The sequence below is a fragment of the Mytilus californianus genome, unplaced genomic scaffold, assembly GCF_021869535.1.
Source record: "Mytilus californianus isolate M0D057914Y unplaced genomic scaffold, xbMytCali1.0.p SCAF_15, whole genome shotgun sequence".
Taxonomy (NCBI): Eukaryota; Metazoa; Mollusca; class Bivalvia; order Mytilida; family Mytilidae; genus Mytilus; species Mytilus californianus.
In genome coordinates this window covers 18,476,651-18,548,739 of record NW_026262637.1, presented here as the reverse complement: position 1 = coordinate 18,548,739, position 72,089 = coordinate 18,476,651, and the positions used below count along the sequence as shown (strand labels likewise).

The 72,089-nt window shown below is 32.8% G+C and overlaps 1 protein-coding gene across 2 annotated transcripts; it reads right to left on the bottom strand.

The window, feature by feature from the left end:
• Positions 1 to 17,367: 17,367 nt before the first annotated feature.
• On the bottom strand, positions 17,368 to 57,032 carry LOC127725581 (ankyrin-3-like). Of its 2 annotated transcripts, XM_052232651.1 has the most exons (6): positions 56,966 to 57,030; positions 36,541 to 36,620; positions 30,767 to 31,068; positions 29,567 to 29,790; positions 27,361 to 27,676; positions 17,368 to 21,183 (listed from the first exon to the last, which is right to left on the bottom strand). In XM_052232651.1, exons 3-6 carry the CDS (start codon positions 30,987 to 30,989, stop codon positions 17,570 to 17,572), a joined length of 4,377 nt encoding a protein of 1,458 aa, XP_052088611.1. In that variant the 5' UTR covers positions 30,990 to 31,068; positions 36,541 to 36,620; positions 56,966 to 57,030; the 3' UTR covers positions 17,368 to 17,569. The 2 variants fall into 2 exon arrangements, with proteins under 2 accessions (XP_052088611.1, XP_052088612.1); XM_052232652.1 differs by lacking the exon at positions 36,541 to 36,620 and having other exon boundaries at positions 56,966 to 57,032.
• Positions 57,033 to 72,089: the final 15,057 nt, after the last annotated feature.

Here is a 72,089-nt window from a genome sequence, read left to right as displayed (position 1 = left end):
TTTGGTTCAGTAGTGTCGTGGTTTGGTTCATGTTCGACATGGTTCAGTTCTGTGATTCTTATCGTGTAAGAAGGAAAAATAACAATAAAAGTAAACATTCATTATACAACTATTGAAATACTGTACAAAAAAAAAACCAAACTTATATATACATTTTTCGCTTTTAACCTATTCTACCCTGTTTTACGGCAATATATAGTCGCCATTTTCCAATGTAGTTTTTTGTTCCTATACTAATAGATCTAAGTTTCACATATTTACGTCGATTTTCTTCTCGCGAAAATATAGAATACGCATGTATAAAAAAAAATCACGAGGATAATTATATATTTATGCGTTTCAATGGCAATTCTCTTTAAAATTGTTTCATTTTGAATAAACTAAGGATCTAAGAAACTACATAGTACTAAATAATAAGTAGATGCCGTTTGATTGCCAATGAGACAACTATCCACCCGAGACCAAATGACGTAAATGTTAGCAAATATAGGTCGACGTACGGCCTTCAAAAATGAGCAAAACCCATACTGCATACATGTAACAAGATATAAAAGGCCCCGACAAAATTTAATGTAAAACAATTCAAACAAGAAAACCAACTGCCAAATTTATGTACAAAACAACAAACGAAAAACCAATATGATATACAGTAACATGCATTACATTTCTTGTGTTTATATAACATGTTTCAAACATAATAAAATACACATCAAGCGTATGATCTAAGTAAGTACCGACACAGCAGACCAAAGCCAATTAACTAATAAAACCTCAATGCGTTGACCTTAATAGACCAATTGATAAGAGAATTACTAGCGTGAACAATGATTAGAGATATACAGCTAAATATAAATAAACCTTGACCGCAGATAATTGATAGCTATTAACGACCACTCTTATAATAACGATCACAGACACTATACCATAATTACAAAAGTAGTTATTGTTGATATAAAGCCTGTAAACGTCCAGCAGGAAGTATTTCAGATACCCAGTCTGATATTGTTGAAGTACTGAAAAAATATAAAACATGATAAAATAATTATTTTTATTATGCAAATATTTGGGCTTAAGGGCAACACGTTATGTTACAGAAAACTTCCTTGGCGTCATTGAATAAGAAGCGATGAATGTAAACTAACTGACGCCAACACTATACTTAACTATCCGAGCAGTGTGCGCGGCACACTGTGTGAATGCTTGAGGATATTTTTTCTCTAGTATCATGTAATTCACTCAGTTCTGTCATATTGTAAATCAAGAACAAAACAAATTACATGCTACCTGCAGTTGACACAAAGCACACAGTATGTACATAAAATGATAGTGTGTTCTCAGATAATTAAGGATAATGTGCCGCTAAAATACTGTGCCTGAGCTAGCCACATATCTTTGACAGAAATGCGTCACCATAGGGGTATTTGCATACACGTGTGTGTACGTCTACCAGTCTACTTGTCTCAGAGTACTTTAGCAAGCCGTTCCCGAGCGGTATAGCCTTACTTGATTTTCCACGTGGTACCGCATAAGAGTAAATCTTTGTGGGCATAGACCGACGTGAAATAGAGCTGTTGAGCAATCAAGATGAGACTATTCCTCGTTAAGGTACGTAGGCACCCTAACTACTCAGAAAATGTTCATAAATGTCTGGCCTTAACATTTATAATAGTAACATAACGTGAACCATAAAGGCACAACATCTTCGTATAAAAAAAAAATTCGGCGGTGTTGGGGTGGCTGGAGGGTTGATTTGAATTTTTTGCACTGCTACTGCTACTAGCTAATTAATGCAACTGACTGAATAATCCTGACAAAGATTGAAAATTAACACGTGCACCAAGTTCATGAGACGGTTAAGAAAACATTGCCGTCTCGACCACAGACATCATAAATCTAGTAATAAAATGTGTATCGCCCACCTAAATAAATAATGGATTTTTGACAGAAGCCGAGTCGGACAGAACATGAAACACTAATATAAACATCAATTAAAAATTTCTAATTTATATAACATGTTTCAAACATAATAAAATACACATCAAGCGTATGATCTAAGTAAGTACCGACACAGCAGACCAAAGCCAATTAACTAATAAAACCTCAATGCGTTGACCTTAATAGACCAATTGATAAGAGAACTAGTATCTCAATTGTTTGTAAAACAATTGAAAGGTCTTTCCTGCAAAAGTGATGTTTTTGTAATGTACTCTTTAAGACCTTTCATTTGATATACGACAAGCATACCTTTTGAAAATTTTCACTTTTTACACTTAATGACCCCATCCGCCTACAGTTTTGATATCGGAAGTATGATATATGTAATCTAGACTTGATTATCTTTCATTTGATATGCGACAACGTTATGTTCTAGAAAGTTTTATTTTTGCACTTAATAACCCCATCCAACTAATTTTTTGAGGACAAGAATCTGATATTTGAAATGTACACGTTACGACCTTTCATTTGAAATACAACAACCTTACCTTAAAAGAACATTTTATTTTTTGCACTCAATGACCCCACCCAACCCATTTTTGGGAACGTCAATTTGATATTTGAAATGTACGCTTTATGGACTTTAATTTGATATGCGACAACCTAACCATCTGAGAAGTTTGAATTTTTTGCACTAAATGACCCCACCCTTCCTCCTGGGATGAAAAGGGGGTTTAACATTTTCATTTTTGAGTAGAGCTCGTTAAGACCTTCAATTTGATATATCAAATGACCCCATTTGGCAAAGTGCCAAAAATGATGCAATATCAATTATATAAATAGAACTTATGAAACTTACAAAGTAAATGCAAAACATGAAAATTTCAAATTGATTTTTTGGGGTTTTTTTTTCATTGAATATTTTTGGTATTTAGCCAAACATATAACCATGTTGAATTCTTTAATTTCTGAAAAGTTCAGGTGGTAAACTGTTATTGATTCAGAAATACATGCCTCCGCTCGAAAAATTTTAAACTGCATTATCTCTTAAACGACAACAGATATCTCAAATCTGTTAAATGATAAATGATCTGCCGTTGGAAGGCAACATTGTATAAAAAAATTTGGGACAATTCCATAGTTCATCAAGGTCACAATGAATTATCAAATATATGATGCAATATTAAACTTCAGAACCGGAAGTCGTAGAGACATAAGACTACCACTATTCAACTCAGGACCACTTGACCTTTCAAATTCCACAATGTCAAGGTCATAGCACACTCTGAAGGTCAAGGTTAAATTTCATCATGACCTGACATTGACCTCAAATTGAAGGTTTTAAAATACTGATCATTTTTGCAATTTATAGTAGGTTGATTTCTGTTACCTTTAAAAAGATATACACACAATACTATACTTTTAAGAATTATCTCGTCGTAACTTGTGAACAGACGGTCGGACATTTTTGAGCTTAAAGTATAAAATGTAGAGCTCGTTGAGAGGAACATTTTATACACAGTATGTATGCAGCAAACTCTTATCGTTTTCCTAATATGTAAGCTTGAAATTGCAGTGTAAATTTTGTTTGCACTCAGTGACCTTTGACCTTGGGTGGAAGTTAAAGGTCACATGAAATAAAGATTATTGGTGAAGGTCCCAAGTCTCTACGACTTCCGGTTCTCGAAATACAATTTTTTTTAAATTGAGTAAATTTTTTCAAGGGAAATCACTCCGTATAAGGATTGATAACATACTAATTGTTTATGTTTATTAACATTGCCATTTGTTCTTGTAGATTCTGCTATTTTCAATTCGATTCTATCTCTTATACTTTTTAAGAAAAAATAAAATTAAAGAAATTGCTTCAAGGGGATGCAACTCTCAAAGGAGTTGATGAAATCCTACGCAGCCTCATATGGTACATCATGATGAGATCTACCTATAGTACAAATAAAATCATGATATCTTTAAAAACAACGAGGGAGGACCATGTTGAAAAAACCCAATAAAAGGGAGATAACTTCCAAAGGAGATGATGAAATCCTAAACAGGGTCATCTGGTAATACTTCATGATGAGGTCTATCGGTGGTTCAAATTTGGTCTTGATAACTTTAACAGAAACGGGGGGAGGGCATTCCCAAAAAAATGTTGGAAGAAAAAAAAGAAAAAAAAAAAAAAAAAAAAAAAAAAAAGAAAAAGAAAAAAAAAAAAAAAAGAAAAAAAAAAAACATTAGAAAAACAATAAGGTCTTTCCTAACGGAGTGGAAAGACCTTAATTACTAGCGTGAACAATGATTAGAGATATACAGCTAAATATAAATAAACCTTGACCGCAGATAATTGATAGCTATTAACGACCACTCTTATAATAACGATCACAGACACTATACCATAATTACAAAAGTAGTTATTGTTGATATAAAGCCTGTAAACGTCCAGCAGGAAGTATTTCAGATACCCAGTCTGATATTGTTGAAGTACTGAAAAAATATAAAACATGATAAAATAATTATTTTTATTATGCAAATATTTGGGCTTAAGGGCAACACGTTATGTTACAGAAAACTTCCTTGGCGTCATTGAATAAGAAGCGATGAATGTAAACTAACTGACGCCAACACTATACTTAACTATCCGAGCAGTGTGCGCGGCACACTGTGTGAATGCTTGAGGATATTTTTTCTCTAGTATCATGTAATTCACTCAGTTCTGTCATATTGTAAATCAAGAACAAAACAAATTACATGCTACCTGCAGTTGACACAAAGCACACAGTATGTACATAAAATGATAGTGTGTTCTCAGATAATTAAGGATAATGTGCCGCTAAAATACTGTGCCTGAGCTAGCCACATATCTTTGACAGAAATGCGTCACCATAGGGGTATTTGCATACACGTGTGTGTACGTCTACCAGTCTACTTGTCTCAGAGTACTTTAGCAAGCCGTTCCCGAGCGGTATAGCCTTACTTGATTTTCCACGTGGTACCGCATAAGAGTAAATCTTTGTGGGCATAGACCGACGTGAAATAGAGCTGTTGAGCAATCAAGATGAGACTATTCCTCGTTAAGGTACGTAGGCACCCTAACTACTCAGAAAATTTTGGGGAACGATATTATATTTGGCCAAAATAAAATATCATAGCCCAAAACGAAATATGTAACGTTATGTTGCCTGCCCAAGTTGCATATTGAGTAACCCCAAAATTTGAAGATGTTGTGCCTGATGAAGCCTTGTGTCTTGTTAAAATTAAAGTTGATCTAGAGAAAATTAATGTCAATATAAAAATCCTTAACCACAATATTGAGATCAACGTAAAAAGAAAAGACACAAGGCTAGGATGTAGGACATGTTACAAAGTCATAACCGATCGCGGATTTAATATCCGATTTAAATGTTCTACTGTAGCGTTTAAAACAATCTGATTTCCAAAGTCCCAGTGATTGTATCATGCTGTCCTCAATACCTTTAGAACTAGGGCTAGTGGCCGCACCTGATCGAAAGGAATGTCCGCTGTAATCCTGTTCACAATATCCTAATGCCATGAGTATTGTTTTAAGCTTGCTTATAAAATAGTTCCGGGAAACTGGGTTTCCGATATTTCTTCAACGAAAAACGAATCATTATGCTTTGCGTTTATAGGTTTCGTCTTACACTCAGCAGCTGGAATAGCATTTTATACGAAAAAGCGATGTCATCAATCCTGAACAATGAAATTAATACCTTGTCGGAAAATATCTGTCTTGTAGCTTTTAAATTTATAGTTACTTCGCTTTCTGAAACGAAACATCTGAAATAGCAATTAATACGGACAAGCGATGCCATCACTCTTGAACAATGAAATTATAATGCTGCTAGCCACGCCTGATTGAAAGGAATGTCCGCTAAAATCGTTGTCTAATTGTGTTACTGGACAAAATATCTCTATGCAGTCTAAATGGACTTCGGTCGGACAATAAATACTATTCTTGTAGTTGATACAATGTATTTGAAAAAATTACGTCGGTGAAATAGTAAGCTAACAATATGTCAAATGTAAATATAAACAGTGATGAAGATAATTTGTCAGCAAAAGTTCTAAATTGCAGTTTTTCACGCGATCGTATGTATTTAGGCCTCTTCAATAACTTCAGTTGATCATGATGTCAGTTCTTCACATAAATACGCTATAAGTATCACTTATCCAATTGGTTGAATGAACAACAGACAAAGAGCTTCTCCTCCATATTCCAAATATGAAATAAAGAAAAAACGAATGTAACTGTGTGCACAATATCTGGTATCATTTAACATACTAAACCTTACTAAGTAATAATCAACCAAATTACAAAAAAAAAAAAAAAAACAAAAAAAAAACAAAAAAACAAAAAAACAAAAAACCAACTACTAGTAAGTAGTAAAATAATAGTTTCCATCAATCCAACTATTACTGTATCGTGACATCTGAACTTGTGATGAGTTAGATGTTTGCCCTATGTTGAAGTGTCAGTGTGACTTGAGATAAAGGACGGCAATAAAAGCATATTGTGATATTGTGTTATGAATTGATATATACCATATCCTTTTCTACTTGCTCATAGTATGTAATCGTTGTCGGGGACAAATGTATATATATTAGGATAAAACGTTAAGTTGCATGACTTGTCTATCATTCATTGTGTCATGGACCTTAATTTCGTTAATTTCCTAATCTGTAATCAGATTTACGTAGGTAAATTGATAAGGTCGTCGTTGTTGAATACTTGAAGGTTAATTGTTTGATGAACTATAACAGACAGTCTTAATGACTGTTAGTTTAATGTACAAGTAGTTTTGTGGACTAGAGGTAAATGATATTTGATGGGTGTTACATGTAGAAAGTGTCGAAAACTTTCATGAAGTGAATATAATATATATGACATGCGGGAGAGTCGAGTATGAATAGTTACAGCGAATGGACATGTATCTGCTTAACTATGTAAATTTGGTAAAGTGTATATATACATGTATGAACATACATTTGTAAAATTGTAAATGTGAAATTGCATTTTTAAACCAATGCATAGGAAGAACCCCGTGGCTTGCCCAATTGTACCGCGATTTCGCGGGCATCATCTAGTACCATATAATAAATGTGTTGTAGTCCGATGATTTTACTCTCATTCTCATGATTCTTGTGAATCCGTAGCATAGTGTCAAGTAAGAGCCTCAATGCAGAACGTAGTCTTGTTGAGTGTTAACAATAATAATGTATCATGATCTATAAGAGTATAGTGTAACGTTTACTAAATACAACCTGGTGTAACATCTCTGTAATCATAGTTCCATATGTACATGGTATACAAAATCTGAAGTCTATGTGCACGTGCTAAATCAGGTGATCACCATAAACATGTCAATGATAAAACAAATATTAAATAGAAAATTTCACATTCAAGATGAACCTATGCACTTGCGAACCTTGTGTAACACAACAATTCTTTAAAAATAAAAGATATATATATGTATATATAAATAAATAGAAAGTAATTGTTTCTGTCTCTTGCCTACACGCGTACGTTCTATGAATGTCGAAAATATATATACAACATCGTGAACTCAATTAGGCGCAATAAATTCTCTTCTGTAGATCTTATATAGGGTGAATGTGTAGATAATTCAAATGATCATGCTAAATTGCTGCTCGTCAGTTTCAAACTGCACGCATAATTTGTTGTATGATCAAAATATGAATTGAGATGACATGTCTATCGATTATTAATCATTTAAAAATATCTATTTTAACGATAGCTTTCAGAATCAATGAAAAATCTAGAAACTGAAATATACAATAAACTGACCTGTCTAGAAGATAAATTTGTACCAGATTCTCAAGACACGTCTAAAAATGTTGGTATACCAGTGCAATCTTATCTGTAAGCCAATATCCACCCCGAGTCATTAGCAGAAAATATCGGCATTGACAGAAACGCAAGCGTAAATAACAAACTAGTGAAAAATTCTGACGTACGTTTAGTGTTGTATACTAGATATATTTATATACATAGTTGTTACCATTTGAAATTTAGCATCCATTTCTATATGAACAAATAATTCCGTAGCGTCTAATAGAACACATCACTAGTAATCAGCCTACTCGTTTCCAAGTAAATGTAATCTCACAAATTGCAAAATAAAGCATTTATTCCCATCCGGATCCGTTTCGACACAATCTAAAGTGTCAAATATCGAGTATAATTCTAAATCTTCATACCTCTTGTTGAAAATGTTGCGGGTGTATAATATAAACACAATAAGTATACTGTCGTAATTCGTATAGTTATGTTGGCATTGTAAGAATAGTTATGAAATAACCGAAAAATTTGATTTGAATTTTTTGCACTGCTACTGCTACTAGCTAATTAATGCAACTGACTGAATAATCCTGACAAAGATTGAAAATTAACACGTGCACCAAGTTCATGAGACGGTTAAGAAAACATTGCCGTCTCGACCACAGACATCATAAATCTAGTAATAAAATGTGTATCGTCCACCTAAATAAATAATGGATTTTTGACAGAAGCCGAGTCGGACAGAACATGAAACACTAATATAAACATCAATTAAAAATTTCTAATATAATTTGGAGTTTAGTATGACGTCCATTATCACTGAACTAGTATACATAATGTTTAGGGGCCAGCTGAAGGACGCCTCCGGGTGCGGGAGGTTCTCGCTGCATTGAAGACCCATTGGTGGCCTTCGGCTGTTGTCTGCTCTATGGTCGGGTTGTTGTCTCTTTGACACATTCCCCATTTCCATTCTCAATTTTATTATAGGCTATCTTTAAATTACGTGTATCTTGGAATTCAAACTATTTTTTTTCAATCACATTTAATAGTGTACAATTTCTCATACTAAGTATTTGATTGACTGATATTATCGAATCTTTAATGCATAAAGGAAAAATACCCAACTAGTTAAGCGATACTACACAATCAAATATATACAATATGACAAAAACATAATCATTTTTATTCGTTAATTCGTAAATATAGTTGATAAAAATGAACATTATATCGATCTAATTCTATTTCTTAATTGTGATCTTTAATATATTTAAATTCGGAACTTTGAAAGTCATTGACAACTTATAAAGTTTTTCGAAAATCGGAGGTACTATTTCAACTTAATTTTAATTATAGTATATGAAAAAAGACTGTTGTTGTCCATGTTTAAATTTTGTCCCGAGTAGAGTCGGTAAAATAACTTTAATGTCATGACTTTCTATTGACCTCACATCAGGTGAAAACTGTGGCTTTGTTTCGCGTCCGCTGACTGATACGTTTTTGCTGTTTAACGTTTCGTCACGAGGTATTACGAGCCCAGTAGATAACACTCCTGCACTGGCATTACATATCATTCATGCAGTCATGTTCTGTACACTTACCGTTAAAAAAAATGTTCGCCTATTATCTTGGAAACTATAAAAGATAGATAGACACTTTTTTTAGTAAGAATGATCCGCAAAACGAGATCTACAAATAAGTCAAATGTTGCCGAAATTGTAAGTAGATTCTAGATAGGAGTGATTGCCTTTTAATGACAATTTTTATTACCCTTTTTGTATTTTGAACAAAAACCAAAGAAGATAGAGAGAAACTAAAAAAAATATCAGCAATACAAGATCAACAAAAAAGAGATTTTTGTCATGAATTCTATTCTAGTCCACAATGCTGAAGAGTGTCCATTTTTGAGGATTGCACATACACCTAGATGAGCGACACAGACTCTTTATAGAGTTAGTTTTGTAGTTGGGTTAGTGTATTATTGGCGTATAACCCTCACATCTCTTTTTATTCATAATAGACATTATCTGGTTCAAAATAAACCAAAAGATGAATACTTTGCTAGAACACAATGTAAAACAAAAATTATTTTCATCTAGCTGCTACGTTTTGCAACTTTCAATAGACGTCTTTTAACGGTTTAACCATTTGACTAGTGATGCCGCTCACGATATCTATTAACTCCCGATAGAGTGTTTATTATTAACATACACGGAAAAGATTCTAGGTGAAAAAGAAACAACGCTTCCTGTTTTTGTAATTTATTTTACCGAATGCCAGTTCAAAAGAGGTTAATATATAAATTCTATCAAACACACGAAAAGTAAAAATGTCTAGTGTACGGTTTGCCTATTACGCCCAACAAATTTTGTTAAAAAGGCTTCTTTTCTTCTTAGTCATTATACAATATTAGCTCAATGTCAGAAAAATATCAACTTATTTGTATGAGGCGTAGATACCGGGGTAGGGCTACGTTTTCGGGCCCTTCATCATTTTTGTGCCAAGATATTTATTTATCATTGACCTAATATTGTTTTTATACTGCAAAGTAAAAATTGTTACTATTATATTTATGAAAATGTTAACACAAAAATGAAACTTGTCATTCATTCCTAAAAGACCCGAAGATTGTGAATAAAAGTGACATAATATGAAATCGACATTGCACGAAATATCCCTTTGTTACTAAAGTTGATAGATAAAGTGTTCTAGCTGCAGTATGAATTAGCAAATTGTGTAACTTCGTTTTGTACAAGCGCCTTCAGACAAACTAACAATATTAAGTAAAAACAAATATGTATTAATTCAGATCAGATGACCATGACAAATTTGATCAAAACTATGACAATTTTTTAGACACTTAACTGAACCATGTCCATGGCTTAACCAAACCATACCAATTTCGATATTTTGCTTATCCTGTGCTAATTTCTTAAAAACAACAATTTCGATGTAGATCGTTTGACTTACGATATAGATTCACACACCTTATTTCCTTTTATTTGCTTATTTGACAAGAATTGAGGCAATCTTTTTCGGAAGTAACATAACCAACTGGACTAAATATGACAAAAATCACTGTACTAAACGCTCATCGATATGACGACGCTACTGCCCGTGAAGACGAAAAATTAAAATGATATGTATTGACTGAAATAATCACAGGTCATATGTGGCTAACGTTGTATAGGTCTTAGGATTTTTACCAAATCAGAATTATTCATGTATGAAAAAAATGTTTTTCATAGTGAAAGGATAATTCAATAAATGCAACATTCGCAATTATATAACAACCCTTTCTAAAAAAAAAGTCGGTTAACAAATTTAGAAATTATTAAGAAACTAAGGTTTCAACTCCCTCAGTCAAAGTTGATCTTAGAAGGATTTGGCATTTATTTTTAGGTCTTTTTTGGTCATAAAGATCTTCAATTGTTTCGGTTCTTAAACATCCTTGGCTTTCAAATATTCGGCTTCGAGCGTTCCTGGTGAAGGTAAGTCCAGAGAAGCACTTTGGACGCATACAATTTATAAAGTTTTGTTTTCATTAATTTTTTTCGCCCTTGGAAGACGGTAATCAATACCACCATTACGAAGTTATTTTACTGTACATTTCTGACATGATACCATGGGAAAAAGAAATGTGTCGATAAATACAGAGGGTTTCGTATTATTACATATAAAATATTTTTTGTTTTTATAATTTTCCACTAAGGAGTAATCTAAAGGTCTTTGAAGCATATTGTTTTTGCTGATTAATCAATAATTCTTTGATTATAATATTAAAATTTGGAGAGAGGAACCTTTTCTTTTTTGTTATTTCATAATTCTGATAATTGTTCAATATTCTGTGCTTGGAAAAGCTCACGATAGAGACATCATCTATTTTATACGGATTCGGGTATTCTATTGGCTTTTCAAAGTTTTCAAATCAGTAACAAATTCATTAAAATCTTTTAAACCTTCAAATCGAAAAAACGGACACTTATAAACTCATCATAGATACCAGAACTAAATAGTGTACGTCAGACGCAGAGACGCTCTAATCAAAAGTTAAAAAGGGCCAAAAAAGTACGAAGTTGAAGAGCATTGAGAACCCAAAAATACAGCTACGGTAATCTATTCCTAAATGATATTTTTCCTTCATTACGGTATAATTTTTTTTTATTTAATCTTGATGGAACTGCTTTTGATATTATTGTTTTAAATGTTTTTTAAAAGTATGTATACTGACATGCTATGAAGAAATTGATCATTTTTCTTTAACACCATCTGATTAAACCATTATCTACATGTATAGATATAAGAAGATGTGGCATGAGCGCCAATAAGACAACTCTCCATCCAAGTCACAATTTGTAAAAGTAAACCATTATAGGTCAAAGTACGGCCTTCAACAAGGAGCCTTGGCTCACACCAAACAGCAAGCTATAAAGGGCCCCAAAAATGACTAGTGTAAAACCATTCAAACAGGAAAACCAACGGGCCAATCTATATAAAAAACAAGAAACGAGAAACACTTATGAACCACATCAACAAACGACAACCACTGAAAATCAGGTTCCTGAATTTGAACAGGTGCAAACAAATGCAGCGGGTTTAAACGTTTTAATAGGCGCAAACCTTCACCCTTACCTGAAACAATTATATTGTAACATGACAAGATAGAAAGACACACTATAAAATATCAATTGAAATGGCTTAACTCAATCAAAAGACATATTAACAAAAACAAGTGAACATACACTGAACGAATAAATTTGATCTATGACATGATGTAAATACAAAATTAATGAAAAAGGGGTGAGATGGTAAACAATATCAGAAAGACAACCATAACCTTGGACAAAATGCCGCCAAATAAAATAACGTACACAGGTAAATAAAAATAATTTTGTTGTAAGGTATACATGGAGTACGGAAATATTTTTTACAAAATAAATAATTTTGTTGTTCATAGTACGAGAACAGAAGTGAAAATTTATCGTCATACCAAACACGTATCAAAGGTGGTATATATTAAAAATAGTGAGACAAGATATAACACTAAATAAGTGATTATTGAATAACAAAAATGCATTACAAATTGTATCAACAGGTCAAATTAACACGAAAGTACGATTTGAGAGTACTCGCAGTTACTGAAAGCTAGTTAAAAGCCAAAAAAAATTAATAATAAAAAAAATCATGCATCAGAGACTTAAATCAACTAAAACACATCCCAGGGATTTAGTATTTTAACGTCATGGACAGTCAAAGAAGACATGACTTGTGCAATGCCAAAATAAAAGTATCGACAGGCAGTAGGATAGTTAGGAGTTAACCTTTTGATAAATATGTATTATGTTATATATAGATAGAGTAATCTCTATATAGAAAATGAACGTGGATGTGTATTTATACATCCCAAAAAAACGTTTGAAAAGAATACAAATTTAGTTATGTTTTAATTTGCTGATGACAAAATCGATATTTGTGCCAATGTAAACTATATTCAAAGATCTAATTACAACATTGGTAAGATAACCTTTACTAATAAGTTTGTTTAAAGGTTCGATGAGTTTACACGGATCACATAGTGATTTCCGCGCTTTTAGTACAATATTACCGTAAAATTTAGGATGTGAAATACCGTTTTTGATAAGTTTTCTACAGGTACAGCCAAATCTTTGTATCATGAAAGAATTTAGTAAAGGTTTTAAGTAATTTATGGTAACTAAATCCCAGACTTAATAATCTACCAGTGATGCATTGATTACGTTCGATCTATGACATCACTACACATGTATACATTAGTGTACCTTATACTGCCCTTTCTTTATGCTCAAAATTTCAATAGAATTTAACCCATCATAAAAAATTGAAAAAAAGTACATGTTCATTACCAAGAGAGACTTTGCTTTCTACAAGAAAAACACTCGACATAAATATTAAAGACAAGTTAAAAGTAAATAACAATGATTTTCAATTTACTCGGAAAGGTTCTCAAAATGATTTTTTTTTTTAATATGATAACATAATCGATCAATTATCCTACATCCGATAAATATAGACATTTTACCACATTTAACAACGCTAATTAAATATAGAAGACACTTTGCAGCGATAGTTTTTCGGTTTTGTACTCGTAGATAATATGTCATCTCTTTCAATAAAATCTCACGATAAATATCTATAAGTTCTATTATAGTTTTTTTTTTTTTTAGAATAAAAGTGTTAACAAGCAATTGCTTATTTATGTACTAGATACCCGAAGACCTATATCACCTATTAATACAATTTTAGCTATATTTTTGTTCATTTAGTTTAAATATAATTTGGATAATGGGCAGATTTGTGTCTGTGAGCAACTAGTCTGAACGTTTGCACCAAATATTTTCAAGTAATAAAGGTGGACAAACAACTCCACATCCTGATAAGCTAGGACAGCCAGTTGGTTTATTTCTTGGCTTGTGATGTTCTAATTCACATTTGGATACTTCCAGCATATTTGAACAACTTGATTTAACCTTTAAGAAATCCTATGGTAAACAGATTAATGTTTGTGTTATATTAGTATGATCTTGATTTCACCCTTTTTACAGTAACAATATTCATTCACTGTAATTTTCATACTTTTCTAGTTATAATATCTTCCTGATTGACTATAATCATATCTTATCAGTATAGATGAGTTTAAAAGTGGAAAGGCAAATATTTAACATTGACCAATAAACCATAAAAATTAGTTCAAGGTCAGATCAGCCCTGCCAGACAACATGTACACCATGTATTCATTCCATACACCAAATATAGTTGTCGTTTTGCTTATAGTATCTGATTAACAGACATAACCATGAAAACTTAGTTTGACCAATGAACCGTAAGGTCAAGGTCAGATGAACATTACAAGATAGACATGTACATTTTACAATCATTCCATATACCAATTATAGATTACATATACTTATCGTATCTGATAAACGGACGAAACCATGAAAACCGAATATTGACAAATGAACCATGAAAATTAGGTCAAGATCAGATGAAACCCGCTAGACAGACATATACACCTTACAACCATTCCATCAATTAAATATAATAGCCCTATGACTTATAGGCTCTGCGGAATAGACCAAACCACAAAATCGTAACATTGTCTAATGAACCATGAAAATGAGGTCAAAGTATGATGACACCTATCAGTCGGAAATGTACACCTAGCAATAATTCCATACACCAAATATGGTTGCCATATTGCTTATAGTATCTGAGATATGGATTTAACCACGAGAATTTGACCATGATCACTGATCCATTTAATGAGGTCGAGGTCAGGTGAACCTGGTCTGACGGACATGTAGACCTTGTAAGGATCCCATATACGAAATATATAGTTATAATGACAACAAAGTATAATTTGTTTCCAATCAGTCACTGAACCATGAAAATGAGGTCAAGGACAATGGGTATATGACAGACGGCAACTTCGTAAAATCAAACCAAATATTATTTTTATATACATATGCACATTCATGGCTCTACAATCTGTCGATACCTGTATCTTGGCATTGCACAAGGTCATGTTTTTTCTTTGACTGTCAATGACGTCTTTACAGTAAATCCATTGGATTTTGGATGTGTACCGATTGATATTTTAGTCTTAGATGCATGAATTTTTTATTAGTTGTTATTGGCTTTTAACTACATGTAGCTGTCAGTAACTGCGAGTACTATTAAATCTGTACTTAGTGTCTTTTTTGTTGTTGTGGGGATGTATGAACACCCTGCCACGTACGATCTGTGTTTTTGTTAGATGTCTTTCTGCTTTATATCGATCTGGTGAGTTAAGCCCTTTTCAACTGATTTTGATAGTTTGTTCTTATGTTGAACTATTACACCACTGTCCCATGTTATGTTAGGGGGAGGGTTGACGCCTTCAAACTAGTTTAACCCCGCCACATCCTGTATGTTCCTGTCCCAAGTCAGGAGCCTGTATTTCAGTGGTTGTCGTTTGTTGCTGTATATCATATTTGTTTTTCGTTCATTATTTTGTACATAAATCAGGCCGTTAGTTTTCTCGTTTGAATTGTTTTACATTTGTCATTTCGGGTTCTTTTATACATTGTAGCTGACTATGCGGTATGGTTTTTTTACTCATTGTTGAAGGCCGTACGGTGACCTATAGTTGTTAACTTCGGTGTCAGTTGGTCTCTTGTGGAGAGTTGTCTCATTGGCAATCATACCACATCTTTCTTATTTTTATTAGTATGAAGCATCCAAGTATTGTTCCTTCTGAAATCATATAATAAAGCTTTATACAAATAGGTTAAGCCGTCGTTGACGCCACCGGATAGTAATGCCTGTCTCGCATTCTGCCACTTTCGTCACAGGGGAGACAAAACTATCCTGCCAAATATTAGTACTCTCAAAAGGAAACAAAGACTCTTAGTTTTTGATTCAGGTAACAACTAACGAGGTTCGTAACTTGGTTCTTTACTTGGAACATGTAGCTTTAAATTAATGTAAAAACACCAATCGATACACCAATAAAACTACTTCAAACAAACAATGACCAAATGTTGACCTGGATGTCTTTTAAGTTTTTGTGTCATGATGTATTCTCTTTCGACTAATCTTAACAAGTTATGCCTAGATAAAATAGCGATTATTATGCCAGATATCAGCCATCAAATCCATTTCTTAAAAGGACGCAAAAACTCTGAGTTTTAAATGAGATCCTGACTTGCTTTTTGAGAACTTTTCATCGGTAATTCATTTTTTTTCTGTATTATGATAATATGACTTCTGGTGTAAAACAGAATGCGGAGGTACCAGGGGGGCAATTACAAACATTAGTTGAAGCAAAACAAACAATTCAACGCCCCCCCCCCCCTCCCTAAAAAGGCGACAAAAAATCATTAAGTCATCAAATCCACTATACACTTCACAGAAACCTAAATATATGGGTTAACTCAGGTGGTTCGGAAGGCTTGGCAACTCATGTTCCACTAATGGCAACCGTTTTGTTGCTGAGGGCAGGTAAACATTCGGTGACAAGTGACGGACTCCATATATATAAGTGCTATTTGAATGTTGCTACAGAAAAATGGAAATTTCACACAAGTGAAAATTGAAATAATTTCTTTGGTCGCAAAGTTAAAATCTCAAACAACCCCAATTGTTAATGTCTTAATGAAAGTCAAGATAAGAAGCAATCTTAACTGTGTCTGCGGTATCCATTATTTCAAGCTCAGTGGAATAGATGCGATCATCATAGTTGACAAATGTTTATATATACTGAGAGAGTAAATAATCTTGTTAGCGGAACGTGTAGTTAAAGGATAATACCAGCTTATTATTTTATTCTTCATGGGAAGCATTAGGTATAGAATGAAGAATACTAGTGTAAAAGGTAGAAAGTAAAATGTTTTACACTGTTGCGCGAAGACGTAGACTTGTATAACTATGACTGATCTTAAGAATATTCTAGTATTCACATCATTTTCACCATACCTCTCGAATAGGTAGTTTCACGGTAACTCTGAAGCACTGATTGCTGATAAAGAAGTTGGTAATACTTTGTTGGGTAACCCAGCAAAACAGATAAATTTATGTCATGGCCATACATTTCAAAAACAACTTGTTTTACTTTTAATATTAAATTCTTTGACAGAAGGCTTTCCTATAACATGATAAAACATGATCAGGCCTACATATAATGTCATCATTTCTTTAATTTATGCTATCAATTATATCAGTTTCTTAGCTTGTGCACAAACTATAAAACTTTGGTATCGAAATCAAATAAACAGTTAAAGTACATATGATATCAGCTATGTGTTACACCATTCTTTCATAAAGGATAGTAATGTACCTACTGATTAAATGCAGAATATCGTTATAACCTTTACCTCGCACAATATCTAATGGGGAGATACCATCATTATTGTCTTTCAAATCAGCCCCTTTCCTCAATAATTCCTCAACTATTTCAATGTTACCATTATAACATGCTGCATGTAAAGCCGTTGTGCCATCACAGGTGCACAGGTTAACATCTGCCTTTTTGTTGAGTAACATTTGCACACTTTCTATATCGTCGTTTCCACATGCTAAATAAAGAGGAAAATAACCAGTATTGGTAATTTTATTGATGTCCTGGTTATGAATAATTATCACGTGTTTTTCAAGCAAGTGCAATACATCCGAATGTCCTTTATAAAGAGCGATCTCTAAAGGCGAAATTCCATAAATGTTACTGTTCATCTCCGCTCCTTTTTTTAACAATTCTTCCACAACTTCTAAGTGACCTTCTCTGCTTGATGCAAATAGTGGTGTTGAGCCGTTAAACGTGGCGATGTTAACGTTAGCATGTTTATTCAATAATAATTTAACTATATTTAAATCCCCATTTTGACAGGATAGATATAAAGGCGTCATACCGTATTGAGAAGCCATGTTTATGTCTGCATTACTTTCTGCTAAGAGTTTCACTGTGTCTTCATGACCCTCTTTACATGCTATAAATAGAGGTGAAATTCCTTCGCCTGCGCATTTATTTGTATCTGCCTTGACTTCAAGTAACATTTTAACTATATTCGTATGCCCTTTCGAGCTAGCAATTAAAAGTGGCGATGCCCCCACATTCGTGTACACTTCAGTGTCTGCATTGTACAGAAGCAATATGGTAACGACACCTATGTACCCTTTTTGGCAGGCTATAAAAAGAGGTGAACCGCCTATCTTGTTAGGTAGATTTATATCAGCATTATGCTGAAGTAATGAAACCACAATGTCTTCTTGGCAAAATTTACAAGCTGTATAAAGTGGTGAATCACCATTGCTCTGACATTTGTTAACGTCTGCCCTTTTATCTAATAAGATATTCACTATTTCCGCGTTCCCATGCTGGCATGCTATAAAAAGAGGAGACTGTCCATCATCTCTACATTTATGGAGATTTACTCGTTTTTCAAGTAAAAGTTTTACAATATCAAAATGTCCTTCCTGTGAAGCCATAAAAAGAGGAGATGTGCCATCATGCATACACTGGTCTATATCTGCATTGTTTTTAAGCAAACAATAAACTATATCTGTGTGTCCTTGTGCACAAGCTACAACAAAAGGAGAAGATCCGATATTGTTTTGCTTGTGAATGTTGGCTTCGTTGTCCAATAGAAGTTTCACTACTTCAAACTTTCCTTCCTGACAAGCCATAAAAAGTGGCGAAGAACCAGTATTCATACATTTGTTTACATTCGCCTTGTTATTCAGCAGTATATCTACAATCCTGGAGTGGCCCATTCTGCTAGCAACTAGCAAAGGTGATTCACCAATCTGTGTGCATATGTTAACATCCGATTTGCTAGCAAGAAGTTTATTGACTATGCTTTCGTATCCGTTCTCACATGATACATATAGAGGTGATATATTCCGATTAATGCATTTGTTTATATCTGCTTGATGATCTATCAAAATCTTTACGATGTTTTCAAACCCGTTCTGACATGATAAATATAGAGGAGATATATGCGCATCATTGCATTTGTTTATATCTACTTGATGGTCAATCAAAATCTTGATGATTTTTTCACACCCATGCTGACACGCAGCAAGAACAAGGGAAGTGTTATCGTTCAAGCATGTATTAATATCTGCTTTTTTATTCACTAATAATTCCACAATTTCGACATGCCCTTTAATAACAGATTTGTATAGCACAGTTTGACTGTCAATACTTCGATAATTGTTTATATCAGCATTTTTGTCAAGCAACAGCTTAACAATTTCAACATATCCTCTTTCACAGGCGATAAACAAGGCTGACGTGCCATCTTCTCTACATTTATCTATATCTATATTTTGTTCGATTAAAATTTGGACAATTTCAGTAAACCCCATTTGACAAGCCATGAAAAGTGGGGTTGTTCCAGTTTTGTTACATTTATTTACGTCTACGTTATTATCTGAAAGTATTTTTACAATTTCTGTATGACCATTCAAACATGCAATAAATAAACCTGATGTGCCATATTGTTGCTCAGAAGTATCAATATCCGCATTAAGAGCTAACAATAATCTTAATATTTCAGTACTACCATTAGAACAAGAAATAGATAGAGGAGATATGCCATCTTTACTACACTCATTAACATCTGTGTTTTGACTAATGCACCAATTCACAAAGTTAATGTCTCCGGTGTTGCAACAGTTCATCAAAACAGTAGCAAAATAGCCTGTATTATATGTATGTGCTAATTTTTTCTGTAAAGTTAGATCTAAATCACGTAGATATGATAAAAACATATTTCGAAAATCCGGTGATTTCATGTTTTTGTTACAAAATACACATGTAACCCTACCATTTGTCCAGTCATCAATTAGTCTTTCTTGATACCTCATGTACAAGTTAGGCGGAATTTCAATAATAAATTCGTCTTTATAGTCTTGAACTCCAAATACAAATCGTTTTGCAATAAAATACGCGTCTGCATTTGTTATCAAACATTTTATCATTCTTTTCCCAAAATAGCATGCAAGGAAATCAAATAATTTATCATGCAAAATACGATAAAAAGTTTCGTCTTTTTTAACAAATGTATTTATAAGTGAATCTAACTCGTCTTTGACAAACAATATTGGTGTGCCCCTGCTAAGTTTACATTCCTCGAATGTATTCTTAAAAATATGTTTTATCTTTTTATCCACATCACTGTTGAAATAAAATTGAGGTAATCGATTATTAAACATAACACAGAGTGCCAGAGCACAATATTTTGTGTAATTACCATTTAAGAACATTCTGTCTAGTTCCGATTCGTATACCTGAAAAGGATTCTTGAAAAAATCTACAATGTTTGTTGATGCATTATCGTGATATAAGCGACAAAGAAGAGGGAAAAAAACAAATTCGTCATGCAAATCGCATATTTTTGAGGCATCTGCTTTCAAATAAAGTTCTGCTATATCTTGTTTTTCCTTTCTTGTCAACATGGTTTCATCGGACATCAAGTTACAACCGTTTAACTTAAAAATAGACATTTCTTCGAATTTAGCGTCATTAAAAATCTGGAGTCTACATGCTGCGATTATCTTACAGTTTCCTTCCTCTAAAAGGCTTTTAATGTCTGTTAATATCAGACCCCATCTTTCCAACTGTTCAATGTCTAAGGAAAATGTTCCACAAATATCGTCAATTACAAATAATGACTTTCTATTTTTGTTGTAGAAGTTTATTATATCATACGGATCTGAGACAGGAAGAATATCATAATCTTTTTCTGCCATAAGTAACGCTATATGTCTGATGGCAGATGTTTTTCCAACACCAGAACTTGCAATAACTGTAACACAGCTTTTTTTGGCAATAAGTTCAAAAATATGTCTATCAGCCCGAGTTTCAATATGCATCTCATCACCTTTCTTCCACGCTTTTATTCTATTTTTCATATGTACTGAAAATTGAACAAAGATGATAGGTAAACCCTTTCAAACAAATGTTTATTCAGAAATTGAAAGTTAATGAAAATCAAATAATTACAGGTGATCAAGCGTGTAGTGAGAATTGACCTATGTGTGTTTTTGTTTGTTTGTTTGGTTTTTTTTTTGAGACTCCAATTCTTCTCAGGTGTGTCAAATGGATGTTTCTGTGTTGATGAAAATCTACAAACTAACAAATAGAACTTGGTTTTATTTAACTGTTCGCTGGGGTTCAGAATTGCGTTTCAACTTGAATAAAACTCTTTGGATACTTGTATCTGGTATTTATAGTCTCAAAAAAGAAATTGAAATTATTTATATTTTCAGAATGGCAATCCTATAAGGGAATCATCCGACAGCAATACCACAAACCGATTATTAAAATAGTAGAACTGGGTGCTACTGCTTACTTATGATACCTTAAATAATTCAATGACAGGATGTTGATGCATCTTTATTCATATCACATGGTAAAGCATGTGCACGCGCAACTTAGGCCTGATCACAAATTTATGGGAGATCTCATTTCTACAGGGCCAGTATGTGTTAGATAATAATAGTTATACAAGTATTCGGTAAACAGGAAGTCAAGAATTGATAAATCTGATTTTGTAGTTCCTGAGAAAAAACCAACGAGCATTTCATACATGTCCATTATGAAGATAGATAAATCTGAAACCGCATCACAAGGTAAAACATGTTCTCATGAAGCCTGATAACAAATTTCATGAAGCTCTGATTTATAGTTCTGAAATTTTATTGTACAGACGGAAATTTGACGGACGGACACGGGTAAAATAGTATGCCCCTACTACGAGGCGAATGTATAATAAGACGATCCTAACGTATCTGGAAGAAAAGATTTGTGTACAAAAAGTACAGTCTGACAATGTAAAATAAGTTTCTTGATAAAATTCTTTTGAAAGATTTTGTCAATTACTATTATCACCACAACTCACTAAGCCTTTATTCTGAAAACTCTAATTTCATACAAATGTTTGGTCCTCAACGCTCAACTTTTTCTTGATTTTGGCCTTTTTACTCTTTTATTCATGCTTTACTGATGATTCTTTCGAACACGAAACGCGCGTTTGGCGAACAATATTACAAGTCTGGTATGTTTTGACAATTTTTCCATGTAAAAGCTATGTTACGCCTTACAACGTTGTCTTAAAAAAGCAAACATTTTTGTTAAAGTTTTTGAGACCTATGAAATAAGTTTTCCGATCTGTTGTTGGTCACATTATTCCTGATCTTTACATGCTTTATTTAAGGTTAGTTTCAAAATTCCTTTAGACACGTGTTCCTTTTTACAGAATATTAAATTGATCTACGAATTCTTTATATCTAAAAAGGGACATCAAACTTTTTTGCCACCATGCTGTCATTTCAGAATTCATTTGATCCTTACATGAATTGTTTGTGTATGCAATTTGTATATGGTATTATGATGGTCATTCTCGAATTTCTTATGTCTTTACGTAAACAAACTTGAGGCTCTAAAGAGCCTGTGTCGCTCACATTGGTCTATGTGCTGCAGTGTATATTAAACAAAAGACACTCTACAACATCAAAGACAAGAATAGAATTCATGACAAAATTCTGTTTTGGTGATGGTGAAAGATTACAAAAATTTAGGAAAAATTGTGAAAAATTGATTTTAAAGGGCAATAACTCTTTATGGGGTCATTTGACAATTTTGGTCATTTTGACTTATTTGTAGATCTTACTTTGTTGAACAATTTTGCTGTTTACATTTTATCTCTATCTATTATAATATTCAAAATAATAACCAAAAACTGCAAAAATTCCCTATAATTACACATTCAAGGGCAGCAACCCAACAACGGAATGTCTGATGCGTCTGAAAATTTCAGGGCAGATAGATCTTGACCTGATGAATAATTTTACTCCATGTCAGAATTGCTCTAAATGCTTTAGTTTCAGAGATATAAGCCAAAAACTGCATTTTACCCCATGTTCTACTTTTAGCAATGGCGGCCATCTTGGTTGATGGGCGGGGTCATCGGATATATTTTTAAAACCAAATACCCTAAGGATGATTAAGGCCAACTTTGGTTTATTTTGGCCCAGTAGTTTCAGAGGAGAAGATTATTGTAAAAAATTTTCTTTAAAGGGCAATAACTTTTTATGGGGTCAATTGACAATTTTGATCATGTTGACTTAATTGAAGATCTTTCTTTGTTGAACAATTTTGCTGTTTACAGTTTATCTCTATCTATTATAATATTCAAGATAATAACCAACAAGAGGCTGTCAGAGTGACGGCAAACCGGATTTTCCTGCAGAGGTCGAACCCTGAACAGTTGAGCACGTAATGGACACTACATTTAAGCTTAAAACAGCTCTGAATTTGGATTGTGATTTAATATTTGGATAGGTTTGTGACACAAAATGAATGTGGTCAAAGAAATGAAATATTTGAAATTGGACATTTACCTATTATGGTCCAATATCCAAAATCTAAGTACATATTAGAATCAGCATATCAAAGAGACCCAAGAATTCAATTTTTAATGAAATCAGACAAAAGTTTAATTTAGGACCCTTTGGACCTCAATGTGGACCAATTTGATAAAGGAGCCCACAATCCAAAATCTCTCAGTACATGGTTAGATTCAGCATTTCAAAGAACCCCATAAATTCATTTTTTGTTGAATCAAACAAAGTTTAATTTTGGACCCCGATTTGGACCAACTTGAAAACTGGGCCCAAAATCAGAAATCTAAATATATGTTTATTAATAGACAATATAAGCTTAGTTTTTAAAGGAGTTCACTTCATCAAAAAACAAATATATAGCATTCAGAAAATTAGTTTTTACAGAATAACAAACAAACTTGCCAAAAAATTCTTCAAACAATTTACCAAAGAAAAGAAGAAAAAAATCCAAAATTGTATTTATCATTAATACAATGTCTTTTCAAAATCTATAAAACTTATCAGTAACAAGAAACAATTGTAACAGGATGCTGTTACGAAGTCTCCCAAACAAAGCTCCAATAATTCGTCATTCCCATGGTCGCTTGACATTGGGCAAAGTCCAGTACAAATTGGTTTGTGATATGCATAAGTGACGCCTATGGATTGACCCTGTATGTCATTCAAATCTTCTTGAAATAACGAACAGAATATATATGGTTGTTTAGGGGTGGAGATCTCGGCCGTTTTCAAAAGGGGGTGTGATCCCCAGGGGACTCGCCCTTTATTTCACATGATTTGTTTTTTTGTCCCATACATGAATATATATGGTTAAGAGGTGGGGATCTCGACCGTTAACAAGTTCATAAATAGGAGGGGGTGGGGGTGACCCCAGGGGTGGGGATCTTGACCGTTTACAAGTTTTCAAAAAGAAGGGGGGGGGTGAACCCGGGGACTCCCCCAATATTTCATTTGATTTGATTTATTGTCCCATACAAGAATATATATGGTTTCGGGGTGGGGATCTTGATCGTTTACAAGTTATGAAAAAGAATGGGGATGGGGGTTACCCCCATGGACTTCCCCTATATTTCATTTGATTTTTTTTATTGTCCCATACAAGAATATATGGTTTAGGGGTGGGGATCTCGACCGTTTACAAGTTTTCAAAAAGAAGGGGGTGGTGGTTACCCCCAGGGGACTTCCTCTAAATTTCATTTGATTTGTTTTGTTGTCCCATACAAGAATATATATGGTTTAGGGGTGGGGATCTCGACCGTTTACAAGTTTTCAAAAAGAAGGGGGGTGGGAGTTACCCCCGTGGACTTCCCCTATATTTCATTTGATTTGTTTTATTATCCCATACAGGAATATATATGGTTTCGGGGTGGGGATCTTGATCGTTTACAAGTTATCAAAAAGTATGGGGATGGGGGTTACCCCCATGGACTTCTATATTTCATTTGATTTTTTTTATTGTCCCATACAAGAATATATATGGTTTAGGGGTGGGGATCTCGACCGTTTACAAGTTTTCAAAAAAGAAGGGGGGTGGGTGTTACCCCCATGGACTTCCCCTATATTTCATTTGATTTTTTTTATTGTCCCATACAAGAATATATATGGTTTCGGGGTGTGGATCTCGACTGTTAACAAGTTCATAAAGAGGAGGGGGTTGGGGTGACCCCAGGAGACTCGCCTTTTATTTCATTTGATTTGTTTAATGGTCCCATACAAGAATATATATGGTTTCAGGGTGGGGATCTTGACCGATTACAAGTTTTCAAAAAGAAGGGGGGTGTGGGTGAACCCGGGGACTCCCCAAATATTTCATTTGATTTGTTTTATTGTCCCATACAAGAATGTATATTGTTTCGGGGTGGGGATCTTGACCGTTTACAAGTTTTCAAAAAGAAGGTGGGTGGGGGTTACCCCAGGGGACTTCCTCTAAATTTCATTTGATTTGTTTTGTTGTCCCATACAAGAATATATATGGTTTAGGGGTGGGGATCTCGACCGTTTACAAGTTTTCAAAAAGAAGGGGATGGGGGTTACCCCCATGGACTTCCCCTATATTTCATTTGATTTTTTTATTGTCCCATACAAGAATATATATGGTTTATGGATGGGGATCTCGCCCGTATACATGTTCTCAAACAGGAGGGGGTGGGGTGACCCCAGGGGACTCGCCTTTTATTTCATTTGATTTGTTTTATTGTCCCATACAAGAATATATATGGTTTCGGGTGGGGGATCTTGATCGTTTTACAAGTTTTCAAAAAGAAGTGGGGTGGGGTGAACCCGGGGACTCCCCAATATTTCATTTGATTTGTTTTATTGTCCCATACAAGAATATATATGGTTTAGGGGTGGTCATCTCGACCGTTTACAAGATAAAAGCACATTCTTAAATTGAAGGGGAGTGGGGGTAAGAATATATATGGTTTAGGGAGATTTAATTATATACAAAATGTCTAATAATGAACAGTTAATTTCAAACTTCATTTATACAGTCCTACTAGTAAATTTCAAACTTTATATATACAGTCCTACAGGTCTTATAAGGAAACAGAAAATTTTCAAATAAATCTGTCACTCCAATGAGTATCATATGCTAAGATATTTCCCAGATCTAATTAATAATGAAAATCATACTTGCAAATCTGAAGGGTTATTTCCCTTTGAACAGAACTATGGTTTAACATAGTACTCTAACATTACATATATAATAATTAATAATCTAATTAACTTCAAAATGTCTAATAATATAGCTTATAATCATCACCACTTAGGAAATAGAAAATTTTCAAATAAATCTGTCACTCCAATTTTTATTTTGTGATAAGACATTTACTATGCTTAGTCATAATATGATAACAAGAGAAAAATATTCAAAAATACCACTTTTGGATATTAAAAATGGCGATAACTCAAAAAGGAGAAATACTAAAATCGTGAAAATTGAACTTGACCTTCATTTAGTCACAAGAAACAACATCTAAATTTGAAAAAAAATCATCACAGCGTTTTCATGTTATTGAAGAGACACTGTTTGGCAGCCGCCCGTCCGCCCGTAGCCCGCTTGATTGACCGCCGTACATCCCCAAATCAATAACCGATATTTCCTTCGAAAATCCGGTTAAAAACAACAAAATTTCCATAAAATGACCAATTCAGAGGTAGCAACCCAACAACGGGTTGTCTGATGCGTCTGAAAATTTCAGGGCAGATAGATCTTGACCTGATAAATTGTTTTACCCCAATGTCAGATTTACTCTTAATGCTTTAGTTTCAGAGATATAAGCCAAAACCTGCATTTTACCCCCATGACGACGGACGGACGACGGACGCCAAGTGATGAGAAAAGCTCACTTGGCCCTTTTGGGCCAGGTTAGCTAAAAAAATGTGTAAGTTTACAATCGTTTCTGAATTTTATCAGAAGTTATGTTAACAATGTTTTGTAACAAACATTACTCCAAATCATTAATACAAATCCATAATATACGGTAGCCTATAATTGCTTACATCCAAGTCATTTGAACTTCGGTGCATAGTTGTCTCATTGGCAATCATACCACATCTAAAGGAGTATACGTATATATTAAGCAAACAATCATGACATAGTAATGCGTTCATAAGTCTTTTAAATAATGCTCAACACTGTCTTGTTTGTCAAACATTAAAACAAACAGCCATACGTATAAACCTACCTCTTCTATTCCAAGGCACTGCATCTTCAAAAGCCTTGTTTAAACGCAAGACGTCCTGACTCACAGTTTTATAATCTTTCCTTAAGTTTCCGTGGATTTCTTTCAAAGATTCATGTTCATCATGTAGGGAATCTGTCTGGGTTTGCAAGGAGTCATATGCTAGTTGTAACTTGTCTGCTTTGTGTCTTATTTCTTGTATCTCATTAATGGACTGCTTCATCTCCACTATAATTTGCTGATTAGTTTGATCCAGGATTTTACTTTTTAAAAAGTCACATTCTCTGTGAAGCAACGTACCCCCTAATCTATAAATAGCCTACAATAAATATATATAATTCACAATATCTTTGATCTCATTTTATCCTCCTCGTCCTGACGTTAATAACCCTTTCCACCTAAATTTTTGAGATCGGAAGTATGATATTTTTTTTTGTAGACTTGATGACTTCATTTGAAACAACACCAGAGGCGGATTTAGAGGGTATTCCAGGGGGCTCGGGCCCCCCTTTTGTGGGAAAAATTTGGTTGATTATTTAGGGAATCACTGAAGCATGACTGGAGCGCCCCCCCCTCTTAGGCAGTCAGTGCCCCCACCCCCAACCCACCTCCTTATGAAAATTTTTCGATCCGCCACTGAACACCATCTTCCAGAAAGTTTAATTTTTGCACTTAATAGCTCCATCAGACACATTTCTAAGCCAACTTATTTTTTGGACTCAATGAACCCACCCAACCCATTATATCATTTGATATGCCACAACTTTGCCATCTTAAAAGTTTTTAATTTTTGCACTTTATAACCCCATCCTTCTATTAAGGATGGAAAAGGGGGTTTAAAATTGTCATTTTTAATAGAGCTCATTCAGACGTCCAACTTGATATATCACATGACCCCATCTTGCAAAGTTAAAAAAAATGATGCAATATTAATTTTATAAATAGAACTTACAAACTCAATGTAAAACATGAAAATTTCAAACTACTTATTTTTCTTTATTTTTCATCAAATGTTTTTGGTATATAGTCAAACATGTAACCATGTTAAACTTTTCAATATCTGAAAATTTCAGTTGGCTAACTGTTGTTGGTTTAGAAATATATGCCCCCGCTCACAAAATTTCATACTGCCATATCTCTATTCTAGAATGACAACAGATATCTCAAATCTGCTAGGTGTAAGATGATCTGCAGATAAAGTGCTAAACTGTCACAAAAAATGGGGCTTATTAAGGGCACAATTAATAGTAAAATATATGATACAATACTAAACTAGAAAACCGGAAGCCGTTGAGACATCGGACATTCAGTGTTTTAATTTAATGTTGTATTTACATTAACAGCAGTCATAGTAGCTACTGATAAGAGTTCTATATAAAGATTATTCATGTAAAGCAGTTAGAAAGGATTGTTTTAAGTCTATGGAAAATGGGAGTCATGTTATAGGAATAAAAACGAAAAATATCAAAAACGATTTTACTCTTTATGTCAAAAAAACTTTATTTCCTATATACATTTCCCGCTTGTGTTAACAATTTCATTCAATTGGTGATTATCTTTCATTTCAAGTACATTGATAGGGTTCAAGATTTTTTTCTTGTTAATTCTAAAATTTTACGCTGAACGTGTTATATCGTTATTCGACGGTTGATCCAATATTTCTTGAACAAGTTACTTAAATTTCGAACTTTTTATTTTGTTCATTCAGCATAGACTATACCAAAGAGATTAATTCAGGGTATATTCAGTTTGAAGCAATTTTAAATAGTAAATGACATGGTAGTTGTTTTAAAACAGGACCATTAACAAATAAAAAAGTAAAACTTTGACGTTGAAAGGTCAATCAATTTTCCTTTCAATACAGTGTCAGTTCAAATCATTTGGCTATTATTTTTAGGTCCTTTTTTAACAAATTGCCCTTAAAAACTGGTTTGGTTCTTTTACATCATTGGTATTCAAATATTTGGCTTTGAGCGTTCTCGAGGAAGGTAAATCCAGAAAAGCGCTTCGGATGCAAAAAATTATAACGTGTTGTTAACAATTAAATTGGACTTTCCTCCTTTTTAATTTACCGTTTGGTATTGACAGCATGTTCGATATTTTTTTTTTATATTGTTTTGGTTAGACAAATTTTTTGGAGGAGCTCCCTAAAATGATAGTGGTTTTCTTTTCTTTTGTTTTAACTTGTGTGTCATTAGTCCAAACTTACATTACATGTATCATCCCAAGCATCATTAAAGACAGCGTTGTTCATTTTAACATCTTCTAAATAGGATAAATAGTTCCTGTAATATTCAATCCTGGCTATATCAGCACCAAGGGTTGTGTCGGTTGCTGAAGGTAATTTTCCATCAGTCGATATTTCAATAGAAGTAAGATATCTAAATAAAGTTATCATCAACGTGGTGTCAAAGTTTCTTGATTCTCGTATTCCTATAAACAAAAAGAACATAAGTCATGTCAAAAGAATAGCGATTCTTAAATCAAAAGTAAGAGTGTACGGTAAAAACAAAATCCAAGACAACCCTTGTTTCTTACTAGTTTTGATAATTTCTGAATTTGTTGTTGAGTTCAGATCTGCAACAGTCTATGATGAATTTATTGATAAATATATCTAGAGTGCTTTAGAGTTTAAAATACGGTACGTATGTATCTTCTGTATAATATTTATTTTAAGTTTTGTTAAGACCTTGTCTCACGTTGAGTTTATATCATTTGCATACAATGTTTTTGTAAACGAAAATTTAAATGAAATGAATTGCTCCGCAGGGCGCAGCTTTATACGACCGTACAGGTCGAACCATGAACAGTTGGGGCAAGTATGGACACAACATTCAAGATTGATACATCTCTAAATTTAGACTGATTAAATATTAGACACAGTATAGGTTTCTGACACAGAACGAATGTGGTCGGAGAACTGAAAAATTTGAAATTGGTAAACTTACCTTAATGGTCCAATATCCAAAGTCTAAATAGATGGTTAGATCTACATGTAGCATATCAAAGAACCCTAAGAATTCAATTTTTGATGAAATCAAACAAAGTTTAATTTGGGACCCTTTAGACCTCAATGCGGACCAATTTGATAACGGGGTCAAAAATCCAAAAATCCATACACACGGTTAGATTCAGAATATCATAGAACCCACAGGCACTTGTCTGAGAAAAAAAATTTCCTATATACCTTAATATAACACAAGGTACTTAACTCGCATTTTTGTAAAATGTCAGCCGGTCGCGAAATTCCGTTATATGCCGATTTCTTGGTTGTCAACCCCACTAAAACTTGTTATTTCGTAAATCTGAATTGATTTTTCTACACAATGGTGTCTTCAACTATCTTATGTAATAGAATGAGGCTGGGTTTTTCTTATATGAAATATACTTTTTATATAAACACACTTACTATTCTTGTCACATGCAGGAAAAAGAAGACTCCAATGAGACTCTTTAATTTTCTTCTTTGATTTAAGTTCTAACAGTTTATTGTATTCTCTCTCTAAAATGGAATTCAAATCAGGAGGATGGAATTGTTTATCAAATAATGTACGAACAGCGCTTGGTGAGATTCCTGTCAGCAACAAACCCATTCTGACGTAGTTCTCTTCTTCTTCAGACATATTTGTCATTTTTAAACACCGGTCATACGTCTACAGCACTTCAAAGCAGAGATAAAAGGATATATAAAATGTTTGCATTCCTTCAGCCCTGAAAAAAAAATACTCTTCTTCAAAAACTATTGAAGGCATGAAATGTATAAATTGTACAAACTAAGTAACTGCTAATCGATAAAGCGGTATAATTGTATTCTTTAAATTTGCAAACCGATAAAAAGATTTTATGAAATAGCTCATTGGTGTTCATTTAGGAACTCAAAACACGTTTTTATCGTTTTGCACAGAACACCAATTCGTCATTTGTCGGCTGCCACAAACCAGTGAACGTTGTGTTTTTTGACCATTTCTCTGTATGCGGTAATATTATAGATTACAACACTTTATTATTTACAAATAGAATAGAGAATGGAAACTGGGATTGTGTCAATGAGACTACAACCCGACCCAAGGCCACCAATTATTCTTCAACGCAGCAAGAAACTCCCGCACCCGGAGGGGGGCTTCAGCAGGCCCATAAACAATAATGTATACGTGTTCAGCGAAATGGACGCCGCACTAAACACCGAAACATACAAATGAACCAAAATTTAAAAAACAACATACACAAAAGACTAACAAAGGCTAGAAGTTCCTGACTTGGGACAGACGCAAAAGTGCAGCAGGGTTAAACATGATAAGTGAAATCTCAACCCTCCCCCTATATCTCTAGCCAATGAGGAATAAACAAAAACACAGCAATGCGCACAGTTTCACTCAGTTTAAAAGTGTCAGATGTTAGAATAGGCAACAGAAGAAACTTAACAAAATGACAATGATCAACACAAATTAACAAAGGACTACTAGCAGTAACTGACATACTAGCTCCTGACTTCATTTGAACTGATTGAAAACTTATGTCTTCATCATATGAAAATCAACCACAATCCCTTCCGTTAGGGGTTTAGTATCATGCAATCATAAATTATACGATAAGAACATAACCCGTATCATCCCAACAACTAGTTTTAGAATAGCAGGTTTGTTTTCGATGCAAAGACCCTGTGAATCAATATTAATTCCAAAAAATGCCATATTTAATGACTTGACAACAGTATTGTAACTATATTCCTTGTGAATAAGTCTGTTTAAAGGTTTGGTTGGCTTTTGCAGTGAATGACGACATTTTTGTGCTTTGTATAGAATATCATCATAAAATATGGGTTTTGCAATACCTTAACGTATTGAGAAATAAGATGTCTGCACGTCTGCAGGTTATATTTACAAAATTAATGATGTCCTCGTACCGATGATAAAATTTAGTAAAAGTTTTGACAAGTTTGTGATATCGAAAACCCCAGTGTAATAATTTTTCGGTTATACAGCGATTTATTTCGTTAAAATCAAATACGCTATTACATACACGAGCGAATAGACAAGTTGAGATATATAAACACCATTCGATGGTGCCAAGGAAACGTAACTATCTTAAAACGGACAATTAACAATAGGAAATGAAAAATTATCGTAACTTTTAGTATCAAGCTACTCGTTAGAGATATAAACATCAGATCCAGGAAAGGGCAGTGCTCATTGTACTTATAAGCTTTATTCAAAGAAAGTTCAACAGGATAAATCTCTTTAGTGTACATACTGCAATCGTCATAATTGAGAGCCAAATTATCATCCAAATATCTAAAAGTGTTATTAAATGTTTGTATCATATGTTGTTTAAGTGGGTCTTTGCTGATTTAAGACATAAATTGTGATTCGTAACGATACAGAAACAGGTCCGCAATAAGTGGTGCACAGTTACAACAATAGCTTGAAAAGTATAAATAAAGTTCGGGAAGCGGCATTTTCATCTCAGTTATTTATTACTTTCTGAAAAAAAACTGTACAAGCAGACAAGTAAATCTAACGCACAAGTGTCTAAAACATTTGAAAGAATTGAAAGCTATACTAACCACGTCAGAAATGTTATAACAAAAACGAAACAAAAAAAAGACGTCATTTAAAAAAATGTGTTCATTAAAAAATCTAATACAAGAAAAGCGAGACAACAATACAGAAACTGAATCCTTACAAATGGAAACCGATCTTACCACGGACGAATTAGAAAAATGGTAGCAATTTTACTTTAGATTAAAAGATCAGCGACATTTCCTTTTCAGACATCAATAAAATAGAAAAAAATGAAGAAAAAAAATGATGCAAACTTGTTCTTCAAGATGGACTAAATAATAGCACCACTGGTAAAACAACTATAATATAGTACCTCTACAGGCAGCAAAACAACAAGAATTGGGAGAAAAAAGTTTCTATAACCGAATATATCCATCTAAAACAAACATTAAAACGGTATAAAAAAATGCATTGCATGAATTAGGGCGACAATAGTGTACCGATGTTCAAATCTCGTACATCGATTAAGGCGACAGTAGTGTACCGATGTTCAAATCTCGTACATCGATTAAGGCGACAGTAGTATACCGATGTTCAAATCTCGTACATCGATTTAAGCGACAGTAATGTACCGATGTTCAAATCTCGTACATCGATAAAGGCGAAAGCAGTGTACCGATGTTCAAATCTCGTACATCGATTTAAGCGACAGTAGTGTACCGATGTTCAAATCTCGTACATCGATTAAGGCGACAGTAGTGTACCGATGTTCAAATCTCGTACATCGATTAAGGCGACTGTAGTGTACCGATGTTCAAATTTCGTACATTGATTTAAGCGACAGAAGTGTACCGATGTTCAAATATCGTACATCGATAAAGAAGAGACAAAGGTAAAAAAACAAACACTGAGGGAATCGTATGAACTAGAGGAGCATGATAAAACTTTCCTGCTATGCATGCATCATCCGCCATGCAAATTCACACTCAGTCAACATGTCACAATCGGTCAACATGTCACACTCAGTCAACATGTCACAATCGGTCAACATGTCACACTCAGTCAACATGTCACAATCGGGAATAAGAGACAATCTGTAAAATTACAGATCAGATGACTTTACTGGTATCTAAAGATCTAAAACCGCGAAAACATGCCGCTAGTAAGTTGAGACACCTAGGAGAAGCTACAATTTTGGTTTAAAACAATCTGTCTGGAAAAGTCAACAAACAACCCATATGGTATACATGTAAAGATAATTTACGAGAACCTCAGACTTTGCAAAACAGAGATGGTACCAAACTATAATCGTTTTACCATAAAGCTGTAATATCTGAGTTACCCTGTTATAGCGTTGTATAACATTAATCAAAATATTATATTGCCACAGATCATCACATATTTTAAAATATGCGGAAAACTTGTATTTCTATATATATATATTACTTGATTTGTTTACGTGTGACCGTTTGGTAATCCAATAGATTGATAACGACACACCTAAATAAGCTATGTAAAATTTAGACGTTGAAACGTCGTACAAAATAGTTGATTTCATTTATTGATATGAAATAAGACATATGTACTTGTGGAAAGTGGAAAGTGGAAAGTTTCGAAAAAAAAAATTCTTATATATGTTTGTGTTAGGCCTTCATAATATGATCTAAAAAGTTATGCATACATTTTGTACAATTTACCACCAGGTCAGGGTTTTCATGTATAAAGTAGATCATCATATCAAGTATTAATCAATTTGATACATTTTAAGCGTCAGCAGACAGTGTTTGAACCAACAGGAATTCACTTCCGACACATTATTATTTACACGAGTAATTGAACAACTTTCCACACAGGATATACATACTTAAGTTGGTATCATGCATTATGTTATGGTTTAATCAACAAACAGAAATTATAGGCAATCTGAAAATTTCATTAGTGAAAACCCATGTTTCCGAATCCCTTTGTATTCATATATTACTGCATTTATATGTATATGTCATGTACATGATTTTTTGAAATAAAATATGTTTAAAGTATAACTTTTCACCAGAATATGACACAGAAAGAAAAATAATAAAATGAAACCAAGCATACATGTTTAACCCCGCCACATTCTGTATGTGCCTGTCCAGCCTGTAATTCAGTGTTTCTCATTTGTTGTTTGCATATCATACTGTTTTTTTGTTTGTTTATTGTTTTGTACATAAATCAGGCTGTTAGTTTTCTTGTTTGAATTGTTTTACATTTGTCATGTCGGTGCCTTTTATAGCTGACTACGCGGTTTTGGTTATGCTCATTGTTGAAGGCCGTACGGTGACCTACAGTTGTTAACATCTACGTCATTTTCGTCTCTGGTGGAGAGTTGTCTAATTTGCAATCAAACCACATCTTTATTTTTATATGTATTTTATACAGTTTGAACCTTAAAAATGTCCTTTCACCAAACAGTTTATGTTTAATTTGCTTTGTGTACTATTGCTTTTCTTTTCTTTTAGTTTTTTCCGTATTTTGCCATGGTGTTGTCAGTTTGTCAGCGACATACAAGTTTGAATATCTCTTTGTTTTCTTCTCTCTTTTATGAGTATCATTTTATTTTACTTATTTATTTCAGTACACCGATGAACCGTATTCAAGAAGTACTAAAAGTCTATCAAAGTCAGATAATAAAGTGAAATGAATAAAACGGACGAGCTCAGATGAAAGTGACACAAACATAAACGAGATAGAAAACTACCTGTACAGTTGTTATCGTATACATGATTTTAATGTATGATTCATTTTGAAATTAGTTTTTTTTTTAGATTTTTTGTTAATTAATGCACTGATCTATATAAGAGGAAAAAGAAAAAATAAAGAAGCAATTAAAGACTTTTTGTCAAATGTACTCCACACCCCTACATTGTAACAAAATTTCACCATATTCCTATGTTCAAAGATTCATAACTCCTAAAAAGATCAATTGATAAAAATTTCTTGTGGATATGCACATCTACATATTATGTCCTCATTATCTACAAAGTTTCGTGAAATCCTTAGTGTGGTTGTAGAGGAGTTGCAATGAAAAACTTTTGCAGTAGTATATTAAGACCAAACTTCTAAGTTCAAAGGGGCATAAACCTTAGAAAATAATTAAATGATAATTTCATCTTGAAAGTTTAATGAAATTCTGTTGTGTGGTATTAGAGTATATTTAGGCCAAAATTCTAAGTCCAATGTGGCTTAACTCCTTAAAAAAATGAATTAGAATTTCCTGTTGATATGATCATCTACAAAGTATGCCCTCATTATCTACAAAGTTTCATGAAATTATGTTGTGTATTTTCTGAAGAGTTGCTATGACAAGACCAGGACTGACGGACAGACGGACTAACGGACGGACGGGTCAAAAACTGTGTTGCGTGGGGTGTAAAATACAATATATCAGAAAAATAAAGTTTTCCACAAAATCCATAAATATTGGATTAACATCAGATGCTGGATTAGGGTTAGCATGTGCTATCCATTGCAATTTCCAGTAATGTGCTATACGCATGGTATGACTTCAACAAAGTCAACTTGTCCACAACCAGCTACAAGTGAAACACATATAATTGTATTTAATCGAAACAAATTTAAAACTAGATGTACAATAAAACAGTGCACAACCAACTATGTATTGATTAAAAAAATGTATGCTTACTTGTCATTGAAGTTTTAATCAATTTCACTGGTTCCAGTTCGTAAGCATTCGGGATAGAAATCTGTTAGTTGAGACACATGCTAAATAAATGGGAAGAAAGACAATTACATTTTTCAAATAGTGTAAAGACAGTCATTTCAGTTATACAGATGGAGACGAAAATGTTATTTATAAAGTTCTTTATGGGTTTGTAATGGCCCATATAAAATCGATCAAGTACTAGAGAACTTTAGACGTGCATCTTTGAAATTGATTGATTTATAGATGTAAGTAAAACAATATAGTTTTAATTTGCACTAAAAAGTGTACATGGATCATGTCTTAATTTGGGATTTCTATAAACGATATCAAAGTGAAAAGAAGAATGTGATATCCAGCTCACAGTAGGTATAAGTGTCCGGCAGGGATCGTGTTTTTTCGAGTGTGACCATGTGTTTGCGAGTGAATATGATCAAAATTGTATACTTTTTTTTGTAAGACGTGAAATAGATGCTTAAACCTAATATACAAGATCATACAAGGTAAGTTAGTATTGGTGATAGAAAGAAATCATCCCTCCTACATTATTGTGTGTTCTAAAAGTTAATTTAGCTTTAAAATGCTTCATTCCAAAGTATAGAATAAAGCTATTTTTAAACAAGTACCAATGCAAATGTCGAAGGAAATGTATATTTGGAATCTATATATCCCTAGATATACAGACACTTTGTAGTAAATCTTGTTATTGTATTGAGAAGGGCATTTTTAGAATAAATTCATTTTTATATGTCCGTGTTTTTTCGAGAGCAGTCCGGGTTTTTTGAGTGCGGTCCAGGTTTTGATCGAGTGATTAAACAAAATGTCAATGGCTTAAAATGTTGTATGTCAACGCGATTACGTTTAAAAACAATGAAAAGGTTCAAATAAAGGACTTTTTAAAGCACGAAACCAATGTTCTGGTTCTGTAGTACGTATGTTTGTATATATTATTGTTTGTCACATCTTATAAATTGCATAGGCACCGGCATTGGTTTATTTGGATAGATCAAACATGTTCACTCCCATGTAAATATGGTGGAAGTATCCAACAAGTCAACGCCCAGGTACACATGTTGTATCGATCCAAACATACGTATATCGATGTCGATTCAACCAAATATGGATATCATACAGTAAATATTCGTGTTGTAAACAATATTAATGTGAGCACATACATATATATATATATATATATATATATATATATAAACGCCTAAAAAGTGTACACAACAACACCAATAACAAAAAAAGGAACAATAAATGTAATTATTTATAAATATTTCGGATAACAGATATCCTTCATCAGTAAATATGATTGTGATGTTGAATGAATCATATATCAGTCTACTTAGATTAAACTATACAAATCTTGAAATTTATACAATAAAAATGTCAAACCGAACATCAGGTAAGACGCTTGCACAATTCTAAATATGTGTTAAACACGACATAGGTTATATGACTAATTACAACAGAGAGTTCAAATATATGCTTTAAATAAAAATAATAATGTGCGATATGAACTAGCACAATTCTAAAGCTTTAACGGTGACGACAGTTATGATGTTACAAGAACGATTGCGTCAATAAGAATTCCAAATAAACAGCACTGAACGATCTAAATTTGTAAATATTTCAAATTTGACAACGGTAGAGTAGTTGCAACAGAGTCTGTGTATTTAAACATCGCAAACAAACGGCCGTTAAAATATAATAATAAATTTTGACTAAGGTTAACTAGTTGAACGTGGCTTGGTACTTTTACATCCCTCAAAAAATTAAGCAATTTAAATTGGTATATTCAACAGATTTATTTTAGAGATGAGTAAGGTAAAGAAATAGAAACAGAGACTGTAATAAAAAGTAATACAACCCAAATGTGAAGCACTGCATGGAGTCGAACTACATCTTTTCATTTATCCCATTTGGTGCCAAAGTTGTTAATTTTCTTATCCAAAATCTTTCCCGAGTGAGTCTATCCTCCCTAGACCAAGCAGAGTTGTGGTCAATGATTGTAATGGTCAGTCGATTGAGATCTGCCTTAGTGTGGCCAGGGGATCTCAAATGTCGACTGAGAGGGAGGTCTGGCTTGCATTGGTAGTCGCTACGATGACCGTTCATTCGTTTGTGAAACGGCTGTTCTGACTCGCCAACATACTGTTTACCACATTTACACTGTAGGAGATACACAACATTTGTAGTCTTGCAATTAACATTGCAAAATATGGTGTATTCTGTACCAGTGGAGTGACTGTTAAAAGTCTGGGTAACCAGTATTTGTTTGCAAGTCAGACATCGTTTGTTTCCGCAACAACTTTGGCACCAAATGGGATAAATGAAAAGATGTAGTTCGACTCCATGCAGTGCTTCACATTTGGGTTGTATTACTTTTTATTACAGTCTCTGTTTCTATTTCTTTACCTTACTCATCTCTAAAATAAATCTGTTGAATATACCAATTTAAATTGCTTAATTTTTTGAGGGATGTAAAAGTACCAAGCCACGTTCAACTAGTTAACCTTAGTCAAAATTTATTATTATATTTTAACGGCCGTTTGTTTGCGATGTTTAAATACACAGACTCTGTTGCAACTACTCTACCGTTGTCAAATTTGAAATATTTACAAATTTAGATCGTTCAGTGCTGTTTATTTGGAATTCTTATTGACGCAATCGTTCTTGTAACATCATAACTGTCGTCACCGTTAAAGCTTTAGAATTGTGCTAGTTCATATCGCACATTATTATTTTTATTTAAAGCATATATTTGAACTCTCTGTTGTAATTAGTCATATAACCTATATCGTGTTTAACACATATTTAGAATTGTGCAAGCGTCTTACCTGATGTTCGGTTTGACATTTTTATTGTATAAATTTCAAGATTTGTATAGTTTAATCTAAGTAGACTGATATATGATTCATTCAACATCACAATCATATTTACTGATGAAGGATATCTGTTATCCGAAATATTTATAAATAATTACATTTATTGTTCCTTTTTTTGTTATTGGTGTTGTTGTGTACACTTTTTAGGCGTTTATATAATTTATTTATTGTGTACGTGTATCGTTACTCGTAACGATCCAGCGCCCTCGTGGGAAAAATCGTTGACTATTATTCAGACGTTTTATATATATATATATATATATATATATAAAGAAAAGGAAATGTGGTATGAATGCCAATGAGACAACTATCCACAAGAGTTCAAATGACGCAGATAAAAGTAGATATAGGTCACCGTACGGCCCTCAACAATGAGAAAACCCTATACCTTACAGTCAGCTATAACAGACCCAAACATGAAAAAATAGAAACAATTAAAACGAGAAAAATAATTACCTAAGTTATACAATACAAAGTACCAAAAATAACAAATATGACCGACATAAACCAAAAATAACCACTGAATTACAGGCTCTTGACTTGGGACAGGAGTATAAAGATTGTGGCGGGGTTAGACATGTTTATAAGCCCTCAACCCTCCCCTTACTTTGGACAGTGGTGTTACAGCTCAAAATAAGAACAAACTGTAAAAATCAGTTACAAATGACTTTACTCAATAGATCGGTACGAAGCACAGACAAACTAACTAACATAAAAACAATAAATACAAAGTATCGATATAAGAGTACCCGCGGTTATTGAAAGCTAGTTCAAAGCCAGTTAAAACTATCAAATAATGTTTTCCCAGACTAAAGTATCAAGCAGTACAATGTTGGATTGAGACGTACGTGTGACGTAATGGTTTAGAAACACAAATGTTTAAATGATACTTTTATTAAAACTATATGAAAAAAATACGTTGATGAAAATGTCTATGTGCAATTCAGTGCGAGTACAAGATAGTTCTGAGAAAGTTCTGGTCAAACTGCAAATGTCTATCAATTAATAGAATCATAGGATTGTCTGGTGATCGTATAGTGTTGTCCATAAACGGTAATGTTTACACGAGTGGTTCTGTAATACAGGCACATGGTGAGGTACTGATGTTCTATATCATAAGGTTATTGAAAGTCAGTTAATGTTCTGGATACTAAGGTATACATCATCATTACGTTTCTGGCTTCTTATTTAATATTAATAAAGGACAATTGGTTTGTATATCATCAAGGCTAGGTAAATGGTCATCTGTCATCTTGGTTTGTCTGATATCGGGTTTATAACATTTATATATTATTAAGTGCAACATAGGTATATATTCAACTATGTTACATACGTACATTGTGTGTCTTAAGCGGGTATGTGTGTTTTTAACAGAAAATACATCCTAGATGTTTTATTTACTATTTGTCTTGATGATAATTTGTTTTATCGCTCTATGAATGGAAAACAAGAACAATTTTCAAATGCTACTACTGTGATGTGGAGTATGACCAAGCGTACAAAATGTATGTTATACTTGGTCACACATCAATAAAACACCATTGTAGTTTCCGTTCCATCAGTTAGCAGTGCTTTAAAAAATGAAAAAATGCGGATCTCTATCTAGACATTACAATTACCAATGTATATCTACGGAACTCTGCGTAAGACATGAATTAAATACACGAGACAAAATTTATTGTCAATAGGAAATAGTACAGGGGCGGATTAAGTGTATTATTAAGGGGGGGGGCTTGGTTGGTCCCAGGCCTCTCGTAGTAGAATATTTGTGGTATATTGAATTTTACTAAATTTATAACTTCTGTCCCTTTGTTTTCTTAACCATATTTTTAAAACTCACGGTTTCGCCACTGTAATATATATAAATCATAAACTAGTATTTACTGTAAAAAATATTGTAGCATGAAATGATATTGAAAAGATTATGAGTCCCCTAAAGACAATTGTACAAAGAATCCAGTAATTTCTAATATATCTTAATACTGCAAGGTTATGGTAAAATGTTTTCAGAACATTTTTTTAATTATCATTAAATTGAAAACGGTTAAATTTGATCAACATAGTAATATGTTTTGATACTTATTAGGAATATATAATATTGTACTTCGCTAAATTATAGTTACAAACTAGAAATAAATAGTTTTTAAATCCATGAATGCCTTCTTTCTTATTTGCATTTTCTTTGAAAAACCCGGACGTTTTAAATGTTGCTCTCGAAAAAAACACGGACAATGTAAAACACTGAATTATTAGTGAACTACAAGGAAATTGTGTGTCGTTTGTGCTTAAAACATGTTGAGTATTCAGAATAAGAGGAGCAGTCATGAATAAAACTATTAAATACGCGAAATAACAGTAAATTGATCTGATCGCATGTAATATCACTCGAAAAAACCTGAGCAACACTCGAAAAAAGTGGACCGATTCACTCGAAAAAACACGATCTCCACAATAGATATGCACAATTGCGAGTAACATCAATATTATGCAAACACAAATATCACCTGAAAATTAATCCTAAAAATCTCATTATACCTTTCATAATGCAATTTGTACGCTCTAAATAAACAGACATAAAATGCTCCGCTAGACGCAGCTTGATACGACCGCAGAGGTCGAACCCTGAACAATAATCGGATTTCCCTAATGGTCGTAAAAACAAGGTATTAAGTAATTAAAAATAGTAACCCCAAATTATGTAAAAATGTGAATTAGCTAAATGAGATCTAACCAATAGAAACTGTTCTTATAAAAGTAATTATTCTAAAAAGCATTTTGATAGGTGAATAAAATAAGTCCAACCAGCAAGTGTTCTTAGGGTTTAAAATAGGAAACCCTAAGGAATCAAACACTTATTTACTCTTATGGTTGGACTCGAAATAAACATATATAGACATCTTTGTTTTATTCACCAGGTTCGTAAACTTATAAATTTTGTTTAATGAAAAATTAAACTAACCTTAGTAATGTTTTAATGTAACAATTCTATAATAGAAATCTTTCTCTATTAAAGTTACCATAAATATCATGATAAACTATTTTAATTAATTAATAAAGTATTTTGATAATTGTTAATTCAAGTTCATTTTAAGAATCAAACTCTTATTTCATATCAATGTATTTTAACTAAATTACTCTTATGGTTGGACTCTAAATAAACGTATATAGACGTCTTTGTTTTATTCACCAGGAGGCCTCGAAAGAACGCGAACGACAGTCCCCCAAATTGTCGTAGTTAAAATAATGAACATAGATATGTTAACAGTAGAGCGACAACAATAAACTTTTAGCGGGAGAGGGGAGGCAACGGCCTTAGTCTGCCCTTCTCCCTCTTTCCCGCATAATATAAGCTTAAAACAGCTCTGAATTTGGATTGTGATTGAATATTTGACACTGCATAGGTTTGTGACACAAAATGAATGTGGTCAAAGAACTGAAAAATTTGAAATTGGACATTTACCTATTATGGTCTAATATCCAAAATCTAAGTACATGGTTAGAATGAGCATATCAAAGAACCCCAAGAATTCAATGTTCGATGAAATCAAACAAAAGTTTAATTTAGGACCCTTTGGACCTCAATGTGGACCAATTTGATAACGGAGCCCAAAAATCACAATCTAAATACATGGTTAGATTCAGCATTTCAAAGAACTCCATAAATTCAATTTTTGTTGAAATCAAACAAAGTTTAATTATGGACCTTGATTTGGACCAACTTGAAAACTGGGCCCAAAAATCCAAAATTTAAATACAGGTTTAGATACAGCATTTCAGAGAACCCCATATATATTCAATTTATGTTGAAATCAAACACAGTTTAATTTTGGACCCCGATTTGGACCAACTTGAAAACTGAGCCCAAAATCAAAAATCTAAATACATGTTTATTAATAAACAATATAAGCTTAGTTTTTAAAAGAGTTCGCTTCATCAAAAAAATATATATATATAGCATTCAGAAAATTAGTTTATACAGAATAACAAATAAACCTACCACAAAATTCTTCAAACAATTTACCAAAGAAAAGAAAAAAAATTAATTTCCAAAATATCATTTATCATTAGTACAATGTCTTTAAAAAATCTATAAAACTTATCTGTAATTATCTTCAAAATATCTAATAATGAACAGTAAATTTTAAACTATATTTATACTGTCCTACAGAGCTTATCACCAACAACACTTAGGAAACACAAAATTTTCAAATAAATCTGTCACTCCAATTATAATTGTGTTAATATTGATAATTACCACATGTTTTGTTATCTTGATAATAGGTGCAAATTATTGCATGAATAAATTAATAGTAAATACATTGTACTAATCTATATGTACAAATGTGTATATTTAGTTAATTGTAAATATCTATTATACAAATTGTGTGTGGTTTTATTCAACAACTTTATCTACACAATGTATTGTAATGAAATATATCCTTTAATAAAAATAGATTATAATTATCTAAAAATATTTTTTTTTATTAAGATGTAACATAACATAATGTATGGCACAATTGTATTTAAAAACTTCACTTACCTACACTTCCACTTCGACATGGACAAAGATCTCTTTTAATTTCCTAGGGAATTTTCAACCATAAGAAAATATTCAAACATGTTAACAATCTTTAAATAGAACACAATGCATACACAATTATCATCACAATTAATATATCTGAAAAAGAAAATCTATTTTAAACTATGACTCAACTATTACTTGTGTAATAAATCTGAAATTGTAAAGCTTAATTAACTATTTAATATCCCAACCCTCCTATTGTTGTATGGAACCATGTGCTAAAATTTCTTACACATCCTTACACTTATACTAAGTTATTGTCTGTGAACCAATTTATTTTCCATGAACCAGTGATGTTAACCACAAAAATAGTTCTCTAAAATTAGATATGATGTTATACCCTTTTTTCAACTATGACCCAACTTAAAATTTCTGTTAATTGACCAATAACATCTCTGAATTTAGATTTTAAATTTGAAATTGGACATTTACCTATTATGGTCTAATATCCAAAATCTAAGTACATGGTTAGAATGAGCATATCAAAGAACCCCAAGAATTCAATGTTCGATGAAATCAAACAAAAGTTTAATTTAGGACCCTTTGGACCTCAATGTGGACCAATTTGATAACGGAGCCCAAAAATCACAATCTAAATACATGGTTAGATTCAGCATTTCAAAGAACTCCATAAATTCAATTTTTGTTGAAATCAAACAAAGTTTAATTATGGACCTTGATTTGGACCAACTTGAAAACTGGGCCCAAAAATCCAAAATTTAAATACAGGTTTAGATACAGCATTTCAGAGAACCCCATATATATTCAATTTATGTTGAAATCAAACACAGTTTAATTTTGGACCCCGATTTGGACCAACTTGAAAACTGAGCCCAAAATCAAAAATCTAAATACATGTTTATTAATAAACAATATAAGCTTAGTTTTTAAAAGAGTTCGCTTCATCAAAAAAATATATATATATAGCATTCAGAAAATTAGTTTATACAGAATAACAAATAAACCTACCACAAAATTCTTCAAACAATTTACCAAAGAAAAGAAAAAAAATTAATTTCCAAAATATCATTTATCATTAGTACAATGTCTTTAAAAAATCTATAAAACTTATCTGTAATTATCTTCAAAATATCTAATAATGAACAGTAAATTTTAAACTATATTTATACTGTCCTACAGAGCTTATCACCAACAACACTTAGGAAACACAAAATTTTCAAATAAATCTGTCACTCCAATTATAATTGTGTTAATATTGATAATTACCACATGTTTTGTTATCTTGATAATAGGTGCAAATTATTGCATGAATAAATTAATAGTAAATACATTGTACTAATCTATATGTACAAATGTGTATATTTAGTTAATTGTAAATATCTATTATACAAATTGTGTGTGGTTTTATTCAACAACTTTATCTACACAATGTATTGTAATGAAATATATCCTTTAATAAAAATAGATTATAATTATCTAAAAATATTTTTTTTTATTAAGATGTAACATAACATAATGTATGGCACAATTGTATTTAAAAACTTCACTTACCTACACTTCCACTTCGACATGGACAAAGATCTCTTTTAATTTCCTAGGGAATTTTCAACCATAAGAAAATATTCAAACATGTTAACAATCTTTAAATAGAACACAATGCATACACAATTATCATCACAATTAATATATCTGAAAAAGAAAATCTATTTTAAACTATGACTCAACTATTACTTGTGTAATAAATCTGAAATTGTAAAGCTTAATTAACTATTTAATATCCCAACCCTCCTATTGTTGTATGGAACCATGTGCTAAAATTTCTTACACATCCTTACACTTATACTAAGTTATTGTCTGTGAACCAATTTATTTTCCATGAACCAGTGATGTTAACCACAAAAATAGTTCTCTAAAATTAGATATGATGTTATACCCTTTTTTCAACTATGACCCAACTTAAAATTTCTGTTAATTGACCAATAACATCTCTGAATTTAGATTTTAAATTTGAAATTGGACATTTACCTATTATGGTCTAATATCCAAAATCTAAGTACATGGTTAGAATGAGCATATCAAAGAACCCCAAGAATTCAATGTTCGATGAAATCAAACAAAAGTTTAATTTAGGACCCTTTGGACCTCAATGTGGACCAATTTGATAACGGAGCCCAAAAATCACAATCTAAATACATGGTTAGATTCAGCATTTCAAAGAACTCCATAAATTCAATTTTTGTTGAAATCAAACAAAGTTTAATTATGGACCTTGATTTGGACCAACTTGAAAACTGGGCCCAAAAATCCAAAATTTAAATACAGGTTTAGATACAGCATTTCAGAGAACCCCATATATATTCAATTTATGTTGAAATCAAACACAGTTTAATTTTGGACCCCGATTTGGACCAACTTGAAAACTGAGCCCAAAATCAAAAATCTAAATACATGTTTATTAATAAACAATATAAGCTTAGTTTTTAAAAGAGTTCGCTTCATCAAAAAAATATATATATATAGCATTCAGAAAATTAGTTTATACAGAATAACAAATAAACCTACCACAAAATTCTTCAAACAATTTACCAAAGAAAAGAAAAAAAATTAATTTCCAAAATATCATTTATCATTAGTACAATGTCTTTAAAAAATCTATAAAACTTATCTGTAATTATCTTCAAAATATCTAATAATGAACAGTAAATTTTAAACTATATTTATACTGTCCTACAGAGCTTATCACCAACAACACTTAGGAAACACAAAATTTTCAAATAAATCTGTCACTCCAATTATAATTGTGTTAATATTGATAATTACCACATGTTTTGTTATCTTGATAATAGGTGCAAATTATTGCATGAATAAATTAATAGTAAATACATTGTACTAATCTATATGTACAAATGTGTATATTTAGTTAATTGTAAATATCTATTATACAAATTGTGTGTGGTTTTATTCAACAACTTTATCTACACAATGTATTGTAATGAAATATATCCTTTAATAAAAATAGATTATAATTATCTAAAAATATTTTTTTTTATTAAGATGTAACATAACATAATGTATGGCACAATTGTATTTAAAAACTTCACTTACCTACACTTCCACTTCGACATGGACAAAGATCTCTTTTAATTTCCTAGGGAATTTTCAACCATAAGAAAATATTCAAACATGTTAACAATCTTTAAATAGAACACAATGCATACACAATTATCATCACAATTAATATATCTGAAAAAGAAAATCTATTTTAAACTATGACTCAACTATTACTTGTGTAATAAATCTGAAATTGTAAAGCTTAATTAACTATTTAATATCCCAACCCTCCTATTGTTGTATGGAACCATGTGCTAAAATTTCTTACACATCCTTACACTTATACTAAGTTATTGTCTGTGAACCAATTTATTTTCCATGAACCAGTGATGTTAACCACAAAAATAGTTCTCTAAAATTAGATATGATGTTATACCTATTTTCAACTATGACCCAACTTAAAATTTCTGTTAATTGACCAATAACATCTCTGAATTTAGATTCTGATCAAATATGTAATAATAGCATAGTTTCTAACACAGAATGAATGTTCTTAAATAATTTTAGACATTTACCAATTATGGTCCAATATTCAAATTCTAAATACATGGTTGGATTCAGCATATCAAATAACCACATTTTTTCATTTTTTGTTTAAATCAAAGTTTTATTTTGGATACTTTGGACCATCATGGGGTCCAGTTTGAAAAACCGGTCCAGAATCAAAAATTTTAAACACTGTTAGATTGCACACATTAAAGAACACCAATGATTTAATTTTTGAAGAAATCAAACAAAGTTTAATTTTGGACCCAAATTTGGACCAACTTTGAAAACCAAGCACAAAATCTAAAAATCTAAAACTCTGTTGGACTGACCATAACAAATAACACAAACAATTTAATTTTTGATGAAATTAAACAATGTTCAATTTTGGACCCCAATTTGGACCATCTTGAATACTGTGCCCAAAATCAAAAATCTAAATACACGCATAGATTCAGCATATCAAAGAACGGTTTATTCCTTGAATGCCAACATCCTTTGATCTACCGACAATTTACCTGTAAAATGATGTTGGCGTTCGAGGAATAGGTGTATACAGTAAGTAGTTATCACAACAAAAGTGCATGCTTATCAAAGCAATCATAATATTTAAACAGATAGGTAAATTACTGGTACCTAAATCTAGTTCATGTTTGTAAAGTTGTTGAAAATCATTTTTCTGTTACTGCTTGTACAAATATGGATTCTCTTAAAATGAAACTTTGAAAAGTGTTGCATCACAAAGCCAACATGTGCATATAGTCAATATTTCAATAATTCTATAGTTGTGTATGCTGTAATATCCTCCCATATTACTTGATGGAATTTCTTGAAACTTTGTATCTCGTGTTAGATTACTATGTTTTATTTTGTTCAGTTGTTCAGGATATTTTTCTTGATTATAATATTACACCCTTTTTTATTGTAAGTGATTCATAATATATTGTTTAGGTGTTTGTTATGTTTGCAACTCATCGGAATTCTTGTTACCCTATTTTATGGATTTTCTTGAAACTTTGTAGAGTTGTGGAAGATATTTTCATAGCATAAAAAGAAGAAAAAAATCAATTTTGAATAATATATTATTTATTTGTACACAGAGCACACAGAAAACAATACATATAACATAAGCAAACATTTAGCAGATTGATAAAAAGCACTACATATGTGATCTGATAACAATTGTTGAATAGTTTATACAAGCACTTTTCACATTTAACAGTCTATTACAATTGTAAAAGATACGATGCTGAGTCTGCAAACTGTACAGTTGTCATCTCTCTGTTTGCGCGTCGCTGTTTCAGGTTACTGGCTTGGACCTATGCTTACTCAGTGTCAGCTTGGGCTATGCTCATAATCATGCTCACCCAGTTTCCAGCTTGGAAGTTATCAAATTTACTTAATTATTTCTTATGATTTTTAAGTTAAAGTTTAATTAATTGTTCAATTGAAAATTTCATATAGTTCATATTGACTAATAAAATATTTAAAATGATATGGAATTAAATGTATCTCTAATTTTTTTAGTTTGAAATAATTGTATTTAACTAAAATTTCTTTAATATTTCTTAACATGTCTTATGTTAATAAACATTTCCATTCCCAAATTATCTTTTTTTTTTAATAAAAAGTAATAAAGATGTTTCAATTTTCTTTATTTCTTTAAAATTCATAATAATTTGAACCCCAAAATCTACTATTTTTTTTATCAAAAAGTGCTAAAATGTTGCAATTTTATCAAGTTCACTAATTATTTTTAACAGTAAAATACTTATAAAAACATTTAAATAGTTATAAAAATACCTATTGTTATTATATAAACATCTATTGGAATATTTTTGTTGGCGTTCAAGGAATAGGTAACATATAAAATGTTGGCATTCGAGGAAGACACCCAAAGAACCCCAACCATTCTTTTTTTTTTAAATCAAACAAAGTTTAATTTTGGACTCTTTGGACCTTAATGTGGGCCGACCATACCCCAAATCAAAAAATCTAAAAAATACACGCTTAGATTCAGCATATCAAAGAACCCCAAGAATTCATTTTTTTTTTTTTAAATAAAAAAAAGTTGTATTTTGGACCCTTTGGACCTTAATGGGGACCAATTTGAAGACAGGCCTCAAAATTAAAAAAAATCTAAATACGCAATTAGATTCAGCATATCAAGGAACACCAACAATTTAATTTTTAAAGAAATCAAACAAAGTTTAATTTTGGACCCTATGGACCTTAATATTTCAAAAACAGACCCTAAAATCCAAATTCTAAATACCCAATTATATTCTGCATATTAAAGACTCCCAAGAATACAAGACTTTTGAATTAAACCCCATTGAAATTGCTAAAGAAATAAGCAATTTATACAAAGTATTGGTTTTAGCCCCTTTTAACTAAACCCATAGGGTCATAACCCCTAAAATCAATCCTAAACTTTATTTTATGGTATAACACCTTGTGGCAAATTAAATAGCAATAAATAGACTTATAATCAAGTTATTGTCTAGAAATCAGAAAATCCTAGTTTCTAGCCCTTTTTCAGCCCCTTATTATTAAACGGTTTGGACCATGACCCCTAAAATCAATCCCAACTTTCCTTTTGAAGTATGAAACCTTATAGTAAAATTAACGTTTAAACCCGCTGCATTTGTTTGCACCTGTCCTAAGTCAGGAACCTGTTTCAGTGGTTGTCGTTTGTTGATGTGGTTCTTAAGTGTTTCTCGTTTCTCGTTTTTTATATAGATTAGACCGTTGGTTTTCCTGTTTGAATTGTTTTACACTAGTCATTTTGGGACCCTTTATAGCTTGCTGTTCGGTGTGAGCCAAGGCTTCGTGTCGAAGGCCGTACTTTGACCTATAATTGTTTACTTTTTACACATTGTGACTTGGATGGAGAGTTGTCTCATTGGCACTCATACCACATCTTCTTATTTCTATCTAATACACAAATTAGTGTCCTGAAACATGAAAAATGCTTGTTTTTGACCACCTTTTTTGTCCTTAATTACTAAACAGCTACAACAATGACCCCAAAAATAAATCCCAACCTTCCTATTGTGGAATGGAACCTTGTGCTTGAATTTAATACAGATCTATACAGTTATACTCAAGTTATTGTCTGTGAACCAGACAAACAATTGTTTTTGTTAGGCCTTTTTTGGCCCCTAATTCCTAAACAGCTACTATAATAACCCCCAAAATAAACCCCAACCTTCCTATTATGGTATAGAACATTGTGCTAAAATTGTATAGATATCCATACACTTATACTCAAGTTATTGCCTGCAAACCAGAAAAATAGTTGTTTTCGGCCCCTTTTCGACCCCTAATTATTAAACGGTATGGGTCATGACCCTCCAAAAAGCATTCAAAACTTTCTGTTTGAAGTATGGAACCTTGTGGTAAAATTTCAAAGAAATCTATACTCTTATACACCAATTATTGTTCTGAAACATGAAAAATGCTTGTTTTTGGCCCCGTTTTGGTCCCTAATTCCTATACAGCTACGACAATAACCCCCAAAATAAATCCCAACCTTCCTATTGTGGTGTGGAACCTTGTGCTAAAATTCAATAGAGATCCATACACTTATACTCAAGTTATTGTCTGTGAACCTGACAAAAAATTGTTTTTGTTAGACACTTTTTGGCCCCTAATTCCTAAACAGCTATGACAATAAACCCCAAAATTAATCCCAACCTTCCTATTGTGGTGTGGAACCATGTGCTAAAATTTTGACTAAAGAAATATCTCTTATACTCAAGTTATTGTCTTAAAACCAGACAAATAATTTTTTGTTGCCCCTTTCTGGTCCCTAATTACAAAACAGCTAAGACAATAACCCCCAAAATCAATCACAACCCTCCAATTGCGGTATGGAACCTTATACTTAAATTTGTTACACATCCGTACTCTTACACTAAAGTTATTGTCTGCGAACCAATTTATTTTCCATGAACCAGTAAAACTGACCTTTTTTAGCCCCTAATTACAAAACCGCAAGAACAATAGACCCCAAAAACAATCCCAATCATCCTTTAGTGGTATGAAACCTTGTGCTAAAATGTCATAGAGATCCATGAAATTATACTCAAGTTATTGTCTGCGAACCAAAATGTCTTCAGACGCAGACGCAGACAACACCATAACATATACTACCGCAAATAAATTTGCGGTCGTATATAAAGGGGACCTATAAACATAAAAGTAAGAAGACATGGTATAATTGCCAATGAAACAACCCTCCACCAGAGACTAAATGACGTAGAATTTAACAACTATAGGTCACCGTACGGCCTTCAACAATGAGCAAAACCTATCCCGCAAAGACAGCTGTAAAAGGCCCCGAAATGACAAATGTAAAACAATTCAAACGAGAAAACTCACGGCCTGATTAATGTACAAAACAATCAACGAAAAACAAATATGATATACAGCAACAAACGACAACCACTGAATTACAGGCTCCTGACTTGGGACAGGCACATATTGAATGTGGCGGGGTTAGAATAGTTTGCCGCCGCCATTTTACCTAAAAGATGTTTGTTTTTTTACGAGAGATTACAATAAACACGACGATTTCTAACTACTGCAGTTGTAACAGTGGACACACAATGTTATGTTCTATCTAGTCATTTCTTGTTATTATCCTGATAAATATATAAAAGGTCAAATAAACATTTATTTCACTATTTACTTTTAGCGTTTAATGCCTTTAATTGGCATTTTTTTCCTTTTTGTAGCTTACCCATTTTGTTTTTAAATCATGAGATAATATACAGCAACAATTAGAGTTCTCGAGTAACATATATTACAAGTTACAAGTGTAATGTTTGTACCATTTTCAAGCTAATCGTATCATAAAACGATCTAATTTCTACCTGTAAACAGGAGAAAATCCAATTCATAAAAGATCTTACATATTCCTTGGCATGGTTATGTAGAAAACAATATTATCACCAGTCAAGAAATAGAAAATAAAGTTATTCCCTAAATTCGCCTCTTCTGATATTTTGGAATGGAGATTCTTACATTTCTAAATTGACAGATTCCTAGAAACGCTACAAAATTATTTGTAAACGATCTTTGAACTTCCGTTTCCTTTTTGTTCAAACGATAAAATAACTTCCTTAAATAAAATTACAGAATATACTTTTACTTTCAATATCTCTTTAAAACTCCACTTATATATTCATATTTAGTCCATTAATCATATAAGGCAAATCCGCTCTCCATACAAAATAAAAGATATTTTCAATATGGAAGATAACACTTTAAAAAAAAGTTGAATAACCTTAGTTGTACGACTTTGCCCCGAGCAGAGCTATAGAAAAACAGTACATTAACGGGTGTTACACGGACACTTTTTAGATGATACACGGACACTTTTTAGTTAGAATATAGCAAAGTACTCTCGACCAATGAAATTGTAGAATTGGATGCCTCTTAATTGTGAAGAATGAATGTAAATCATGTTCTTAGTAAGGGATTATCCTATTATTTGGGTCTATTTACAGTTCAAAACAAAGAGTTTCTATAAGTGAGTTACAACTGCCCCGAAGCACATTTATCAGATTGAAAGGATTTATCACACAGTGATTGAAACTGACTAAAAGTTGAATTATGAAACAAACAAAAATCTCAAAATAAGTTAATGTTTACTGGTGCAGTAAAATTGGTACCGTGAATTTTATTATGAAAATATTAATAACTTCAAATTACTATAAAATTAAACAATACCAAAGCAATGCAAAAAAAAAAAAAGAAAAAAAAATCTTTCAGATAAAAAATAACCTAAATCTTTAGCTTTCCAAAACTTTAGTTACTTGATCAACGGTTGAGGAGAATAGTTATTTCCAATACATGCATTCCGATAAAAAAAAACAGGAATTTAATTTTGAACATATTAAAAACTTTTAAGGGCATTATTTTTGAACATTTCCCTGACATAATGAAACAGTATTTGATGTAAAAAGCCGGACCAAATTATTGGCTGTGAAATAAAATTTAGTTGTAACTCAAATGTATTAATTGATTTAAACTGTAAATAAAAAAGGATAATTCCTCACTAAAATATTACATGATTTACATTCATACTCACAATCAGGAAACATACAATTCCTACCTTTTCTTTCTACTGTTGTGTCACCTAATATCTATCACGCATTTTTTTAAAAAATATTTCCCAAATGATAAGAAAGTCCTCACATCACTAAAACTTAACCATAAATGACATGCCGAAAAAGGAAGTCATGCATCAATTATATACATTGCACTGACAATGAAACCAATTCTTGAATAGATCATTTGAGCCTTGAGCACTTTACAATATTCTAAGTTTGTAAGAGAATGATAATCCCTTACTTCATGATAAGTACTCGCTAACGTTCGTACTTATTCATGATTACACCCCAGTTCTATTGTTATACTTCATAGTTTCTATTTCTGAAACAAGTGTAAATTGAATAGATCTATTGTTACGAATAACAAAGGATTTTGACCACAGGGTGTGACGAGCGGGGTTTCTGGAAACCCCTGCTTCTACATCCCGCAAACAAAGTCCATTGTTATTCGTAACAATAGAAATTGATTTTTTTTAAATAGCATGAACATAAGAAACTACTAATAGTGTTCACTACAAATTGTTTCAAGATATTAAAAAAACACATTTTAGGAAATTCCAATTGCGAAAAAAAATTAAGCATCTATTTTAAATACAAAAATAATCCTTTCAATACTCCTTTGCTTGAAGGTAATCTTTTTTATCCCAGTCATATGTCTCTATTCTAAAGCATTGGTCTTTTAAAAAAAATGGGGATTCTAACTCCCGGGACCCCCCCCCCTTCCCCCGGTTACCCATTGGCCGATCTGGGGGTGGGGGTTCCGCGGTTTGGACCCGACTTTTATTTAAAAGATCAATGCATTTGAATGGTTGGACCCCCCCTTTTTTTCTCTTGAGTTGGGAACCCCAAGCTGGATCAGCCCCTGTTTGCCCCCAAAAAGGGAGTTCCTAAATATTAAATCTGTATCTTTGTATGTTGAGCGTGTCTGATAGTCGGGTCACATCTATCCCTTAGTATGTCCGAATATGAATGTTTGTTTATTTTGAGAAGAGGGGGGGGGGGGGGGGGGTGGTTATAAAACCGTAAGATATAAAATACAGTTATGATTACCTTTATTACACTGATACAGGTAAGTACTTTGGGTTATAATATAGCCTTTATCTTAAGTCTCTTCTACCAAATCAAACGCTTGCCACAAAATGTCGTCCGTCTTATACCCGTCCATATTGACAACTGCATACAAGGAGCATGATGTATTTTTTGTTTGTAATAAGAATACACGAAACGGTCAACCTTGACCCGCTGATCCATTTTAGCACATGGATTTAACGGGAATATGCAAAACAACTTTGACATTTGTGAAATATACTCACTTGTCAAAGTTTGAACAAAGATACCCTAAGAAAGGTTACTAGTGGGGTTTCATGTAATAAAAAAAAAATTCTTATAAATCATGGTTTGATATTGTCAATAAATATGCTATCGGTTTTTTTTTCATTTAATAATCAATGTTAACAAATAATGGGTTTAGAATGGGGTGTAAGTTAGTTATACACCTCGGGATACGGCGTGTCTGGATAAGAAACCCCTCCGGCCTCCGGCCGACGGGGTTTCTTATCCAGACACACCTATCCCTCGGTGTATAACTATTACAGAAAGGGATTATCATTCTCTTACATATACTTGTTACACGGACACTTTTTATAAATAGAATCACTCGTGCATGATCAGTGAGTTCATGGGCACTTTAAATTATAATTAGATTTGAACTTTTTGTTTCACCGACATATTTCCTGTCTTTTTAATTAAAATATTTACGTTAGCATCAATAACTATATTTTTTTCAAACAATTCCAGTAACTATTCATATAAGTACACTAAGGGATTGACCATTTAACTTCGAAAGGTGGGTTATGGTTTTTTCCTAAAAAAACATTTTGATCCCCAATTTTATGAGAAAAAATATATAATATATTATATAGTTGAAAAACTAAAAAAATTTCTTACTCAGAAAAGAACACACCCCCTTTGGAAGCTAAATGGTCGGTCCGTAAATGTTTGTTTTTTTCAATATATGGACATGAATAGTATTCTGGACAATGCTGAAAGAAATGCTGGTACCAACGTTTATACTTCAATAAAAAAGACAGGAAATATATATAAAAAAATCAAATATAATCAAAAGATAAAATCCCTATCAACTCACCAATGCACGATTGATCCTATAAATAAAAAGAGTCCGTGTAATACATGTTCAAATAGGCAGCAAATCTGGAAGAAAATCATTCAACTTATGTCATCAATTTTGGACGGTAAGCTCTGATTGGATCATATAATGACACATGTTTAATCCTGATCAACACTATCAGAGACATATAAAAACCTATAAGCATGATTTTTAATCCAAAATATATGCCTATATGTATCTAATAACAAGACAAAATCCATTTTTTCATAACATTTCATTCACTAATGAGATAGGAAATTCTTTCTTTTGACACACTTATATTGTTATTGAATTCATATATATTGAATTCATATATTTGGCGGCAAACGTACGATTTTTACGAATTTTTTAGGGGGAATTGGGGGGGGGGGGGGGGGGTCTGGAATGGCACATCCTGCATTCTTTCAACAAAAAAAGGATGAAGACTGTTTATTTTAAATTTATTTTAACCCCCCCTTTTCCCCCAATAAAAATCAAATGGTAGCTTGCTTACCTCTGAAATCTTTTTTTATACATTACCTACTTGCGAAGTTGCATTTCAAAAATTCTCAAATGTGTATAACATTCACCTTTAACTTGAAATGGTTCTTTTTATAAAGTTATTAGATTCTTGAATTTTTGGAGAAAAAAAACTCTCGGCTGAAGGGAAGTGAGAAAAAAAATTGAGTTTAAACTGTAACTTACATTAACTGGTATATGGCCATTTAAGTTTCTAATATCTTTAGTTTTGCTACCTCTACTAAATGCAAAATGTACTTCTTCCTTCTTGAAACGTCGTACAAGTCAGATACAAAACAAAGGTAACTAAAAACAGGCCGGAAACAACCTGCCGTATAGTTTGTCTGCACTTTTAGTCAGGCCTCGGACCTTGACCTGACTACTCGTGCAGAAAAACTATCCGGCAACGGTTGTTACCGGCCTGTTTCTTTGTTACCTTTGTATTGTATCTAATACTAGGACATCGGTATAACTACATAAAAATGTCTCATTTCTAAAAATCATTTCATTTCATTTTATTGTTGATTTACTTTACAGTAACTATGATTATTTTAGAAAACCGTTAGATGATAATAAGAAACTTCTTTACCTTTGTTTGTCGTATAACCCTTCAAAACACGATCAATGCAGTATAAAGTAATATATAAAATAATAGTGTGCTGTGATCTACTAAACATTTTATACTGATGAGTAATCAATAGGCTGATACACAGATGAGGTCTATGCAAGGGGAAACTCTTCTCACTTAAACAGTAAAATATGCAAAGGGATTAAAATATTATAAAACATATATAGGAGTTTCTTATTTAAGTTGCAGCTAGTATTTTACAATTCATTTCTTTTATCAAACGTAAATGTATTATATTGTGCTAATTTTTATAGATTATTTTCTAGTTTATTTACAATTCATTTTTTTTATCAAACGTAAGTATTATATTGTGCTACTTTTTATAAATCATTTTCCAGTTTTGATAATGAAAAATGTCTGTTTGGGTTGCTCACACAATTTTGTCAATATAACGGAACTATAAATAACGGTCATAGAGGTTTAGCTAGCCTGGTTTAAAACCAGGTTTAACTCATTATTTTGTTCGGAAAATGCCTGTACCATTAAAATTTCCAGATGTTCCGTCGGTTGATATGGTCAAACGTTTGGTTTTGTCCGGTTTTATGGACTTCCTCCTTTTTGAATTTACCTTGGAGTTGAGTATTTTTGCTAATACGTATATTTAGACTTATATATAAATATTCAAGACGAATTTCCAAGTGTAATCATAAGCAACCTTATCGTCCTCTTTGTATAAAAATGATACTTGCTTTTTTCTTGTCGTCATTTAGTTTAAATAATATTTTATTTTCAAAAGTGCACAATATACAATTATACAATATAAATTCTGGGATTCGGAAGCAAGAATAACTTATATAAATCCGTCTCCCTTTAAAAAAAATGACAAAATTAGGAACATAGTATAAGAAGCTCGTATAATGTAAATTTCAATTCACATTACATGTTTATTCAGTGGTTTGCCCGTCATTTATAACAAAGATAAAGGAATAGGAATAGAAAATCAAAATAGCACATTCTTTGGAGTCTGTCTAAACCTCATACTAAAGTTTGATATTCGTGCTCGATATATAGTTTTAATTCCGATTACAAATTGGTGGTCAAGTGAAAGTTCGTGTCTGGTTTCGGGTTAAAACTTATCAACCTCAATAGGAGGTCGTAGAGCACGAGTCTGAGTTTATATTCGAATCAGTCACTTTAAACTATTTGTTACAATAAGGAAATCAAAAGGAAAACTAGCAGCAATAAAATCCAAGTCATCAGCATGCTAAGGCTGAACTTCGATAATATTTTTGTCATGCGTGAAAAAAAAAGTACAACATTTATATTATGCACTTTTCACACTTATTTACTTTAGTCTCTCAAACGATACGGCATTTCTCCACGATTAGATAAAGAATAAGAAGATCAAAAAACCTAGTTCATTTAATTCAAATATAGATAAGATGATCGTGTTCTCTCAATCAACAATCCAAACGTATCGAAATTTAGGAAACATATGGTTGCCTAAAAGCAATAATGGGATAGTGTCCGTCAGTGGTATAAATTCTGAGGAGTTATTCGCGTTGGAATCTCTTAAATGAGTATTGTCTCTGGAGAATGCCGCTCGTGTGGTGACTAGTGCTGCACACAGATGCATCATCCATCAACACCATTCGAAAAAGATTACGAAATCCTAAAATAGTTTAACTTTGCATCAGACCCTTTTAGCCTTAAATTTAAACAATTACTACTAGAAGTTCCGCTATATAGATGATAGATTATTTGATTGTTGTTTCCTTAACGTCCAAAGGCAAATATGTCATGCATGTTCAGGACGATAGATGATAAATGTCTTTGTATAGTACAAATTTTGGAGACAATATTGATTGCACATATTAGACAATCGAATGCTGCTTTTTGAAAATTTTAAAAGAAATGAAAGCAAGTGGCCTTCACATGGTGTAAATGTGAACAACATTGAATTGTTAATTTTACAGATCTTCGAAATGAAATATAAATATATTTAGGACTCGGAGGTGCGATGGGGACGCTGAAGTGTGATGGTCACCCTCAAGTGCGATGGTCTGTGCCGAACTGCAATATGGTCCTCTCGGTGATGTGCAATGGTCTGCACCGAAGTGCGATGGTCCGTTCGATTATGTGCGATGGTCTATATGACGCGTGATGGCTAGTTAAAATCTTCAGATGTGCAATTGTTATGAGAAGTTGATTTTTTTGATAGATAAATTTGCATTCTTTATTGTCTATGTATGTCCTTAGTTACAGTTGCATACTAAATGAAAGATCGTCCTCTTTTATTGTCTGCATGTGGACATAACCATGATAACGATGGGTTGATATTTTATCTTTTATCTCTCATGAATTCCTCGTTTACCGAAATATTATAATACGAAGAGTCTGTCTGCGGACCCGTGTGTATTAAGAGAAAGCCATGCTCTATCATACAAAAAAAACCTGTTGTAGATTCTAAAAAAAAAACCGTTGCAGAAGGTTAACTTTCATTTCTCGACCAATCACTCCCCGTTTTCCACTGTTTTAGTACGGCATCAATAAGAAATACTAGCAGTTTTATAGAGAGACTCTTCTTTTATTTTACACACATTCTTACATACTACTGCATTTTGACAATATGGGATGTATATATACGCAGGCACGTCTATAGAGTATTGAGTTTTGTTTTATTTGGAGAGGTTCAAGATTTGGGATTAAATCAATAGACAAAACTTACCTGTATTATTGAGCTATTTTACACAAACAATTAGTATTGTAAAAATTATTGACACTGACGAAGGCTATTTGTTAAGCAGAAATATTAGTCAACACGATTTTATAACATCATCTCTCTTTGTATATAACCATCTTATATTAATTAGTATCGTTGTGCAAATCTTTGGACTTATATAATGTTTAAATTCCTTATCTGCACAGCATCGTCTGTTCTAGACGATCAGGTACATATTGAATTTGCTGGTTGGTCCTTTTTATAGACTTCTATATATATATATATATATATATATATATATATAAGTCTAGAGATTTGCACAACGATACTAATATAAGATGGTATTATACGAAGATGTTGTTAATAAATCGTGTTGACAAATATTTCGGCTTAACAAATAGCCTTCTTCGGTGTCAATTATTTTAACAATACTGATAATATGTATAAAAATAGCTCAATAATACAGGTAAGTTTTGGTCTATTGATTTAATCCAAAATCCTAAACATCATAATATAAAACAAAACTCAATACTCAAATATACGTGACTGTGTATATTTACAACCCAAAATGAGTGAAAAATAAAACTTAATATTTTTTATTGATGCCGTTTGGATGATGTACATTTAGTTCCTTTATCCAAAAGCTTTCCCGAACCTGTCGCTGGGCATCATTCCAGTGAATGTTCTGTTCAATCACTAGGATCTTCATGCGGTTAAAGTCATCAAGTGTGTGACCAGACTGTCTGAAATGCTGAGAAACTGGGAGAAGTGGCTTCTTAGAGATATCACTCCTATGGCCATTGAGGCGTTTGTGGAAAGGCTGCTTTGACTCACCAACATATTGGAGGCCACAAACCGAACATTCTAGAATGTAAATAACATTCATACTTTTGCAGTTAACATTGCAAAATATCTTATAGTTATTTTCGGTTGCCTTACTGTGAAAAGTTGATGAGTGATGCATCTGTAGGCAGCATTTGCAGCGTTTTTCATCACACGAACGACATTCTCCAGAAGTACTTCTATTATCAGACACTTCAGCCCGCACTAGCAGGTTACGCAGACTATTGGGTTGCCTAAAAGCTATCATGGGAGGCTCGGGAAAAATCTTGGATAGTTTGGAATTCTTTTCAACTGTTTTCCAATGCTCACGAATGACACCGAAGCTGTTTTTGAGAGATGGGTGGTAAGTAAGAACACATGGAGTCCTTTTATTTTTCTTTTTATATTTGTATTCTAACAGTTTACTCCTTGGAATAGTTTCCGCTTTCTGAAAGCCTTTTTGGATAGTTTTGTGTTTGTAGCCCCTTCTCTTCAAGCGGGTTTCGAGTTGACGTAGTTGTTTTTTAGTTGTTTCTGAGTTGGAACATATTCGCTTGACTCTGAGTGCCTGACTGTACGGGATGCTCTTAGTACAATGAGCAGGATGGCAACTTTTAGGGGACAGATATTGGTGAGTGTCAGTAGGCTTAGAATATAGATCAGTGGATATGATGCCATCTGTGAGCGAGCTGGAGGTATCGAGGAAGGTGATTTTGGATTTAGATTTCTCATGAGTAAATCTGATACTTGGGTGTATGTTGTTGGCATGAGTGATGAATGTATCTAAATCCTCGTCACTTTTATTCCATTTCATATCCACATCATCTATAAATCTAAACCAGGAAAGCGGTTTTTCGATGGAAGATTCAAGGAGTTGTTTTTCTAATTTGCCCATAAATATGTTGGCATATGATGGAGCCATTTTGGTGCCCATAGCAGTTCCATTAACTTGCAGATAATGGTCTCCATCAAAAGTGAAGTTGTTGTTTTTGAGTACCAGCGTGAGCATTTTGACCAGGCATTCAGTAGGTGGATATTTCACTGGTCGGGAATTCCAAACTTCTTTACATGCATCAATGCCATCTGCATGTGGAATATTCGTGTAGAGGGAGGTGACGTCCATAGAGACAAGTGTCGTGTCGGAGGGGAGTGGATTTAAGGCCTGCAATTTTCTAAGATAATCGGTAGTATCTTTGATGTGAGATGGTAAGTCCTCAACATGTTGACGAAGATGGAAGACAACGAATTCCGATATTTTTTCCGTCGGATGACCGTTCGCTGAAACTATAGGTCTTCCTGGGTTGTTGGCCTTATGAATTTTAGGTAAAAGATAAAATCTGCCCGGTTTTGGATTTTCTGGTTTCAAATATTCTAGAGTCTTTTCATCGATGAAACCATCGTTGTGCATTTCTACCAAACTACCAGTTATTTCTCTGCTAAAAGATGTTGTAGGATCAGAGTCTAGTTTTTATCTGCACAGTATCGTCTATTCTAGACGATCCGGTACATAGTAAATTTGCTGGTTGGTCCTTTTTATAGACTTCTATATATATATATATATATATATATATATATATATATATATATATATATATATAAACAAGTTTAAATTGAAAACAACGTTCAAACCTATGATTGCGTTGGATAAATCCGCAATTTTTATACGTGTGCATGCAAAACAAATTTCTTGGTAGAGTGGTCTAAATACAGCACAAACAACATTTTCCAAAAGACCAAAAAAAGTGATAAAGTATATTTTAACAAAACGCATTTGACTAGCAGGTCGAACAACGGATGTTCTTAAACCCTGCTGACTGCCATGGCGATTGCCAAATAAACGGATCACCAGATGTAAAAATGGATCTTATTAATTAAATACCAAACAGAAAACAATCAACTTGCGGAAAAGATGGTATACCGCAAACATGAGGTGCAAAAATTTGTACACCATATCCGGATTTCGACAATTAATGTCTCTTCAGTGATGTTAGGAATCGAAACGGTATTTGGAAGGCCATATAATTTACCTCAATTTGGGATTGACTCTTGAATTTTGAAGAGTCAAAAGAGGATGAACGGATCATATAAACCCGAAGGCAAATATAATACAAGCCCAAACGAAAAAATATAAACAAGTCTAAATTGAAAACAACGTTCAAACCTATGATTGCCTTGGATAAAAACCGCAATTTTTATACGTGTGCATGCAAAACAAATTTCTTGGTAGAGTGGTCTAAATACAGCACAAACAACATTTTCCAAAAGACCAAAAAAAGTGAAAAAGTATATTTTAACAAAACGCATTTGACTAGCAGGTCGAACAACGGATGTTCTTAAACCCTGCTGACTGCCATGGCGATTGCCAAATAAACGGATCACCAGATGTAAAAATGGATCTTATTAATTAAATACCAAACAGAAAACAATAAACTTGCGGAAAAGATGGTATACCGCAAACATGAGGTGCAAAAATTTGTACACCATATCCGGATTTCGACAATTAATGTCTCTTCAGTGATGTTAGGAATCGAAACGGTATTTGGAAGGCCATATAATTTACCTCAATTTGGGATTGACTCTTGAATTTTGAAGAGTCAAAATAGGATGAACGGATCATATAAACCCGAAGGCAAATATAATACAAGCCCAAACGAAAAAATATAAACAAGTCTAAATTGAAAACAACGTTCAAACCTATGATTGCGTTGGATAAAAACCGCAATTTTTATACGTGTGCATGCAAAACAAATTTCTTGGTAGAGTGGTCTAAATACAGCACAAACAACATTTTCCAAAAGAATAAAAAAAAAGTGAAAAAGTATATTTTAACAAAACGCATTTGACTAGCAGGTCGAACAACGGATGTTCTTAAACCCTGCTGACTGCCATGGCGATTGTCAAATAAACGGATCACAAGATGCAACAAAATAGATCTTATTATTAATTTATTACCAAACAGAAAACAATAAACTTGCGGAAAAGATGGTATACCGCAAACATGAGGTGCAAAAATTTGTACACCATATCCGGATTTCGACAATTAATGTCTCTTCAGTTATGTTAGGAATCGAAACGGTATTTGGAAGGCCATATAATTTACCGCAATTTAGGATAGACTCTTGAATTTTGAAAGAGTCAAAATAGGATGAACGGATCATATAAACCCGAATATATAAACAACAGCCCAACAATGTTTTGTTCTTCCCTGGCCGGGATTCGAACTCATGCTACTGAGATATCGTGACACCAAATCGCCTTGCACTATGTCCGACGCGCTAGACCACTCGACCACCTAGCCTCTATAATAATAAAGCTTTCGGTGGCCGGGTGTTACCTTTCCTCGTCAGTTTTTATCTAGTGTCGTAACACAGTACATGACTTATAAGGCATGAAGATGGAATTGTTACAGATCAGCTGAATTATCTATTATAAAGGATAACGCTGAAGTGCGATGGTGGCATTGTGACGCTATCTTGTTGATAGCTACGATGGAGTGCGTTGAAAGTAACGCTGAAGTGTCAGGGACAAGTTTGCAATTCCGCTGAGTGCAAAAGTTGTCGCCTTAATTTTGGGAGATAGGTCAAAATGAAGTTGATAACTTAGTAGGTATTGATTCCCTGATATTTGTCATAAAATATTTTGGCTCTAGCACCGCTGTTGAAAAAGTTATGCCTCTTTTTTTACAAATTTCCTCAGAGGAACAAAATCAATTTTCCCTTATGGAAAAAGATTTTTCCTCAAAGGAATTTTTTTCTTCCTCGAAGGAAAAAGATTTCCCTTAGGAAATTTGCTGCATAAATTTTTCCTGTGATGAAATTCTGTCAACTACCATTTCCTTTGAGGAAATTTTTGACAAACATTTTTCCTTGAGGGAAAATGCAAGACAGCAAATTTCCTCTAAGGAAAATATTGATCTCCAAATTTCCTCCTTGGAAATTTCTTAAAACCAAATTTCCTCCATGGAAATTTATATATATCAAATTTCCCCACAGAAAATTTCTTTCCTCTATTTTTCCTCTATGGAAATTTCTTAACAATACAAACAGTGTGAAATATCATTTTTGCTAGACTGAATAAATGATACAAAAGATATTTAAAAGTTTAAAAAATTTTTGACTGATGTGTAACATGACATACAAAAACAATACAATGTACATTATTTAGATATAAAACATCATATTACAACACAACAATTTGTTTAAGATACTTCTCAGTGAAATTTTGTCAAAGAAAAATATGTACTAATATAATGAGAGTATGAAATTATCAGAGATTGTCTTTAAATACAATTTAAAGATGCTTATTGTATTTAACTAGAATTAAAATGATCCGTATTAAGTGTATTTATTTATGTGAAGGATTAATAGCCTGACTGTTAGGTCTAGGTATTGTACATACTTTTATGTGATTTTAATTTTGATTATTTTGTAGCAAATTTTTTTTCTTTCTTTGTTATTGTTTCAATGCAATACATTAATTAGCAACAGATTTGAATATCATACTATTTGTGGTGTTCTTAATATTGTGTTCATATTTGCAGATTAAATAAAATACACATTTTTAATGTTAAGTTAAATTTTCTTCTGTTTCAGCTTGCTGTGTACAATTATTCAATCCACTATTTAAGAGTTCAGTGTATAAATTAATCCATCCACTAGACATTTTCCTTTAATTCTTAGAGAAAACAATTTTGCAATTTGTTTTTCCAAGATCTTCCTCTATATATTTGATTGGAGGGAGCGATGTAAATGAGTGGACACAGCAGGTGTTCTTTCGACAACAAAATACTATTTTTTTCTACATTTCTACCTTCTTTCAATGAATACTTATATAATTATGTTGTTGCATTTACACAATTGTGTTCTTGTGCATCTACGATAGTACTTCATTTTGTTTATAGCCATTAAGTTGAAATTTCCTGTTTCTTTTTGCAGGAAAGCACACATTCCATTTCACATTAAACCAATTAGCACACAATGTAGAAAAATATCAACTTTAAGTTTCCTTTTCAGTATTGACCTGATGATGATCATGAAAACCAAGATGTCTGACCTATAAATACACAAAATTTAAAAAATGTTATAAATGGAGAGAAACAGCAATAAAATAGCTTTATTTTATCATGTTTATGAACATTTTAGAAACTTTCATTTGAATCTTACTTGTGAGTACTCTTATTTCAGTGTTTTGTGTTCATGGTTTTTATATTAGTTGTTTTTGTGCCTGGTAGTGATTTTTTTAGTTGAGCCACTTGCAACGGATTTTTTCAGTTTGTCCTGTTAAACCACTGTCCCAGGTTAGGATAGGGTTGAGTGCTTACATACATGTTTTTTTTTATTAGTTGTTATTAGCTTTGAACTAGCTGTCAGTAACTGTGAGTACTAACAAATCTGTACTTTGTGTATTTTCTGTTATAGGGTATGTATAAATTTCCTGCCACGTCCAGTCTGTGTTTTTGTTAGTGTAGTTCTGCTTTGTATTGGTTTGATGAGTTGAGAATTTTTCTACTGATTTTTATAGTTTGTTTACTTGTTGTACTGTTACACAACTGTTCCAGGTTAGGGGGAGGGTTTGGAAGGAAATTTGCTCCAGCAAACATGTTCAACCTAATCATATTTGGTATGTGCCTGTCCCAAGTCAGGAGCCTGTAATTCAGTAGTTGTCAACATTGTTGCTGTATATCATATTTGTTTTTTCTTCATTGTTTTGTACAAAAATCGGGGCGTTAGCTTTCTTCTTTGAATTGTTTTACATTTGTCATGTCGGGGCCACTATATGGTATGGGTTTTGCTCATTGTTGAAGGCCGTACGGTGAACCATAGTTGTTGTTTCTATGTCATTTGGTATCTGGTGGATAGTTGTCTAATTGGCAATCATGCCACATCTTCTTATTTTTATATTAACCCGTCCATATTCTTAATTTGCCTGTCCCAAGTCGGGAGTAGTTCAGTGGTTTGTTCATGTCTGTCATATATTTTTTTTGTAAATTGTTTTGTTATAAATTAGGCTGTTAGTTTTATATTTTGGATTGTTTCAAATTTTTCATGTTGGGGCCTTTTATAGCTTACTATAAGGTATGGATTTTCTCATTATTGAAGGCCGTCATTGGCCTATAATTGCTTACATCCACTTCATTGAACTCTGGTGGATAGTTTTCTCATTTATTATACCACATCTTCTTATTTTTATAATAGTCATCATTCAAGGGCAAAAACTTTTATAGAAGTGGCCTTACAATTAAGGCTTTGTTGACATCTGTAAATGTTGTTTTGACGATCATTTCTGCTGCTTATAGTTTTCTTTATCTTCTATATTTCTTGCCCTAAACATAAAAAGGGTAAACATCATATTTTAATGACAATAACTACTATGAGTAGGCAACTGACAATTTTGGCAATGTTGACTCATTTGTAGATCTAGTCTTGCTCATCAATTTTTCTTTATCTATTTTTTTAATTTGCCTTTTTTGTAGAAAAGAAATGCACTACGCAATAACTGTGTTCTCGGGCCTTTTACCTATATGTTGCAAAAAACATATAGGTAAAAGGCCCGAGAACACAGTTATTGCGTAGTGCATTTCTTTTCTACAAAAAAGGCAAATTAAAAAAAATCGCACCGGCTCTATCCTAAAAAGAATTTTACAGTGTACTACTTTTGGGACAAATTATATCAAAATTATAGAAAAGTCTATTGGGTATAACTCAAACTATGGAAATTTTACGTTAAGGGGATCTATAATTCAGTTTGACAACTTCAGGCATACTAATTGTTAACCTTTTCAAACTGGATCAAATCACTACTTAACCTAAAAAAAATTGGTCGCAAATTTTTTTCACATATAATTTCATCCCCTTACTATTTTATCCATAAAATATAAAGAAATAAATTTGGAAGGTGTATGGAAAAAATTTGCAAGTTAAACACTGTCCACTCTAAACACTAGGGGCAATAGAATATACATTAAAGACCATATGCCCATTCTTATTTTTAAACTTTGGGTGTTTATTTTTTACGTTTAAATCGAACAATATCAACTATCAAGATTTGGGCCTACATAATTTAAATATTGCAAAAAATTGCTTTTTAAATGCCTAAATATATAATATAGCATGTATTTAAAGCAACTGAACACTCATTTGATGTATCAGATTTATTACAATTCTTCAAAAGTCAAATATATATGAGCCTGTGCCTGAAAATTGAAGGGGCTTATATAAAATTGTATTTTTATTCCACCAAATTTAAATTTATGAAGTAATTTTGCTATAAATAATTCTTCCATATATATTTAAGGTATTTTAAATGGAAAGAAAAGTAACAAATAGCATACCACATAAGTACAAAAAGGTCCTAGGCTATGTAAGACTGAAAATTATTTAGGGTCAATTTAGGCCGTAACATATATTTACATATGAAATTGCATACAGAAGATATAGGAAATTAAAATTTGTTTCCTTTTGGTCATTTCTATGCAAAGATGACACGATACAAGAAGTCTAAGTGCAATAGGACTCTTCCATTCACTTTTTTTGCAGACAGTATAGTCTGATGCAGAGTTTTTCTACTTTTCAGTGGATAACTTGCATGAAATTTTAGTCTCAACAGGCATAGATTTGAACCACTTACAATCATTGTAAAGTGTTTTTTCATGCAGATTTAGTGAACTCTTAATGATGGACTTCAACTTATTTGTACATGATAGTTCCTTACATTTCACTTCCTTCAAACAGGCTGTTAGACCAGGATCATAAATTCAACACCTTTTGCAAAATTTTTCTGTGGTAATCTAAATTCAGGGTTCACAAATGATTCTTGGAACTCAAATTAAGCCTAGAAACACAAATATCAAAACATGAAAACCTGTCAGATAAAAAGGCAGCATGCCCCTTAGGCATAAAAATGGATTTACGGTTTTAAAATGCTTATTTCAGTCGTATAATGCCAAAATTGAATACTTTCATTCAGTTTGACAAGTTGATACCTTCAAATCACTGTACAGAATCTACATTTACAGAATTCACCTCTTAGGCCAGAGAACACAGTTATTTGGTAGTGCATTTCTTTTAGACAAAAAACGCAAATTAAAAAAATCGCACCAGCTCTATCCAAAATTTGTTTTACAGTGTAGTGTACTACTTTTGGGAATAATTATATCAAAATTATAGAAAAGTCTATCGGCTCTAACTCATTATGTGGACAATTCTATGTTAAGGGGGTTTATAATTCAGTTTGACAGCTTCAGACATACTAATTGTTTACCTTTTCAAGATTGACCAAATCAGTACTTTACCTAATAATTCATGCCCCAATTTTTTTTAAATGTAATTTCATCCCCCTACTTACTATTTTATGCATAAAAAATATAAAGAAATAAATTTGGAAGTTATACTCTGTCTACACTAGGGACTTTATTTGTAGAAAACGAAAATTAAAGGACGATAGCTGTGTAGACGGACCAACAAGATTTCACATGCTGAAATGTCTCGCCTGCTTTAGTTATGATTGAATTTTTCATTCCATACATCAAATATAGTTGACCTATTGCTTATAGTATCTGATAAAATGACAAAACCAAGAAAACTTATCATTGACCAATGAACCATGAAACCTGCCAGACAGACATGTACACCTTACAATCATTCAATGCACCAAATATAGTGGACCCTTTGTTTACAGTATCTGAGAAATAAACTCAACCAGAAAAAATAAACATTGTCCAATGAACCATGGAAATGATGTCAATGTAAGATGAAACCTGCCAGTCGGGCATGTACACCTTACAATCATTCAATACAACAAATATTGTGGCCCTATTGCTTATAGTATCTGAGAAATAGACCAAACCATAAAAACTAAACATTGTTCAATGAACCATGAAATTGAGGTCAAGGTCAAGGTCAGATGAAACCTGCCAGTCTGACATGTACACCTAACAATGATTCCATACACCCCATATAGTTGACTTATTGCTTATAGTATCCGAGATACGGACTTGAACACGTAACTTTAACCTTGATCACTGATCCATGAAATGAAGTTGAGGTCAGGTGAACCCTACCTGACAGACATGTAGACGTTGCATATATGAAATATAATTAACATATTGCTCATTTTAAGTGCACATTTCAATTAACCAAAAAAATGTATTTTTTTTTTCAAGCAGTCACTCAACCATGAAAATGAGGTCAAGGACAATGAACATACGACAGATGGAAACTTCATAACATAAGTATCTGCATAAAAGTTATAAAGCATCCAGTGATCAGTTTCACAAAAAATCTTACGACTAATGTTGATTGTGGGTCATGAAATATTCCGTATACTTACGATCAACTTTAGATGTAAGATTTTTTCCGAAACTGATCACAGGTCTTCTACCTTCTAAAATATAAAGCTTAATAAAAATAGTTTACGCCCTCGCCGCCGATTATAATCCCTATGTCTCACATTCTGTAACTATCGTCGTAGGCAATACAAAAAAACATAATCATGATAATTGAAGGGCAATATTAAACTCCTATAAGGAGTAGACCCAAGATTTAAAGTTTCTAAGTTTTTGCCAAATATGTAAATACTGGGTAAAATCATCATCGAAGGGCAATAACATCTATAAGATTTAACAGTTTCTCTTTATATATTAGTTTTCAAGATAAAAAGGCAAATATGAAGAAATAAAATTGGCAAAAATCTTCATTTAAGGGTAACAATTCCTATTAGTCAGCTGACAGTTTTGGTGCAAATGGACAGTAGGTAGATTTCAACATTCGGAGCATTTTTGCCCTTGTCAGATGTTCGCTATCTTTTGTGGGGCCTTTTATAGTTTACTATGCAGTATTGGTTTTTAGCTCATTGTTGAAGGCTTTTCGTAGTTCTATAGTTAACTTCTACGTCTTTGGTCTCTGGGGAAGAGCTGTCACATTGGCAATGATACCACATTTTCATATGAATATGTTTTAGGTCATGTAGGTGTAAGGGGGAATCATTTTATTTTCTGGTGGGGAAAAAAGGGGGATGATTTTTAAAAGAAATTACCTGGCCTGGTAAGAGCTGAAAATAAATTACCTTGCATAAGATAGGATGAAAGGATGTACAAAAATGAAAATAATTTTGGGAAAAAAGAAGCATGCGTAGCCACAGAGACATATATATGTCTCTGGTAGCAAGTTGACAAAAAAATAGCCAATCCACAAAAAATCCTAAAGCCCAATCTCAATCAGTGAACTAGATTATTGTCTGTTTGCAAGTAGTCCGGAGTAGTGAGTTGACATATATGTAATTATGCAAAATCAACAGTCCTATACCTTTTAGATTGTCACAGCTCACTGCAAATGGATCACTAGTAAAAGGGGAATGGAACCGATAAATTGATCGTATCAGATATGAGAATCATGTGGTAAAATCTATATAACATGCTAAATAAGTATTCAACTGACCTGTTGGTTACTATGCAATGTGTCCTAAAGGTCCATTAAAGAATCAAGGTGTATATCCAAAGCACGTCTTATCCCACTGGCTGCTGCAGATGGAATTGCTGACCAGGGTCCTGCAGGCAAATCAGGTGACTTCAGTTCCCGCCACAGAAGCTAGGGAAGCACCGTCTATTAATAGCTTACATAATCCCCCGGTTGGTGCCCAATCTTCACATTCCTCTCCATTTTGAAAAAGAGGAAACCGCTATAAATGAACAGTGAAATATATTCTTAAACCTATCGGCTTCTCTCTGCGCGATTTAATTCCCAAAAATCTAGGTTAAATACCTAACTTAAACTTTTAGTCCTCAGCAAAGCCAAATGCTGAAGTTCCCATAACCAGGGCTCAAACCCCAACATGATAAACACGTGTACTTAACATGATAGTTAAAAACACTAAACAAGGTCTATAAAATGATCCATATGCGACTTACGCACTACTATCAGACTATCCAGCGACTAACGCAATTACAAGTCCTTAAGATCTCAGCTATCTGGTGACATACACGAGTAGCCATATAAGTAAATAAGTACAATTCAAGTGTCCACAATATTCACAAGTTCTGTCCGAACAGAGACTAACTCTGCAATAGCGGCTTACTTATGTCAAAACGGTAAAAATAAGAAATAACATATAAGGGCAATAATTCCAATAAAGTTTCCCTGGAGATAATTTCAATATCACGTCCCAACCCTTGGATTCACAGCCATCCAATGACGCAACTCAATTAAAATAATCAACTTAAAACGAATTACTATTCCTTAGCATATTCACACGGGTACATGTCTCTATTGTATCACTGTCTCATTATGCACAATCGAAATTCATTCTGATGTACATAATTTCCTATGTACATGTGACAGGCACATCCCGCGCTAACGGGGGTACGTAAATCCTGGTTCCAATCGATGTAACACCATAAACAGTTCTTGGATTTGTTAAAATGTCCCTCCGGCAAATCCAAGGCATTCTTCCAGGAACATTTCGCTAAATGCTGTTCCAAATATCCAAAAAACATATATACAAATGGCTCATCAGTCAATTCACTCGAACCATGAATTTACACTATATTCCAGAATTCTGGAGAACTGTGTCCATGTCCACACGCTCCTTTTAGACCCATTAACACGG

Excerpts from the sequence above, each read along its gene's own strand:
- LOC127725581 (XM_052232652.1), bottom strand. The coding sequence starts at position 30,989 with ATGACAAATATGTCTGAAGAAGAAGAGAACTACGTCAGAATGGGTTTG. Across the intron at positions 27,677-29,566 it reads CTTGGGATGATACATGTAAT|GCTATTTATAGATTAGGGGG; the intron begins GTAAGTTTGGAC and ends TATTTATTGTAG. Across the intron at positions 21,184-27,360 it reads AGTGCCTTGGAATAGAAGAG|TACATATGAAAAATAGAATA; the intron begins GTAGGTTTATAC and ends TTCAATTTTCAG.